The sequence below is a fragment of the Chelonia mydas genome, chromosome 3 (genome assembly GCF_015237465.2).
Source record: "Chelonia mydas isolate rCheMyd1 chromosome 3, rCheMyd1.pri.v2, whole genome shotgun sequence".
NCBI classification, from domain to species: domain Eukaryota; kingdom Metazoa; phylum Chordata; order Testudines; family Cheloniidae; genus Chelonia; species Chelonia mydas.
The window spans coordinates 139159890-139231978 of NC_057851.1; positions in this window are offsets into that span (position 1 = coordinate 139159890).

Here is a 72089-nt window from a genome sequence, read left to right on the forward strand (position 1 = left end):
AACCTTTAAAGCATTCCACAACATTGTGTATTTATTTGTGCCACTAATATCGGGTAAAAATTCTTACATTCCCCTTTCCTTTCAGACGGCATCAGAAAGGGCCCATCTGTAATGTGCCTGGTTTGATAGTTCGTGCTTCAGCACATGTGAAGGCAGCTCACCACTACACTGACCATGGCTTATTATATCACAACTGTCTCACTGTTACTATGTCTTTCCCCCCTACAGTCTGTCTGTTATAGCCAGCTGATGTTTCTCACCATATATTAGGGTTGCAAACTCTTTGGAATAGGACCCACCTTTATGCTATTATAGGCGGGGCTGGTAGCACTGCCTATTATTTAAGGTTGTCCAACACTTCCCATTATAAGACCTTATTTTCAGTTGTTTAAAACATTGGAAAACTTTAACTCTTTTGGCTGAAAGTTTCCCATGCCAGTTGTCTGCCTCAGGCTGAATCATTCTGGAAAATTTCTGCCCAAATGCTCCAACTGCTTGTGAGGAAAAGGATAGGGAAACATTTGTTTTTCTTTCTTTTTAGAAAGTTCTGATGACCTTTTCTTTTGGAAGCTCAAATGTCGTCCCCTCCCCCCCCGGCCACACACACGTTCCAGCTTTGGTGCAGGGACTTGAAATTGGACAGAGGGGTGGCCAATGTGTCAGGGATGCATTTGGATGACCCCATGAAAATTCATCCAAATTTGGACAAGTTATAAGCATTCAAAAAATCAGAGTTTCTGCACACTCGGTAGAGATCTGCTAAAGCTCAACAGCTAAAATCTAGGAAAATTCTTTTCTCCCGAAGCATGCTCCAGCCTGGGCTGAACAGGACTTTTCCTACAATTGCTGTTCCTGGCTGCTGCAGGCTGAACTGGGGACAAGCTCCTGATGGGAGCAAAATACAAACTCTCTCTCCTGTGCTGTCAGTAACAGCCCTGATGGATCCAGGCAGCACAGAGGAGGAAGCCACCTGATTTGAATACAGAGGGGATAAGAGACAGACCTCGGGGATGGGTGGGGGAAATAGACTGAGAAAGGGAGCCAGGGGGGTGGAACTGGAGGCTGGCAGAGGAAAGAGAGAAACTTGTACTGGGATTTGGGGTAGGTGGGGAGATTGTGATTGGCAAGGAAACTGGTACTGGGAGCCAGGTGGGTTGAGACTGGGACTGATCAGGCAAGGACTGGCAACCAGGAGGATGGGAGGAAGGAGGTGAGGGAGAGGGGAGACAAATCTGATGAGGAATCAAGGTGCAGGGGGAGAACTGAGACTAGCTCAATGAGCCCAGTCCATCCTGCGCACTAAATAAAGCAGGGGTCTTATAGGAAAAATCGTATGTGACCTTGTAATTAAAGGCTGTATCGTAATGCATACACAAAGTGATCAGTGAACTTGATTAAGGTGAACTTAATTCTGGCTTTTCCTTCCTTTCGAGTGTTTGATTTAGTGTTCTTCACATGTGCATGCATGTGGGTGTGTAGTAAAAGATACTGTACCGTGTGCCATGGGTTTCACTTATTACTTTACAATGGTACTCTGATAGATCTGAAGCACTGTCTCCTAGGTTTTAATCTTTTTCAAAGTCAGACATATCAGAGTTTCTTATTCTCTGCAGTTTTGTGCATGAAGATAAACTTCTCAGCTTCGTTAGAAAATCAGTGATGGAACTACAGGATTCTGAATTAATTTTGCAGATCTCGTTCTTTCAGACAGACTAAATTAAAAGCCACCTAACCCATTCCTCCCTGTGAGACACACACACATTTTACAGATGTGCAATACAGCCCCTGGTGTGGATCTAGCAGCCTATAAAGCTCATTGTGTATTGCTGCTAATCTGCAGGACCCAAAGTGATTCTCAGGATTTTAAAGCTTATACTACTTCATCAGAAATGCTCCGTAACATAATATGATTCCTGTGATTCCTTCCTTAACTGGTGAGTCAGGAAATGGAATAGCTGCCTCATAATGTCAGCACAGTAGTGGACAAGGTTCTTAAGTGCCACTGCTAAATAGTGAGTTCAAAACACTAATTGAAATGTGAATAGTAAAGCTGCAGGCTGTCAGTATGTGCAAACCATTAAACCAACAATTGCACTGAAAATGCGAAATGGCACAAAACTATATTAAAACAAAAAGCTGAACAAAACACATTTTGAAGGCCAATAATGCTCATGAGCAAACAGAAATAAACTTCTGGATCTGAAACTAAGCTCTTATATTAGGGCTTAAAAACATAGAGCAAAAGACTGTCTTTACCCACTTAAAAATTAAAATCATGGTATCTCAAACAAAATTAATAAATTACCAGGGTTTCAAGTTGTTTAAATATTAAAGCTTAGCTAAACTTGGTAATGGTGACATTCATAGACAGTCAGATCAGATTTTTTTTCCAGGCATTTTGCTATAGCTCTTACTCCAGCTTTCAGATTGCTGCTTAATTGTTAAATAATAAACATCCTTAAATACTTTATAAAGGAAAGAATAAATCATAAAGCCACTGAAAACTTTGACACTTGGGTCTATTTTTTAATATATTCTTTAAAATATATTTACTGCTCTAAAAAAAACAACAAAACTTCTATTTCAGACCCATGGTAATGTATGTAAAGTTGATTCAGCAAAGTACTTAAGCATGTGTTTAATTTTAAGCTTATATTTAAATTGACTTTGTTGTGACTTAGGCTTGGTCTACACTACAGAGTTAGGTTGACATAAGGCAGCTTACGTCAACATAACTCTGTAAGCATCTACACTACAAAGTTGCTCCTGCCGATGTATCTCGCCCATTACGCTGACCTAATAACTTCACCTCCGCAAGAGGCATAGCACTTATGTCAATGTGGTTAGGGTGACGCAGTGTCTGTGTAGAAACTGCATTACTTACATCGCCTGTTGGCTGGCAGCCCTCCCACTGGGGGCTAACAGCTTGATCTCCCCCGACCTGGGGCTGACAGCTCGGGCTGGGAACCTTGGGGCAGCCAGGCTCAGGCTGTGAGCCCTGGGCTGGTGGTGGGGGCTGTAGCTGTCAATGCCCCACATGGTTAAGTCAGTGGAAGCGCTCCTTGTGTGGACATGCACCACCGATAGAGTAGGCGTAATGTGGACATGAACAGCTGCAGTAATTACTGCAGCGGCTATACATCAACTTAATTTACGTCAACTTAGTTTTGTAGTGTAGACATGGCCTTAAATGCATGCTTCAAGTTTGTTCTTTAGCACTTTGTTGAATAGGACTAGGGTTAATCTGTTGCTTAAATGCTTTGCTGGTTCATAGGCCTACAGAAGAAATAGTGGTCTAATGGTCAGACTGAGAGCCTGGTATTTATGTACAGCAGGATTTTATACTGCTACCCATCACCTAATATCTGAGCACCTTCCATGTTGATGGCAATAGTGATGTCCCTAGTGGACTTCACCCTTTTTGGGGTAAAACCTCAGCATGGGGTAGCGATTTGGGGTTTTAAAAAATTTTCTTAGTTTTAAGGTTGCTTTGATTCAGGCTTTTTGGTTGGACTTTTAGGAGTGTTAGTGTTGAAAGTGTCATTTTCTTTGGGGGGTCTAATACTTGCTTAGCCACTGACTAATTGGGTACCTTTGTCCAAGCTATTTGACTTTCCTTATTCCTTGGGCAGCCCAGCTGTACAAGTGGATTAAAAAGAACTGCACTAAAAATCAATAGCTGCACGTGAGTGATGCTTTCCTGAGTAAGTGCATTAAAATAAAAAGGAATATGTGAGTGACTTGTGATTAGATATGTACTCCATTTCTGAGACATGACCTTCAGAACTCACCTTGGGGCAGCACTGCTGCTGGGAAATAGTCCACATACCATACAAGCCCATCATGATTGCTCTTTTCATCTTTGTAAGAAACCGTAAGGCAAGCAGTGGCAGTAAAATGGCACAACCATTCCTTTATTATTCATGCATGCGTAAGTTCCTGTATTGAATTACATGCACTCATGTTTCATTACGTAACTAAATGTTGAGATTCAGATTTATCATGATGTCTCTCTGCTGCTGTTGACTACAGCAAAATTCCCTGGGCTTTTCTATCCCAGGTGGCTAAATGAGATGACACTTCTCACTTCTTTGTATTCAGAAATAACATCTCAAAATTTCTGCATTGCTGTTCTAACTTGACCAAAATTTGTGGGTGGCTGGCCATGAAATTATTGCCTCTTTATCGCTGTTTAATTTTAGTCCATAATGGAAAGCCATTATTCAGTAGCTATAGGCTGACATGGTAAGTGGCTTTCAAAGCTCCTAGTTTTATAGGTATTCCTGTTGAATTAGTTTCAGAATACATAAAGAAAAAAACAAAAGTTTTACCTGAGTCCATCAAAGAGCTGTATATCTTTGTCAGATAAATCTGCAGGTTTGTCTTCACATTGATTGCTACAAGGTGTGTATTTAATTGGCCTAAATCATCATAAACTGGACAACCATATTATGCTAATACATTTTTAAAAAATCATAATTTGTATGAAGTATAGATTTTATTGCCTTGTCATCTTATTGCCTATTAATGGATATGAAAACAAATATCTTCGTGTCTGCTGTTCATGTAAGTAAGACTCTGGGTGGAGTACTTTACACCAGGGGATGAACAAATTAGGAAATGTACGTAAGGCTGGGAAAGAAGTGCCTATTTTGAGCAGACAGGGTACCACTCTGCCACATTCCAGGGTGCGATCCAGACCAGTGAGGGGTTGTGTCACTACCTGTCCTACAACCTTGTAAGGGGTCAATATGCAGCAGTTTGCTACTTTAACTGGAGCTACCCAAACTGTTCAGTTTAAACACAGCACTGAGTTAGTTCTGATGAAAAAATAAAAAGTTTAAGAAAAAAAGAATGGCCATACTAGGTCAGGTTCGTGGAATTTTAATATAGTTGTCCATAAATCAATTAAAGCTGCAATAGAATTATATATTTAGTATTATCATTGTATAATATAGCTAAATTTGCTGATAACGTTATTGCTAATTCTTGGTCTTATCAAAATAAGTGGGAACTATTTTCATCCATTGCTAGTAGGAGTTAATAAGTAGGTCTCTGATGCAGTTTCAGTCCCATATTCAAATCTAAGCCTAGACTCACCTGAAACAAACAAAATCATCATATTATAAATATTGCTAGAAGGTTTTTGGCACCAACTTTCGAACACCCTTTTCCAAAAATGGAGATTTATGTCAATAGTTGGAAGTTCACCAGCATCAAACAATCATTTCTTGAATGGAAACCCCACCATTTTCTTTTAAATAATACATATTAGAGGAAAGTATTGACAATCTCAATGAACCCAATATCTCCACACCAGACATGAGCAGTCAGGCTAGCCGTTGGTTCAATATATAGGTGTGAGCACATGTGCTGGTGTGCCAGCCTGGAGCTCCTGCCCCTGGCAAATCTCAGTACCTCCCCCCGCCCCACCTCCATCCCTCCACCCTCCCACTTCCCGCCCCCACTTGCAGGGAGCTTCCCTTCCCCGCCGGGGTGTAGCCTGTTGTACCCCCAGAGCTTCAAGAAGTGATAAACTTCTTGTCCAGCAGGGAAGACTGAATTTTTCCATTGAAGACTCTTCTCTGTCACCAAAGAAGGAGAAAGCTGGGTCTAAATTCCTAGGCTTCTATGTGCTAAATAGAGATGGCAAATAATAGATTCGTCAGTTTGCTGGCAGTTTAGGGAAAAAAACATTTTGGGTCAAAGCAAAACCAACATTTTTCAAAAAAAATTGGCAAATCAGAAGGTTGAAAAAAAGGTCAAGTCAACATGAATCAAAATGTTTAGACATTATCGAAATGAAAAATGTTGAGTCAGAACATGTCATAAGGTCAAAATCTTTCACTTTGACTTTCAGGTGTTTTGACAAAAGCAAGCAAAGGATTCACAAAAAGGCTAGAGGAGGCGATGGTGTTACCTCTATTAGATGCTTTAGCCCACTGGTTAGGGTGCTAACATGGGAGATGCTGGTTCAATTCCCACCTCTGTGTGATGTGGAGAAGGGATCTGAACTGAGTCTTCCCCATTGCAGATGAATGCCCTAGCCACTGGACTCTAGGGTATTCTGGCATAGAGCTTTCTCAGTCTCCTCTTGAAGCTGCTTCATTTTTATAAACAATTATAGTCAGTGGAGCAGCAGCTTGAATGTAGGTCTCCCTACCCTTGGTGAGTGTCCGAATCAGCAGGTTATGGAGTCACTTTTGCTCTTTCCCTGGCTCATTGTCATCATGACGGATGATGAATTCTACTATGAATGACCATGGATCGATATTGGGCCAGGGAAAGAGAGTAGCAATGACTCTATAGTCAGTTAGGACATACTCTTGGTTTGTAGATGTTTCATTTGCAGTTTGGTTTGAGAATTCGATACTAAAAATGTACATTATTGCTTAGCTGCATACTGTAGCTCACAAAGTATTGTGGGTGAGCTTAACTGTTAGAATCAGGTTGCCAATATTCACACTTAAAAATGGGTGTTCAAGCCCATCTCTCATAGTGGAATAAATTGGGGGGAAATTTGGGAGCTTTAAATGGCGGTACCATGTATTAGAATAAACAACACTAGTTTTAGGTCTACTTCCTTGAAGGGCTTATCATTCATAAAGCAGGATTAGATGTCTTAAGTCGGACATAGAATTTATGCTCATGTCCATTTCAAATAAACAGGAAAAGGCATTTGACATTTGTGAAGAAAGATGGAAGATCAAATGCAGTCTCAATTCTTTGTAACCACTCTTTTTCCACCATATTATCTAACTTGTCTAGAGGTGTCTTTCAGCAAAAAATACCTGCTGAAAAAATAATGAAGATACACAGTAGTTTCACCACAGTGAGGCAAGAAAACAAATATTAGAAAATGTGCAAAAAGCTTCCTTTAAAAGCTTTTCAATCTCTTGAGGCTTTAAAAAGAATCAATTCAAAAGCCTTCTCACTCAAGTGAAAACATGGGGGGAAATCTTGTGGGAAATAGTTAAATCTAATGCATCTTTGTATTGTAAGTTGTGCTAGTGACTTTTAAAAGATTGAAATCAAGTTTAAGAATTTTTTGGAACTGTGCCAATGCCTTTCTCTGAACTTTTTTACAGAAACCAAAGGACAAATTCTGCCCTCACTTCCTTAGTGAAATTTGACTGTAAATGCTTCATTTCATGTTATTCCTCTTGTCCAATCAACTGAATCCAGCTCCTATTAAAAAAAAAGTTTTATTCTTTGTTACATTAATGATCTAAAATGGGCTTGATCCTTGTTTAAATTACACCAGTTTTACATTAGTGTAACTACACAGCCTTCAAGGAAGTTATTTCTTATTTACAGTAGATAGGCTTGAAAACCTTATTCTGTACTACATTTCACCATTTTTACATCAGTGCAATTGTATTGACTTCACCAGTGTCATAGATCTCCAGTGCTTTTTCAATTTCAGTTGAAACTTCAGGGAACCTCATATTGAAATCAGCCAAGTCATAGCAGCATAAAATGGATGCAACACAATGGAAAATCAAGCCCTATTTTTCACAATAGGAATATAGCGATGTTTGAAGAACTTTCTGTAGCATAGTTTTAGAAATTTTCCATTGATCCATGGATATTCACACCGCAATACTTAGATGTCTACTAGGCCATCACATATAGTTTTATAGGATGGAAATGTAAACCTATTGAATTGCTGCTGGAGGAGGCAGAAAAAGATTAACAACCCAGTAAAATGACCAGCTAACCAATAACGTCCTATTATGTGTGAGAAGTCTTGAATAATAGAAATAAAATAAAGTAAAGAGGTGGAAGTCTATCAAGTTAAAAAATGCTAAGTTTCATTCCGGAAGTGGCTGCAGTCAGAGTAGAAAGGCATGGTTACAGATCTAAAAAGAATCCACCATTAAACATAGCATGTACAATGGCGTCGGGGATCGTATTGCTTTTCATTCTACGAAAACGCATTTTGTAACTCAAAACATCATTATAATTGTTACAAAAGAAGTAAGGACTAAAATAGCTGCATTAAATCAAGTCATCAACCAATCAAACCAAAGTAGTTTGGATTCAAGGAATTTAAACCCAAGATGCTAGGTCGCTGTCAAGTTCTACAGCATTGCCAATGAAGTAAATAAGGTTGTCTGTCCCTTTTAAAGTACGCAGGAGCAACCTGTACACTTTGGCTAAGACCAGACTATGAGCTAGGGGTGTGGTTTCCCTGTTTGTGTACATGTGCTCGCGGTAGCTCACTGAGAGCTTGCGTGAGTATAAATAGCAGTGTAGCCTCCGTAGCACTCACAGCAACAGTGGAGGCTCGGCTGAGCTGTGCTGAGTATGTACCCACCTGTTCCTGCTTTTTTAAAAACACTGCTGTGCATTGGGCAGACAACGTCATTGAGTTTTTTATTCCAAGAGGATCCTGCTACCTCAAAGTCCATCAACATATGAGAAATTTATATTATGTTTCAGAGCAGGGGTCCCCAGCGCGGTGCCCGTGGGCGTCATGGTGCCCACCGGGGCATTTTTATGTGCCTGCAGGACACCCCGCCGCCGAAATGCCGCCGAGAAGCATTGCCGTTTCTCAGCGGCATTTCAGCGGCGGCGAGTTTGGCGCTCGCCACATATGCTATTCCCACAAGAAAGGTTGGGGACCACTGTTTCAGAGTATGCATTAGCTTGCATTTATCAACATTTAACAGTTGCTTACAATTATGCTTCCCAGTCCCCCAGTTTGATTAGATCCTTCTGGAATTAATCACAATCCCACTTTGTTTTATTAACTTGAATGTGTTCATTTGTTTTTCAGGCTTAGCCCTGGTCTTCACTACAGAATTACTTCGGTATAACTACGTCACTCAGAAGTGTGAATAATCCCCACCCCTGAGCGACACAATTATACCAACCTAAGCGTTGATACAAATGGCACTAGGTAGGTGGGAAAGCTTCTCCCGCCAACATAGCTACTGCCTCTCGTGGAAGTGGATCAACTAAGCGGACAGGAGAAGGACAGGAGAAGCTCCCTCCCATCAGCGTAGAGAGTCTTCATTAAAGCATTACAGTGGCACAGCTTCATCGGTGCAGCTGCATCAATGCAGCGTTTTAAGTGTAGATCTGCCCTGAGTGTCCATCCTCTTCTCAAGACCACTAATACATATATCACAATACTTATCGGTGGAGCAATCCAGCATCAACTATTCTGTACTGCAAGGAGCAGTGCTTGCTTACTAAGACTGTTTCCTATTGATTAACCTGATTTTGATACATGACAGGCCCTTTCCCCATGAATATATATTTTCCTTAATAATGCCTTGCAAGAGGCCTTCTCTAAAGCTTCTTCGAAGCTCCAAGTACAGTACGTTATGTTCAGAGTCTTAAGTTTTATCTACAATTGGATTCACGCTTACAAAGAAATATTGTAAGTCAGGCACAATTTCCCTTCTGAAAACAACTGGAAGTTGTATTAAGTCTTATGTGCGTGTGTGGTCAGACCCTCTTTCAGACAAGATCTTTATTTTTGGTGCATGCATTTTGCTAACCTTCACGAGACAAAAATAAAGAACAGTTAAAAATAAATTAAAGTTGTAAATTCTCGCTTCGGCATCACAATGCTTTGTTGATTAAATCTTATTGCAGTAGTGATAATATCTTCTTAATGTTGATCTTATTATAGATAAAGGGGAGGTATTTAATGGCAAGCATTAATTTCCTAAAGAAATACTATACTTAGTAACTAATGCAATTATATTGGGAGGCATAGCAGATGAGATTAGTACAATAGATGACCTAGTCTTAACAACGCCATCACAAAATATAATTGCAAAATTATCCACAATATTCTAGATGTTCACTGTTCTAATATTCCAGTTACTCATTATTTTCAGCAATTTGTGAAATAAGCAATTACTTTTCTGAAATAGACAAAAGCCAGTTCCATTAATTTAAAAAATATCTTAACTCCTCATTCAGTCCTGAAACCAGCGTGTTACAATGTGTCGCATATTGCTAAAAACTCCTCAAGCAATAATGAAAACACCTATCAATACAATCGGTTGTGTCTGAATAACAATACTCAGCAGTTTAGCAACCAACAGAAAGGTTCAGAAGTCAGGTTTGGAATAAGCACTCAAAACTTTAGTTTGCATATGAATTTAGTAAAATTGCTCTGGTGAAGGAATTAGGCTACAGATCCCAATTTCCAGTGTTTCCTGTTTCCAGCCAAGTCAAAAACTGCACAAAAACAACCCGTGTTACAGTACTTTGATATTAAGAGACAAGGTGGGTGAGGTAATCTCTTGCTGGTGACAGAGACAAGCTTTCCACTCCACAGAGGAATGGGGGTCAGATAGGATAATTAACCTGAAAGGCTGAGGGGAAAGCCCTAATTAAATTAACAGGCTCACCTGTGCAGTGTAGAAGGCAGGGCCTGTATAAAGCCAGGTAGCTGGCTGCAGACAGAGGCTGTGGGGCTGCAGGGAAGTAGATTGCAATCACTCCCTGAGTAGAGGGAATTGGGAGGCTGGCAAGCCCAGAAAGGGTGGAAGCCAGATAGGTAGGAAGAAACCTAGGGAAACAGCAGCAAGGGATAGGATGGTACAGAGATCTTAACTGCTTGTTATAGGGTTCCTGGGTGGAACCTGGTGTAGAGGGCTGGCCTGGGTTACCCTACTAGCCACTGGGAAGTGGCAAGGGTGTTGGAGTCGCCAGTCAGACAGCAGGTCTGGAAAGACTGAATTCCCCGGAATGGGAGGACCTTAGTGACGTGGCCGGAGGGCCAAGCAACAAAGAGGAGACTGCAGTGAGAGGGGCCACACTGTGAGACAGAGTGGGGTAAGACACCACTGGAGGAGGAGCGCAAGCCTTGCACTGCTAATTCCCAGGATGGCCAGCAGGAGGCACCGCTGCGGTGAGTGGACCCTGTGACATCCTGCTTCAAATCCCTCTTGAAAACTCCTCTCTGCCATGATGCCTACAAAACACTTGACAATGGCAATGCAGTTGGTATGCTGAGACTGCTACCTGTTATACTAAACATAAACAGTTACCTGGTCCTCCCCATCTCTGTCCTCCTTGTTTATCTCCACCTGTTGCCTCTCATCACATGCTGGGACTGTAACCCCATTGGGGGCAGAGACTGTCTCTTTTAATATGTTCATTCCATTCCTAGCACAATGGAGTCCTGACTGGCACTTTAGGTGCTACTGGAGTACAAATAACAAAAACAATAGATATTTTCAGCCGAAAGTGATTTTTAGCTAAAAGGATATTATTCCTGAAAACAGGAGAAATTTGAATGCCATCTTCTGTGTCTCTGTACCATTCTACAGCCTGATCCACAGTCCACTGAAGTCAATAGAGACTCCCATTTATTGCAACAGGCTTTAGACAGGGCCTCACTTCTATTCCTACATTGCTGACTACTCCCTTAGGATAGATTGTGCAGCTCTGACTCATGATGATGATCACTAGCAACATTATTCATGCTGAGTGGATTTTCTGTATTATAAATGGGCTACAAATAATTTTAAAAGCTACTGTGTTTCTTAAATGATCTTATCAGGATATTTAAATAATGAAATGCACCAAAGATTAATCCTGGCAATCTGGAATAATCCGTAACTGAGTTCTTCAAAATATCCCAATCAGCATCCCTGCTCAGCCATTCTACATCACTCTTTGAGCTCAAAAATGTGTGCTTATAATGTGGACATTTTTTATCCTGGATCTTGTTGTGTACAACGAATCTGTTTCTCTATTCTCACATATTTCTAGTTCTTCTAAAAGCTTAAACAACTTTACCTCTGAAGTATAAAATAGAATGTTAAGTTGCTGTCCCTCTACACATGACAGGGGATTAATTATATAGAAGTGTGTTGTAAAATATTGTGTAGTTTCATTATTTTATAAAAATAATATGCTGTGACTAAATTAAAACAGACTGTTTTATTACATATATTTACACATCTGTACCTATAGTAAAGTGCAATATGCTGGGAGTTAAGGCTACTTTGTTGCTTTTAAAAATTACATATGATATACTTGTGAAATGCGTTAGATGAGTGAATGAAAGATGAAGTGATTTGTAAAGTGTTAGAATTAAATCAGGATTTCCTGTATTTTGTGTTTCTTATGCATGGTGCATAACAAACTTAATTCCTTGTTAATCATTTTGTGTGTATGTTTGAATTGCACAGATACTGGGCCAAAGTAACCTCTGGTGTAATGCCATTACTTCAATGGAGTTACATGAGGGCGATGAACTATTTCCTTTACTGCTAAGGCCATCTGGAAGTTCGCAGTGCCACAGTAATGTTTTGCTTGCTGTGGACATACTTGCTCATCCTTTTTGTTGGGCTTGGGGGGGAAAGGATAAAAACTGAAGATCACATTACCCACTTTTCTCTCTATCTTCTTAAATTCCCTTCCAGATTTTGCTATGCTTGGATGACAAGATGTGAATTTAAATATTGTTTAAATAAGCATACAAGTGCAATCAAGAAAAGAGACAATAGGCCTCCTGAGGCAGAACAATTTCATGAATATCAACATAATGCTGGTTCTTTTATGGAAGGGATAGATACATATAAAACACATTTTTAGGAAAACAAGTGACCATAGCAGGCTGCTTCTCTACTAGAAAGAAGTAATTTGAACGTACGTGTTCAGGAGGGAAGCCCCTGTATTCAGAATATAGCTTTTACTTTTGCTCTTTTTTAAGGACTTGAGGAATGGTATTGTCTCAGCTTCTTATATGCTAGGAAAGTTTTAGACTCTTGGTTTGTGTCCATTCTTCTCTCTCCCAGCTCACTCCAAAGATATTCTTTCCTAGTCTAGTTTCAGTTGCAGAATGCACATAGTTGTTTCCTCTGTGAAAAAGCCGGAGCAAAGTTTATATATAGATAGCATTGCTTTTCAGGACTTCAGCAAAACTCACTTCTGCATTCAAAACCCCCAGGTAAAACTGCCTTTTCGACTGCTCTGTCTCCCGGGCACAACATTCAATAGTTATGTCTCTGTTTTAACTCTGCAACAGAGTTTCTTTGTAAGAACACGTACATGACTGTCCCTCAAAAGGCACTATACCCAACTCCAGGCAGGTGTTGGTCAAAACCTCACAGAGCTAGGGACCAAACCTCGGGAGATGGGGCAGGAGTGTCCCCGTCTATAACTGTTCTGTGTCATAAAAGTAAGTTCAGCTGAAACCAATTACCCTCTCTTAAGCCCAAGTCCCAGGGTTGGTTGCAAGAAGCTCACGATTTTTGTACCCAGTTAATCCTGAGTGAATCGATACATCCTATTCTGGGTCTATTTTTTTGGGACAGATTCTATGGGCCTTTTGTGTCACCAGAGCACTATAAAGGGCTGTAAGCTGCCCGCATAGGACACCTGAGGCTTCTACACCATCCCCAACTCTTTCTCCAGTGTAAAGGATAGGTCAGGGGTGTGGCACTACTGTGAGCAGGGATCTTCAGCAGGCATAACAGCTCTCTGGGTCTCTTACAGCTGACACAAATTAGTAAAGCTGGGGCAGCCTTGGGGGTGGGGGAGTGCAAAATTGGCATAAAACCAGCCACCTTTTCCTTGCCCATCCCTTGCATCCTATGGAGCCTGGCACCATTCTTCATATGACTGCCTTTGTTAGGTATTACTGGGATGTAACTGCAGAGGTGCATTAATAAATATTCTTTACAAGGTTACTTGTAACATAACTATGTCATCTTTTTTGAGATGATTTTTCATCTTTGTTTCCTGGGCTTACACTTTGTGTGTTCAGCATGGGATCTCTAAAAGCACACAGTATTGGCAAAACTGTGCTCCCATGCGCTTTAATGGCAGCTTTGCCATTGACTTTAATGGGCAGAGGGTTGGACCAACACGGAGCGCTTTCAGAAATCCCACCCTTAATAGTCTGTATGCAATACGAGTGTATTCCTTATAAAGTTTTCGATCCCATTCAGAAAGAAATGGGATGCAGTGAGACAAAATAAATATTTTCCAGCTTAATTAAAATGAATTGATTACAGTGTTGTAGGACACTTTGATGGTGAATAATATTACCCTCGTAGCCTTCATTTTAATGAGTTTATGCAGTCCCTTAGGCTTATGTTTGCACAGAGGCTCGAGTAGGTGTGGTATAAAAGCTGAACGCTTCCGTTTGTTGTAGTCAGTTTGCCAGTCGTGTTGCTTTTGGAATGTTAATAGCCAGGCATTTTTATGGAAGTGTTCAGAAGCCGGGCTCCAGTTCAAGACCCTAAAAGCATCAACGTGTCTGAAGAGTCACCAGCAGCTGGAAATAAAATTCCAAGTCGTTTAACACCTGAAACAGATTTAAAAAACAAAAGCCAGCCAAACCAGGAACCCTCAAGCAGAATACATTTGGATGAAAAAGTTCAGTAATAAAGCTGGAGCATGAAGGGGGAACAAAAAGATGAGCAAATACGAATTAAAAAAATATAGTGGTGGGTGCATTTTCTCAAATCAGGTAACATTCATTATTTATTTTGTGTTTACCTACACTTATAGAAATGCTCAAAACGGAGCATATCAATACATTCTAGGCAGCCTGAACATACATTTAGGAATGTTTTAAATGCAATGATGTCATTTAAAATAAGCCAACCCCCAGTAACCCAGGGAGTTGAAAATCTCAAATTCCCTTCCAGTTCCTACAATTCTGCGCCATTACAGTTCACCCTACCTTTCCCCCTCTTATTTTAAATGCTTGAGGAAAAGAGGAGCATAAGGTTATTTTGGACCAAAGATGGAGTGGGAGCAAATTCCTCAGCTGTTGGGCTTTCACAGATCCAAGCAACAGTGCTCCAACTTCAGGGCCTCTCCTGCTGTAAAATGTCAGTATGGCACGGGGAGAGAGTTGGTCTCTGAGGTAATAAGCCAACCTTGGCTCCCCTCCCGCAATGTACCAGTTGAACTTATCTGAGGGTATCATTGTTTGCTGCTGGTATAGGCCCAGAGAAATTTATTATTTTCTGGAATAAGGAGGTGGATGGGGGAAGGAGTTCTGTCACAGGTGTGTATCTCAGTCAGCAGCTCCTCAGGCTACTCTTGGAGTCCTCAAACTTACATTCCACCTCTTGCGTGTGGCTCTGCCTAAGAGACAATCTAGCTCATATTCAATGAAACATAAATAATGACTGGTCTCTGGGAACCTCTTTTGGTTCATATAGTGGCATATGGAACATCTGACATGTTTAGCCTGTAATGCTATTTATCTCATCTGTTCTGAGTGTATCATCTTTTCCATATCGAGTACCATGGATTCTTGAACTTGGTTGTTACAAAGTTGTGGACTCATGACCATTCCTATTGTAACAGAGAAGCTGGACTTTTCTAAATTTATGCTGTCACATTTCATAGGACTGAGAGGACCAGACTTTTTTTTTCTTTTTCTGTTTAATTACTAACAGTTTCAAAGATATTTACTACAGCAGGCGGAGTAGGAAAGACAGACACTTGAAATCTTGGCTGTGCACAGCCAAAGCATGAAAATCTGCAAATGGATTTTCAAAAGACATTAGATGCTAAAGTAGTTTACATTGCTAACATTCATCACATCCTACAGGCTTTGTGCCATCTCTATTCCCCACTGAAAAATAAAACTCTGGGAGCTTTCTGAATTCATTTTAAGGTACATGAAATACTCAACATAAATGTACTGAGTCGGCATCTTCAATCCCACTCAGTGCCATCTGTAACACAAAAGTTATTTCTGAATGCTAAATTCCGGAGTCCTAGAGAAGCCCAGCTACGGAGGTATTCTGTAGGAATTTCTCCCCCCGGGGTGGATGTCTGGGAAATCTCCTGCTCATGGTGAGCAACATTAACGCAGATGCTACTACACACCATGGGATGCAGTAGCGCCCACATCTGCTCCCTTCCCATTACACAGGGTTTAGTGGATCTTTGTAGGTTACAAACCTATTTAATATGACTCACTTTTAAAGCCACGTCCGAGCTTGCTCTGCACTACTACACACAGACTTACCTTGGAGCCCTGGTCTGTAGCACCAAGGGAGCACAGAATCCCCCTGAACAGCCTCTCTCTGGCTGGTTTCCACCACTGGGGCAATGGATCAGCAGCTGTTTTGCTGTGCTGAAGACCTTCAGTGCGATAGGTAGTGCATAGGAGAGGCTTGGGGAGGCTAAATGCCAGATGCAGGTCACCTCCTGTTGGAGGCTCATCATTTGCATTGTTTTTCACTTTTCAGCAACCCTCCCTGCTGCGGGGAGGGCCTCAATTCCCCTTCCTGCCGTGGCTGAGTGGGTGGCCTGGCTCTCCCTGCCCTCCTCCCCCTGGCCTGCTGCCTGCCCCTGGCCTTACTGCCCCCCTGCTCATGGACTCGGGCTGCCTTCAAAGTTTACAGAAGTGGATCTGAAAACACATTGTCGCCATCTTGCATGATTCCACCCAGGCCACTTCTGCAAACTTTGCCCATACGCCACCAGCCCCCTGATGCTCTCTCCTGGTGGCTGAGCTTTCCTCCCTTGATCACTGAAGGGCAAGGAGGATGTTTGTGAAAAGCAGGTGTAACCACTGATTTCGGCAGTTACTCTGATGTAAAACTGGAGTAATTCAGTTGAGAAAGATTTTTGGATCTGGGTGTGAAATTGGTCTAACCACAGAAATGTGTTTGGGTGGCTTATTCACAATTGGACACATCTGAATTTTTCTCCAAAGAGTTTCCCCTGCTTCTAGCTTACTATGGAATTAATTATAGAAATATCCTGGTGGCTAAGAAATAGGCTTTCTTCTGAAAAGTATTTTTGAGCAAATACAAAGAATGGGTAAAATTGTCCCTTGCCATTTATGCCTGTGAAAGGGAATCAGAGGGCATAACTGACCCCCTGACTCCGTGTGCTCTATGGGTCCCAAGACTGAGGGTAGAGCAGCCTCTGTGAATGCTACCTCTCATCCTGTGCAGGTGGGCAGGCAGGGTTGGGATATGGGTGGAACCTTCTCTCTTTGCAATGTGCTGGACAGCACAGATGAGCTAGTGTGGAAGAGGGTGTAATCTGCTACTGCTCTAGATCCCTGGGGTAAGTGGAAAACTAGGGAGGGAACTGTGACTCGTACATGGGAGTTAGCTGAGATTGTGCTCTATTCCTGGCTCACGCATTGAGTTGCTGTGTGACTTTGGCCAAGTCACTGAGACCTAGATTTGCAAAAGTACTTAGTTACCTCAGTCTGGGGTTTAGGCATGTAACTCCCAGTTTTAAGCTCCACCATGATTCGTAAAACTGCCACTGAACCCTGTAGGCAAGGCAATACACGTGGCACCTCCATTTTTGCTGTAAAAGTTCCCCAAGCATCTGTTTCTGCCTCTGAGCATCCACACTGCTGCCTTCCTCCAGCTGTCTGGGCACCTAAGCCCCAGAGCAATCCCCATATCAGGCGAAGACAAGTTGCTGAACACCTAAGTTGCGTGCAGGCCTTGAGCTGGTAGGCACCCTCTGAGCCTGCCTACTGAATCGGACCCCTCAGGCGAGTTCACACAAAATAGCTGAGTTAGGGGAGGAAGGAGGAGGACCTCCCTCACTACTTTTAGACCAGCGATTATTATACTCCCCCGGGATGGGATACCCCTAGTTCATCTCTCTCCTCCACCTGAGGTCAGGTGAGTGCTCTAACCACTGGGCTGTGGGATATTCTGATGGGGGGCTCCCTCCAGCTCTTCTGTGGAAGCTGTTCCACTGTGGATAAACAATGAAAGAGTAATTTGGGCGAGAGAGTGAGAGCATGCACGTATGCGCACAAGCACAAGAAAGACGCTATAGCTTGGTGGTAGCTAGAGCACTCACCCAGGAGGTGGGTCCAGTGACACTTACGTTATTTATCCAGAGTGCAACAGCTTCAACAGGAGAGAGAGAGAGTGGGAGCCCCTCATCAGAATATCCCATAGACCAATGGTTAGAGCACTCACTTGAGAGGTGGCAGAACCTTGTTCAAATCCCTTCTTCCCCTCAGGTGGAGGGGGGGATTTGAACAAGGGTCTTCCCCATCCCAGGTGAGTATCCCAACCTCTGGACTAAAAGTTATGAGGGGGGTGGGGTACTGCTCCTCCCCTGCCTCCTGCTGCTGCTTATTGCAAAAAGCACATAGGAGCCTAACTCCACAGAGGGGTTCCCTAGTGAGAATTGCAAGCAGAGACAGGTGCCTCTCTGCAGCCTGGCCTTAGAGGCCTATCTTTGTGAGAGAGACGGGGTTTAGCACACACCCCTCTTGTCAGCACTTTCTTCTGGGTAGCATAGGCAGCTCCCTGCCTAGCATGCTGGCTTTTGTGAATCATATAGGAGCCATGAGCCTGAATGCTCAAAAACATGAGTTATGATGCAGAATGTCACACTGCCTAACTGTTAGCCGGCTAAAACAAACCAACAAACAACCCCCCCCCCCCAATACAAACAGCATGGAGATGCTCAAAGCCTGAACTTGGAGTTGCTGAGGCTCCTATACATGAATGAGCAGAGATAGGCATCTTACAAGCGATGATCAAAGGAAAACCAGATGAGGTTGGGGGCCAGTTTCTCAAAGGTATGTAGGCTCCTAACTTTCATTGACTTAATGGACATTAGGAGTAAATATCTTTGAGGATCTGGGCCTCATGTGATCTTAGACACAAGGGAAAAGGATGAAGCAACCCCCCCCACACACAATGCCTTATCCCTTTTCCATGGCTCAGTGACCTGGCAGACCCCAGCCAAGGCATTTCTAGCACAAATCACACTCCATCACAGTCCAGAGAACATCAGAAGTGCTCTGCATCTCACGGTACTGGGGATGTGTGGGTTTATGCATTAGAGCTGTTGAAGAAATTCACACATAAAGAGGAACTGACTTCTATCATGGGAGCTGTCCCATACCCGCCCCCTGGGCCTAGTCACTTCCTAGAGGACATGGTGATCCACATGCATGCGAGGGTGCCAACTGGCCATTGGAAAAAACATCAGATCCATCAAAATCAAATCTTCCATTGAAACACACACACTCTGGGACCACACAGTTGCCTTTGTCTATCAGGGAAGACAGCACAGATGAGCTCCTGTGTCGCCCAGCCCTGCCCAGCCACTCTCCAAAACAACACCCACCAGACAGCACTGCCACCTGTACTGTGCTCCTCAACCCTCCCTCCCAATTCATAGCTCCCACAGAACACCACAAGAAGAATACCCTACACCACAATACTCTCAACCCACCCACCCACACCCACACAAGAACAGGAATCTCACAACCAGACAGAAGAGCAACAGCCACCCTGGGACAGTCCATCCCTCACCTAGCCCAGTGAGGGAATCCTACCACTCCACCAGGGCCACATGCAGCCGGAGAAAAAGGTAAGAGACTGTGGGGACACACAGACCTGTGTCGGGGAGTGGGATTCCCCCCATGTCCCAGCCCTCCACAGAGAATCAATCCTCAATTCAAAATTCCTGGGCTTGGGTAATTCTCTCCACTCCTCCCTGCCAGAGCACCCTTCAGGGCTGAGGGACAGCTGCCAGTTGCTGTGCAAGCCAGCGGCCAGCTCCAGCGGTTGGGCTGGTACACTGCCAGAACCTGGCTTCACAGATAGACATATGTCCAAACAAAGGGTTAGCGCAGCAACTACGTAGGGGCCCAGGCCAGAGAGAGCTGCTCAGTTGCATCCAGGAAGCTGGTTGTGGGTATGCCAAGGGGAGGATCAGGTTGCAGCAGCACACAGAAGCAGGGGCTCATGAGGTCACTGAAATCCCTACTTTTGGCCAAAGCTGGGGCCTGGGTCCCATTGAGCCTGTATGCCAGCATCGAAAGTACCAGGACCCAGAGCGAGGGAGCAGACACCGGCCACGTGGGGTGGGATGGGCAGCGCAGGCCAAATTTTTCAGAAGATGAAGTCCAGGCCATAAACACCTTTGTGACTGTTCATGCTGTGGAACTTACAGCTGGCTGGGCTCAGGGACTGAGCTTGCCTGCTACGGACACGCATTGGGAGCAGCTGCCGGGGGAGGCTAATGCCCTGGGAGGGCACGGACGAGGACTGGATGATATTAAGGAAGTGGAGACTTCATAGGGAGCAGCAATAGGCTGCCTTGCAGGAGAGAGCAGGGGCCATATGTGGGCCATATGTGGGGGAGGAGTGTGGGTTGATGATGGGTGTGAGAAGCCGTAGTCCGAGGGGGATATCCTGTCACCTGTGTGGGGCACATGTTTATGGTAGCAATCGCAGCGTTGGGTGGGAAGTGGTGGCTAGCGGTGTGTACAGCTTGGAGGTGGGTGGCTACAGCAGCCATCCCAGAAGAACTCTCCCAAGCAAACATGTCGCTCAGCCTAGATTGCAACCACATGTGTGCATCATGGCACAGTCCTGGGTACTTCACCATGACATCCATGAAAATCAGCTGTGCATTGGAGATGGCCATCACGTTTATGGCAGGAGTCCAGTGTCTGTTGATGTAGACATATACCTTGTGCTCAGGGTTTCTAATACTCACATATGTGCTGTCCAGAATGCCTAGCACATGTGGGAAGGCTGGTAGAAATCTAGCCTGTTTCACCTCCGGGAGGCAGGCTTGGAGGGGAACTGGATGTATTCTCCTGTGTGGTTGATGATGGCTCTCAGGACCGGTAATAGTACGTTGGAGGCCATAGGCTGGGTGATGCCAATGGGCTGGGCAGTGACTCATTGAAAGGAGCTTGAGGACAGTATGGTCAGGGTTATACTGATCTGTGTATAGGTGGAGAGTTTGTGATGCCTGCATGTGGCAGTGATCATTGTGCAGCACATCACATAAGTGCAGCAGTGTGTCTGGGTGTTGTGAGATTTCATTGACACTATTTAAGATCTCAAAGGGGAAGGTACAAAGCAGGATCCATATACAAGGGGACAGTGGAGAAAAAATAATGTTTGATCCTTACTACACTTCTCAGCATACACTATAAAGCTACATATGTCTTCTACTTTTCCTTGTTGCTCGAGTTTCCTGAGTAATATAGGATGAGTAGGATGCTTTGCTCAGTTTTCTTTTTTCTCATGTAATGGCTGGTTCAGTTTCTGTAGTTTTGACAGAATAAAATGTCCATACACATCATTTAGCATTCCCTGATATCTTTTCAGTATTTAGCTACAAAAAGGGTCTTTGGGGAGTGAGTTTATATACTGGATACATACCACACTTAACAATATGTATGGCCTCATGTTCTAATACAATTGTCCTCAAATCTCTGAGCCGAGGGTTAAACCACATACAAAGCAATTCCTTCCTTCTTGCCGTAGGCTGAATGTAGTGAGATGTTTAACAATTATCTCCACAGAGCATGACAGAGATATTATGGTAGAACATTCTTTGTTTTCCCATAAAATATGTGGAGTGAACCACTTCAGTATTTTATTAGCAGAGGATGGGAATTTTCAAAGAGTTAGGTGCTCAAATCCCAGCATGTGTGCACCTCAGACTTATTGATTTCACACAGTATTGAAAGAAGGGAGGCAATGCTGCATCTACAGACCTGTGGTTATTTTACTATTTGAAGGAACCACACATGGCAAATCTGATGTAGGAAGAGATTATATTTTACATACTCCTGGGGCAATTAAGATGATCTGATGTACCACAGGCAAATATGGTAGCCATTTTGGGGGGGGGGTTGGTGTTTTGCTGCTTTCATTCTCTACTGTACATTGTCTTTGACTTGTAGGTTGCCATTTGGGATTTGTTTCAGAGTATTCATCTGAGAAACACGGAGGGTCATGTTGCATAACAAGAGCCAGTGGCAGTGAGCAGAGGAGATGTGACTGTCACACCAATTGCACACAGTAGGAGCTGGAACGTGGCTAGCCTGCTTCTGTGATGTTACATCTATGCACAGAACACCAGCTTGGTTACATTTCTGCGATCGGCACCAATGTGAAGTCTGACAATGAGCTCCTGAAAGGTCCCCACCTGCAGCCTCGCTCTGACAGAAATATCCTTTGTTCTTCAAACTTCCCCCTCATCTTAAAAATATTTATTGACACCATATCATGTTCCCAATCTTAAATAAAACACAAATGGTTTTGAATTGGGTTCTGGGGAAAATACATATTGCATTAGACTAAATACTGGGAGATGGGTAGTAATTTATATCCAGAAAAATATATTAAAGAGATCATTTATATTTATTTATTTATTTCACACAAGTATTTTGGGCCAGATGTACACTGGCATAGCTCCACTGTTTTATGCCAGCTGAGGATCTAGACCACAATATTTGTAAGAAGTGTGTAAAAATGAATGAGTTGGTTAATATATTTTTAGCCAACAAAGCTATTCCAGTTTACACCAGCTGCGGATCTGGCCCATGAAGTATAACTGATACAGACCAGATGGTATGAATAACTGTAGGTTGAAGCCTTTAGGTTGTGATCCACTTCCCTTACTGTCATGTTTTCTTTCTTTGTTTTCTAGTTTCTTGAAGCATAGAACTAGTAATAAGGCACGTCCATTCTCAGCTTTTTAAAGGGAGATAGGAAGGAAATGTCACTCTTCTTATTTGGGTTCATAATTGCTCTCTCATTCTGAATAGGGGATTAAGAAAAATAAGGAGTTATGAATCTAAAATTGGACTCGGCAAGGTACAGAATTGTGGGGGAATGCAACATTCACTGAGTGTAGCAAATGGGAACACCAACTGTATATTGTAACTGGGTGCAGACTTTAAAACATTATCTGCCATGATAAAACCATACACTGGTGCTGCCATTATTCCAGTACTAACCCTCTATTAACACAGACACTCTAGTAATGAGGTGACTGCAACAATTAATTTCCCCATTTCCATTGAGCTAAACTCTTGAAAGTCATTATTGATTAATAATCAACTACTCAATACGGGCAACAACAACAACAAAAAAATCAAGTCCTAAGTTTGAACATTAAACTTTCACTTTTCCATCATTCCATCAACAGTTACCAAAAGGCCACTGCCCATTTTTATGAGACTCCCACTCTTCTAGTGCCTGATATTTGGGCTGCTGAATATTGGGAATAAGCAGAAGCAATAGTCTATTCTTCAGAGAAGAATGTAACCTCTCTAGCAGCTTTACAGTGTTTCAAGATAAGATTTCATTTTCACCACATGTTGAAAAATCATATGCACTGTTACTAGGAGGCTGAAAACATTGATAAACAAGACACTGAAGATGAAAGAATCCCTGCTTTAATCATAGGTTGCTTTCTTCAATTCAAATAATTGCATTAAATAATGTTTGAGCATTTTAAAAAGTCAAAGCTCTCCAAAAATGATGGCACCAAGGGGAGAGCTGGGTCTGCCCAAAAGGTGGGCTGCTATTAGCTAGTGCATGTGTGTATGTCGAGTTGCACTGAAAACCAAAGGAAATGCTGCTGTACTTAAGGTGATAGAAGCCTGTCTTTGCACATCAGAGTCCAGATTCAGTAGAATGCATTACAGTGAATGTGTGCTGGTAACAGTAACCATCAACAGACAGCAAACATTGGATGCTTTATCCACAGAGTGCTAAAGATGAGTCACATCACCCACCCATGTAAATTGGTGTAGCTCCATAGACTTCAATGGGACTACACCAATTTATGCCACCGGAGGATCTGGCCCTATCTTTACTAGTCTCCACTTCACCATCTCCTCATAACTGGTTAGGGTAAGGCACTGGATGCCTTTGGAAACAAATGTATTTTAGGATTATTACTGAGTGCAAAAGACACTTACAGGATACAAATAGCCAGACTGGTATGGTACTGCCATTATCAAATGAAATGAAACCAGAAAACACTTGGATGACAATACTTCTATATGTAAAATTCTTATTGAAGTTATATAGGATGGATGTCTTTAAAAAGTACCAAGTCAGCTGTGGGATCTGAGTTTGAAGATGAACTTTTAGAAAGCTAGGGTCTTCTCTCTGCACTCAACAGCAGGATATGACTATCCAAGCAAGACCAATAGGTCTGTACCAGTAACACAATACACACTCTAATAAGCACTCCATGATAAAACATAGCAGAGAAAAACCCTTGACTGTAGTCAGACCTAACTGGCTCTGACCAACTAATTACTGTTTGTATTATGATAATGTCCAAAGGCATAACGAGGATCACAGGCCTATTGTGCTAGGCACTGTACAAGCACAAATTAGGAGACAATTTTTGCCCCAAAAGCTTACATTCTAAACAACATTTCTTTCCTCTATTTTGAGCACATTGACTTCATGTATATTGTTATTGATGCCACTAAACATCCATAAGGCCCTTGCTCAGAGAAGTCAATGTTCAGCTCCACAGTTTTTAGAAAGATTAGTTTCATAAGCTCTAATATAAACCTGACCCGTTTTATCAGGGATCCCTCTCTCTCTCTCTCTCACACACAAAGAATTGTAGGGGACTAATCACTAGAGACGGTTGACATTTTATGAATTTTTGAAATATTATTGACACCTCTTTTGCAAAAATTATCTTTTTTCCTGCAAAATATTTTTTTCCATTTTTAGACCAGCTGCACTAATCACCTTGAAAATAGGTGAAATATTTCTGCCAGATATGACCCATAGTGTGTGTGTGTGACTGCAGATTCATCCAAAGAGCAGTAATTAGATAGTGGGGGGAAATCCTAACCCTAGTGAAGTCAGTAGGAAGTTTGCTATGGACTTCAGCGAGGCCAGGATTTCATCCCTGGCAATTTCCTCTGCACCTGGCCTGGAAACTAATCTCTGGTCATTTTTGGTGGTGCACTTCCACTGCTGATTATGCAAGTCACATCATGTCACCATAGAAGTCCAATTTCCTGACATGTTATTGAATTCAGTACCCTGATTAGCAATACTTTGGATCGCTACCACTATGTATTCTTTCAAAGCTTCATCATACTAGAACCATGACACACTGCATTTCTGGTTCTCTAAAATGTCTGCATGTACAATAACTCCGTCTCCCTCTTCCTTTCCTCCAGAGATTTGCATAGTTGGTTTTGTTTTCTGTTCTCTACATTTTATCTTGTATCCAAAACATTCTTTTTCATGCTAGATTTTTTCTCATTAATCTTTCCCCCTCAAATCCAGCTTGCATCTCCTCACAAAATCCGGGTTTTGAAGCGATTTTGATATCTCTTTATTTCCCAAAGTAAGCGCCTGAGCCTTCCACTCTGCTCCCTCTTGCAGCAAAGCTGACAAAAGAAGTGTCTCCAAGAGCCAATTACAAATGAGATGAAGATCAGTAAAAATGCTGCCAGTTTTAGACTCACCAAGAGTGCAAATTACATTTCCTTGCAGCAACTTGCTGTGTTTTATTAAAGAGGCAGAGGTTATTAACCTAGCAATTAACTGGAAAGGAAAATAGCCGATCAGATTATCAGTAATTGTATATTGGAGGAAAACCTTCAGGAAGTGCCTATATATCAATCAGTAGTCCACAACTGGTTACCAATCATTAGTCAACATCAACAAATTATAAACTGATACACACATATTGCCCTGTGATCTTCAAAATTATTGTAGCTCTGTAGTTCACTACATTTATCTACGCATTTGACGTGAACCAGTTGCTTGACAATGAACCGTTTGTTCTCTTCACTGCTAGCAATTATCCCCTAGCAATTTGGAACCCTTAATGAGCTTCTGAAATGTTTAATTTTAATTAAGGTGTAAATGTTATTATCTCTGTGAATCACAAGTTGAAGGAAAATGGCATGACCCTTTTTCTTCTCTTGCTCCAAGCAGCTAGAGATTTTGATCCCTAAGATGATCCCAAATTGGAGTCTTCAAGGTTACCTCACCAGGCAGGTCCACGCTCTGCATTAGTTATAGTTAGTCTCACTTCTGTAAAACGGAAATTTCCGTAATTGTATGATGACAACCATCTTGGACTGATGCCAGGGACTGAAGAGTTGAAAACTTGAATCTCTACAACTTGAGTTAAATTGCCAGACTCTCCAGCTGCAAGCTGTAATGGACTCATATCCTCTGTGGAATGAGCACAAAGGAGACTCTTAACACACTCCAGCCTAATTTTGGAAATCTAACAAAGTTTACAGACTACTGTTACTTGACAGCTGATGAACTAGACTTTTTTGGGAAGCAGCTGCAAGGAGCCTTTTCACCTCATACAAGCAACAAGGAAGTAAGCCAACATATTAGCCCACGCAGCATGTGCCCAAGGAGGCATGCACTGTGGATGATCATCCCTGTAATCACTATCAATTCCTTTTCGAAGTTGCCAGGTATGTGCCAATCTGTAGTGAGTGCTAACCAGGGGGACACTTTGCTAGTGCTTGGTACTAGAGCAAAGTGCAATTCACAGCACATCCATAGGACTTGCCATAAAGAACTTGAAGGATTCCAGTAGTAGAGAATGAACAGGCCTATATCTCTGCTTCATTTGGCCAGGCAGGTTTTAACCCTAAATGTGTTACTAAACTATCTACCACAAAATGTAAATATTAAACACTCTACCCTGTTACACAGAAAGGAATGACAATCAAATATCTGATAATATTGCCAAACTTGCAGAAACCCAGTTCTCATTTTCCCTAAGGCCACTTTTTACCACTCTGGTGAAAATGTAAATTGATCACTTTAAGGACAGTTTACATTGTCAGAGATGTGAAAAGGTCTTAGTCTAAATGTGAATGAAACCCTCTCATCTTTCACGCATGCATGCTTATGCATTACTGCTTTTGGTATTGTTGCGTTGAATACAAAGGAAGAAAGACAGGGGGAGGGAAAGATCAGGGAAAAAAGAGCAAAGCCACCAAATTGTGACACCAGAGGGCAATGTTCTCTTGTGATATCACTCACAGGACAGAGATACAGGCAAAATTTGCATCACACAAGGGAACTATTTTTTAAAATCTCCCTGTTCTGAAACTCACAATGTACAGTGGAGCCTGGTAAGGTATTATGTCAACTTTAATGTTTGAAAGCTTTGCATGATTTATAGAAAACCGTTACACAAACTGCTTTTGTTATCAATGTTACGTTTTACAGTAAGTCATAAATGCAGTGTCAGCAGATATACAATATCAGACAGATAAAGAGCTCAAGTGCATATGTACTCAAGCTAAACACACTATGGTAAAACTACCCTGGCCTTCTCTTTCTTTAAGCAAACAGTAGCCCTGAAAATTCTAACTAGCTATAATAGTGAAACCATGGTAACTACTGTACATAGTAAATTACAAACATACTTTAAGTTAGAGTGCCAGCAAATCTGCCATGACCATATAGATAATATGCTACACCTGAAGAAACAAGACTGTTAAATCCTGCTGTGGTTTTATGAACAGTATGTATTTAGCCCACACTTCTTTCTTCTGAACTTCCCCCATGAGCCCCTTTTTGTTCTATTAGATTTAAAACTGAATATTTTAAAGTGATGGATGAGCCCACACGCACACAAAAAACAATTTGTCAAAGTTATGCAGTGTGCTAGGATGAAGCCGGCTGAACTGTATGATGAGCACTTGCTGGAATTTGCCTAGGCTGCACTCACGAACTGTATGGCAGACAATGTTCTAGTGAGAGGATTTGCTGCAGTGCAGCCCACCTGACTGCAGCATGAGGAATTTCCCATTTACAGTGGTCATAACCAGAATTCAACGTGCGGTGGAAATGTTTTTTTCACAATACCTGGAATGAAATCAAAGATATGCACAACAAAGTAGCATTTTCATTGTTGTACTTTTGCATAAGTCTCAGAATTCCCTACAGAAGTACACTGATTTAACCAGTGAATTGTAACATATCCATTACACAAAAAATGCAGTGGGGCCTTTTTAAAATTAAAAGAATAAATCTCTTATATATAAAGAAAAGGTAATGGGTAAGATTTTCTAAGGGTCCAGATATTTAAAGGTGCCTAAAGATGTCGATAGGCATCTAATGGAATTTACAAAAGCACCTAGATGTCCTGGAATCCAATAAGCATCAGAAGCTTAGCTTTGAAACTCCCATTAGGCTCCCATTTGCATCTTCAGGCACCTAAATACTTCTAAGAATCTTCTAATCCTATGTGCCTAAGCCCTGCTGATACATGCATTGACTTGAGCATCTAAGTTGTAAGGAGGTGAGACAGTAATTAGCTGAACTTACCTCATAGTAAGGGCCTAAGTGCATTTAATGGATCACATATATATAACATACTGGTTAGTGTTACACATAAGCAAGTACATAACCATCTATAACGAATATAATAGTATATAATGCAGAAACTTATAGGTGGACATAGATATTGTTAATCATTATGATGTAATGAATCAGAGGGGCTCTTGATAGACTGCAGGGTGTTATCTTGAGGGTACACACACTTAAGTCTTTGTCTTTGTTTATGTACAACCTTGCTTGTAAATACTCAACCAGATCATTGGCCTGACATATCTCGATCACTGGGGTGTGGTAGTCTGTGCCTATGCTGAAATAAACCTGTTCCTTGGAGATGAACTGGAGTTAGCAGTGGCTTTTGTCAACTACAGCAAGCGGTGGCTGTCTGCTTTGCTACGTTCATAAGGTTAGCTGAGGGCCTGCTTGGTGGTCCTGAAAGCCTTACATTAGTAACTTCGTCACTTTTGAAAATGTTATCCAACAGTATTTTGGTTATTTTACATGACAAGCAGAGGAACATGTCAGTTAAAAGCTTTTTATATGTGATTTTGCAGTTTGAAACAAATTTTTGTTGAAAAATTTCCTTTATTTTTTAAAATATTTAAACATTTAAAAATTGTCAATAGCAAAGCAAAACATTTTGATTTTGCCAAAACAAAATGTTTTGTTCAATCCCAAATTATTATTTTTCAACTCTCTGATTTGCCAATTTTTTTTATTTTTGATCTGACCCAAAACAAATGTCCCCCCTCCACCTTTTTGTAATTGCCAGTATTCACCCAGCTCCAATGCTGAGCAGTACCATACTCCATGAGATGTCCAAATAAAATAAGGGGGACAGCTTGTGGAGTAAAGGTCTGTAAAATTAAAGGTTGCAGAATTAAGCTCTTTGTGTATGACTATGTTGCCATAAAAAGTGTTGATATGAGAAATTAAGTCATTGATCTCTAATGCAAGTGAAACTCTCCCCATTGAAAATAAAAGATTTCCCAGATTACTTTAGAAGCACAATAGCAAGGTGCATAAGAAAAATGCACTTATCTGCTTACTAGCTGTTACTCCTGCTACTACAATTCTTTTTACCTCCTGTGGGCTGGGGCCTACAAAGCCTTAACTCACATAAGGTGCCCTTCCTCTTGTGAGTAGCTATATTGATTTACTACTTGTGAACCACATCATCCTATCTTGGCATAGCCCATATAAAGAGATAGGGGGAGCTGCCCCGTCCCATGGGGAACTCAGAGAGGGATTCTGCCTCAGTAATGAAGAATGTCTTCCCAGATATCCAAAGTGCAGAGGGTTTGAGCCTCCTGCTACTACAATCCTTTATAGAGCACAGCTTGTTCCCCCCCTTTGACAGTCCCATACTATGAGCTACTGTGTATGGGTTGTTTTTAATTTTTTTCCCTAGTTTTTCTCTGGCCTGCCTAAACTCTGGTGCTGGTAATGCATGTTCAATGGGACTATTGCTTCCTTGGTTTTACATGTAACCCCCACTCAGAGTTTGCTAGCTCTTGAAACTCTGGACTGAGCTTCTAAGAGGTCCTAAACAACAGACTACAACAATGGCTACCACAACCCTGTGACATCATTTCCCAGCATGTTTGGAATCTGGGGAGGGAACAGAATGGACTAGAAACTCCTGATGAGGCCAATAGGGAGTCTTTGAATAGCTATGGGATCCAGTGCATGGGTTATGCAGGTCCAGTCCTGCAGAGACCAGCATCCAAAGTGGTGGAGATGAGACCCGGCACTGGTTTCTAAGAGCCAGCTGCAACCTCAATAGGACTCCAGATTAGGGAGCCAGGTGCGGACCCTGCCCCACCCAGGCACAAGGGCACTGTAAGAGGCCTCTTTGTTTGGTTTAAGCTGGCCTGCATTCACAAAGCTTCTGGACTCAACTTCTGCAAACCATCTGTCTGGGAAGGAGCCAGGGAGGGAGATGAGGGTTGGGAAAGAGTTTTATTGAGTTAGTGTTTTACTTATTAGCTAACACTTTCCCTCCCAGATCCTATTTTCTTGTTCCCAGTAAAGTCCCTTTTTGTTGTATTGTTATTTTGGGGTGTGTCATTTCTTTGCTGTCATTTATGTTGATGGACTTCACTATTTTTCTGACTACTCCTTGCCAGCAGTGGTAGCATTATTCATTTTCCCAAGGGAGAGCATCTCTTGTCCCTCAGGCATGGTGAGGCATTACCTTGGGTGGAGGCACAAAACAGAACAAGGACCTATGTGAGGACAGGGGAGAAGCCACTCCAAGCACCAAGCACTAGGGAAAAGGTTTGAGCCACATCTCATGGGGAAAGGCTGCACACATGTATACTGTAGGTCTAAGAACAGTGAGACAGAATTGCACCAAATACTCCTATATAGGTAATTTATAATTACCACTAGACCTTCCTCACACTAGCAGCTTTCAAGACACACACACACACACACACAAAGCACACATATCAACTAGGCATGGCTATTTATTCCGCTGTGGTATAGAAAAGTACTGCATGTTACCACTGAAATACAGTAAACTGATTGTATCACACACTTCTGAGAGGGGGAAATTGCTTCATTCCAAATATTCTGCTGTAGAATCAGAGTCCTCTGAGGAGTGGAATGAATACAGTAGCAGTGTATGTGCCATCCCAGAAAAGCCCGAGAGTGAAAAGAAAAAGCAAAGGGAAAGGGATCTAACAAAATAACCTCAGAAGAAGAACTCAGACAATCCAAATAAGGATTACCCCTCATGACCATTTAGGAACCTGACACATTTAAAACCTCCCTGGTGTAATCTGAAACATCAGCTGTTCTTATTTTGTCTGGAATCAGTTTACAGCAAACATCAATAATGAGTTCCGCGATGAAAATAATTGAGTACAATCTCTCCACTGAATATATTCTCTGTGCATTGTGTGTCACTATATTTGCATCGCAGCTAGAGTACGGGCCTTTATTATCCTCTAGTGGTTGCTCCACTGAAGAGGTTAATGGGTCTGCTACAGCTTCAATCTAATGATCTTAGTCCTTTAGCACAAGTGGGCAAGGCACTCTAGGCCCTGGGTTCAAATTCTACTGTCAGTTTAGGCTGATTGGTTACACAAGGATTTCAAGGCAGATTCAAAACAGGAATTAACCCTAATATCCATGCTGGCCAGGTGAGAATTATCCCCATTTTAAAGATATGGAATCTGAGGCACAGGAAGTTTAAGGCCAACATTATAAAAAATGGGAGATTAAAGCCAGGTACCTAAAATCCATATTTCAGCTCCTAAATATGTGACCTGATTTCTATAGCTATTTAGCCTCCTTACCCTTTTCAGTCAATTTTCCTCCTCTCCTTTCCCTTTCTGGACTTTTCTCTGGTTTTCCTTTCACTCTTGTTTTTCTCTCTCTCATTACATTTACGTTTGCTCCATCACTTGGTTTTTGCTCTCCCTGTCTCCTCCTGTCTATGTTCCCTCAGATCAGGAGGATGTTTGAAGCTGCGCAGATGTGTATGTGTAAGGGAGAAAGCCCAAGATTTATGGAAAAAATTATTATTAATTAAAATTATAGTTTTATTCTTATGTTAGGCCATTACAAACTCACCTGCACCTTTACTGAATTTTAAGAGATACCTACAATTACGTTTATACCTATGATGCTTGGAGAATATACCACCACATACTTATGTTTGGGCTAATTATTTTGTTAAATTAAATGTCAGGCTAACTTCAAGAAATACCAGGAGTTCTGCTTTCTGTCAACTAGTGACTGGCTCCCAAAATGGTAAAGATGATAACATCTTGAGTTGTAAAACACCTAAGTGTGGTTTTAGAGGCTCTAAAAAAGAGCTTTCATAGCTTCTCTTGTTTTAACTCCATACTGTTTTTACAATGTTTTGAAAATGTATATGAGCACTGGTTATTGTGATTTGTATAAAAGATTTCACAGGAGTTTTCTGTTGCAAGTTGTAAATTATAGGGAATCCATCCAAGGGCCAGTCTGGTGAAAAGACAGCCCAACCACAAAGGGTTTTATCAAAGAACAGGACATATCTCTGGTATCCGCTACCATTTGGTATAGACATGATCTTACCTTGAAAAAACAAACTGTAAGATATTTATGTACAGACGGAGTCCTCCTGACTTTCAAAGAATCTAAAGATGTTATGTTTAGGAGCAAAGAGGAATGCAGATGTGTTGGCAGAGTTATAAAACTAAGTTGTAAAAGTGGGCTTTCCTTTACGCCTCTCTAAAAGAAAAAAGCTGCTAATGAAGTTTCTTATTGAAAGTACCTTCTATATGTGTACTGAAGCCTTCAAACTTTGAAAAACTCTGATGGTTGGAAGAGGTTTTTTTAGATGTTGGTTACTTCCAAGTCTGATAGATCCATTGATTCCAAGGCCAGAAAGGACCATTGTGATCATCTACTCTGACCTCTTATATAACAAAGGCCACAGAACTTCCCCAAAATAACTACTAGAGCATATCTTCTAGAAAAAAAATCCAGCCTTGATTTAAAAATTGCCAGTGATGGAGAATCCACCATGTTCCAATGGTTAATCAACCTCACTATTAAAAAAAGCCTGATTCCTAGTCTGAATTTGTCTACCTGGAAATGTCCAGTCATTGGATTGTATTATACCTTTCTCTGCTAGACTGAAGAGCCAGTTATCAAACATTTGTTCCTCAGGGAGGTACTTATAGACTTATCAGGTCACCGCTTAACCTTCTCTTTGTTAAGCTAAGTAGATTGAGTCTGTCACTATAAGGCATGTTTTCTAATCCTTTATTCGTTCTCATGTCTCTTCTCTGAACCCTCTCCAGCTTATCAACATCCTTCCTGAACCTGGGACACCAGAACTGGACACAATTCAAGAAATATGTTTCCTCTCAATGGTTTCCTTTGTTTACAGTCATAAATGCTTAAAGATCAAACCAGCTTCTTTAAAGAAGTATATATGCCAATATTTTTATCTGAATGCAAGGCTTCTAATTAATTTTCTAATATCATTGCTATGTGAGTGGAAAAAGGCTTTATATATCAACATGGAATCCAATGACCTTGCTATAACTAATTACTAATATGAGAAACCATTTAAATGTAGACTATTTATATTACTTAAGGAACCAATTCGTTATCTGGCAGTGCTCAAGCACCTTTCTTACCAAACTCCGAAAGACCTCTCCAAAGACTGTTAAGAAGAAACAACAATGCCTTTTTGAAGGACTATGTACATTAAAGATGCTCTTTAAGAATTAAGTTTAAAAAGACTATTCTGAGAACTGAAAAACTTTTATTTAGAAAATAGGAGTGTTTGAACTTAACAGAATTTCAACTCCAATTAAACACTGATAGAGCTGAAGGAATATCTCAGAAAATGGACTAAATAACAGAAAGAGTTAAAACTCTAAAGATGTTCTGAGAATTTCCCACCACAAAGACCAGGGCAGTATAACAATTAAGTTGAGGAAAAATTACAACCCTACTGCATATGCCGCAACAGCCTACACATTCATGAACTGAAGATGTTGCTAAGATCAGTCTATAAAGGTACTGAGCCAGTGAAAGGATGACAACAACTAATTTGAATCTAACCAACCCTGGAAGAGGTATATTTTCCTCCTGCGGTGAAAATATAGGAGACAGAAGGGTTATAAACACCCTCTAATTGAACAAGAAGCTCTCTGCTCCCAGCTCATCCTGTGCATTAAACAGCAGCTGCCAAATAACACGTAAAAAACAAAAGAATCATAGAATCATAGAAATGTGGAGCTGGAAGGGACATCTAGTCCCTTCCCCCTGTGCTCAGGCAAGACCAAATATACTTAGACCATCCCAGACAGGTGACTGTCCAACCTTCAAAAAAACTCTCCAACAACAAGGATTCCACAACCTCTCCAGGTCACTGGTTCTCAACCTGTGGTCTGCAGACCCTGGAGGTGTGCAGACTATGTCTAAGATTTCCAAAGGGGTCCCCATCTCCATTCAAAATTGTATCAGGGTTCATAAATGAAAAAAGGCTGAGAACCACTGCTCTACGTAACCTTTTCCAGCACCTATCTTCTTATGGTTAGAACATTTTTTTTTCTTGCTATCTAACCTAAGTCTCCAATGCTGCAGATTAAGCCCTTTACTTCTTGTTCTACCTTCATTGAATGTGAAGAACAATTCATTCCCATCCTCTTTATGACAGCCCTTAACATATTTGAAGACTTACCATGTGGGCCCTCATTCTTCTTTTCCCAAAAATAAACAGGCCTAATTTTTAACCTGTCCTCATAGGTCACATTTTCTAAACTTTTCATCATTTTTGTTGCTCTCCAATTTATCCACATCATTCCTAAAGTGTGTGACCCAGAACTGGACACAGTACTCCAGCTGAGGTCTCACCAGTGCCGAGTAGAGCAGGACAGCAATTTCCTGTGTCTTACATATGATACTCCTGTTAATACATCCCAGGATGAAATTAGCCTTTTTCACAACTGCATCTCATTGTTGACTCATGTTTACTTTGTGATTCATTATAGCCCCCAGATCCTTCTTAGCAACTACCCAGTTATTCTCCATTTTGTATTTGTGCATTTGATTTTTCCTTCCTTAGTATAGTGTTTTGCATTGGTCTGTATTGAATTTCATCTTGTTGAGTTCACACCAATCCTCCAGTTTGTCAAGGTCCTTTTGAATTTTAATCCTGTCTTCCAAAGTGCTTGCAACCCCTCCCAATTTGGTGTCAAATGCACATTTTATAAGACCATTCTCTACTCCATTATCCAAATTGGAAATTAAAGTGTTGAATAGTACTGGACCCAGGACTGACCCCTGTGGGACCCTGTTAGATACATCTCCCAGTCTGACAGCAACGCATTGATAATCATCTTTTGAGTATGTTTTTTCTACCAGTTGTACACGCACTTTATAGTAATTGCATCTGACCAAACTTTCCCTAGTTTGCTTATCAGAATGTCATGAGGGACTATGTCAAAATTTACACTAAAATCAGGATATAGCCTGTCTACTGCTCACCCGCATCCACTAGGCCAGTAGCCTTGTCAAAGAAGACAATTAGGTTGGTTTGGCATGATTTGTTCTCAACAAATCCATCCTAAGAGGCTGTAACACAGCATAAAGAAGCAGCACCTGTCCGCTTCAGCACTGTTTCTGCAATATGATGACAGTACTCAGACTACAGTATTGTGGGTGAGATGAAGTTACAAAGCACTGCCAAGCAATTAGATTTAAATGTTTCTTGGAATGTTAATGGGATATTGAAATGCCATTGTAACTTAAGATAACATGTTTTCCTGCTAAACACCAAATTGTTTAGATACTGTATTCCTGAAGAGGAGATATAGGCTATGCTTTGGTAAACAGAGGGATAATGTGGGATTTAGTTTGGATTTAAGGTTCTTGATGTTCATTGATTTGCCTGTCTCAAGATAGCTTCTTTTAAGTAACTGTTTTAAACACCTTCTTTGGTTTTATAGGTCTTGGTTAGGATTATAAATGGGCAAAGGTGAGTAAATTGTTTAGGTTATCCATGAAAAATCAAACAAGACTCCCACGCCCTTAAAGAAAATTATTGTATACATCAGTAAACTGTTTTGTTACCCAGGATACATCAAGACAGGACCCACTACTCATTTTGGAAATAAAGTACTTTGCCTCTCAAAGGTGTAATCTCTTCTGAAAGTTCTCTAAAGAGATACATACAAAAGATTGTAACTGATGTGACTTGATTTTTTGTGTGCTCTGGTTTGTTTTAATATTTTTCTTTCCCCTTCTTTATCAGTAAAATACTGATATTTTACGGATATTTTTCTTTATCAGTAAAATAGTCATAGTTCATAATTATTTGGTTGTCTTTAGTTGTAGTTCCCCTAAGGCCTGGCAAAGAATTCCTTGTGACTAAAATAGTGGGAGTTTCCTCATTGAATTGGCATTAAGAGAGAATGGGGCATACCAATTCTTTTTTCTCTATCCTATAAATTTGTAGCAATGTTGGGGATAAAATTACTTGGCACTCAACACCTTGAAAATACCCCCTTTCTATCCCACAGATGGGAACATCCGTTGTTACCACCGAGGATGAAGCTAAGCAAGCCCACAGACAGAGATGAAAGGCTTAAAATGGCTGGTAAATAACCATCTGAGCCTCCAGCCAGGTGCAGGTGAGCTATGCCCTGTGGCTGCTACAGTAGGGGCCGCTGCACGAGCCAGGAGAGAAAGTGGGTGGAACTTCAAGGAGTCACTCATGGAATAAGAAGCATGTTTGCAGTGGGGTGGAGAGCATGGTTATGCAGTTTTCCTAGCAACTAGTGCTCCTCCCCTTTCCCTGCAAACCCTTTAAACTAGTTTGATTTCCCCAGATGGGGTGGGGAGGTTGGAGTAGGTAACACTGTTTCACGTACTAGAATACTTGCTCTCCCCTTCCAATAAACTGTGGGCAATGAAACTGATCTTCTATTACACACCATTTGCAGAAGGTAACTTTAAATTCTGAGGGTGGCAAAATATTAACATTGATTCATTGGCAAATGGCTTGCTGAAAGGTACATTCACACAAAACTGCTCGCAAACAGACCCAAATTATGTTTGCCTTGTAGTTCAGTGGAAACAAACATTTATTGTTTCCACAAACAAAGGCATTTAGATTCCTGTTTGCTCTGTGATTCTCAGCAGTATAGGGGAATTTTAACAGTCTAAAAATGTCATAGTGCCAGATGGTGGAGTGCTGTAAGAGAGAGGCTATGGGATAGAGCAGGTATGGGAAGGGGCACCTTTTTCCCAGTGACACTTTGTGGCTTGAAAAATTGAGAGGTTTTTTTGTTTCTTGCCAGAGATCTATGCCAGGAATAACTGAGGTAATAAACAAAGAATTGACACTGAGATTCAATGTTTTGCAATCATTCTAAGAGGGTTATTCTTAGGAGCAGTGGGGGAGTTTTTTCTCTTTCTGGTCTGGTTTGTTCATTCTTTCCTTCCTTTCTTTCTTCAGTCCTCTCTCTCAGGTCCTTCTTCTGCCTTCTTTCTGTGGTCCTTCTTATTTCATCGAGTCAAGTTTTTTCTATAGCACCCACAAAGGTACTATGGAAGCCATTCAGAACCAATGAGGTTTCCCCAGTACTGCAAGATCAGGCCTTCTGACCATGCTGTGCTAATCTGAGAATATTTTATCTTATCTTCTTCCCTTGTTCTCCACTTTCAGTCATTTCTATGATTCATAAAGATACACCAGAGGATTTGTCTTTTATCAGAATTATATTTATAATAAAAATGGATTGTGCTGAGGAACAGAGATAAAGGAATAGAAAAAAAATGGGTTTGTTTGTTGGCTGACATTTGGTGAGCTGTTGTGACTTTGGGCAAGTTACTTAATCTCTGCCCAGAACTGCTCAAATAATCAAATATGTTATTGACAATATTTGTCATGTCACATGGAATACTATGTTCAGGGAATATTTTGGGCAGCATTCGATCACCTCTCGACGTGGCCAAATTCCATTCATTCAATAATTTATTTGACAAACAGCAACATTTCATCAAATGCATATATATATATATAGAGCCAGGCTATCCCTGTGCCTCAGACAAAAGTCTCTTGCTTTTGTCAGTATTTGTCAAACCCTTAATTTTATTGTACTAAATAGATCAGCACACTCCATTCTAAATTGAAGATTGGAAAGGGACAGGTGGAGAGAGAGCATAAATCGGTGGTGTAAGAATTGTTTTCCCCCTCTTACTTTATATCATACACAGCAAGCACTGGATTCACAAGGATGAGCAGGAAATACTAATGAATAATGCTATTCGTTCTAGGGAGTTTCTCAAAGGCACAGTAAGGAGTTATACATTTAACTACCACTTTGTGCCTTTGAAAATCTGCCCCTATTTCTCTTCTGTGGAGATTTTGTAGTTCAGCAATAATTACCAATTTTCTATATTTGCGGAAGCAAGGTAGCCCACAACTACTGAACAGAGCTATTTTTAGCATGTAGGTTCAGATTACATTAAATAGAGAAAGTCAGTTATCACTGATGTTTCACATTCAAAAGTAGATCAATAACAAATGAGTGTCATTTTATTATAATTTAAAACAATTTCAGGCTAAATTCCCATTACAGTTACAGTCATCCCACCCATCATTTTCAATGGAGGGTGCACTGGTGTAAGAGAGGAAAAATTAGCCTTATGCATTTAATAAGGTTGGTTGTTTGTTTCTTTTAAAAACAACAAAGCATGAAATTCATCCCATGCAAAGAGTCAGGGCAAAGCTATGTGACATTTAAGGGCTTGAGTGGGACTTAATTGATGCATACATGCTTAATGCAAGCCCTCTGCACAGGGGTGAATTTCAATCCTAATAGCTTAGGGTCTTAAACAAATTTATATATTTAGAACCTGCTCCTTTTCAAGTCAGTGGAAAATTTACTTCACTTCCAACACAGTCAGTCTCTTAAAAAGCATTTCAGTTTGCCCTTAAGAATATCCATGTATGTGTGAAGAGTATACACCTGTCAGAAGTCAGCTTTGAATGTTCCTGTGAAGGGAGAGCTGTGTTATATCAGATGCTATCATGCCTGAAAATCCTAGCTGGGATTAGTTAGTATTCAGGGGATAACCCTTGGTCTGCTGATCCCAAGCCTTCAGACCCACAATTATTCTACCATTCAGTTTATGGTAATAAGCACCCACCAGTCCATTCTTCATACTTTTATATGGTCTTAAATTCATATTGTCAAAACAGACATGCAATAATCAGGCAATAAATAAAACTTATCCTGTTTTAATAACTACCAACTGACCCTAGAACAATGGTGAGGCCTCTGCATACTAATGGAATACAAATAATAATATCAAACATATGAGCCAGTCAGAAGTCAGGGATTTGCATACAGAATGGGTACAGTACGGAGAAATCACCATGCAGTGAACATGCAGTCAGGCCCTTTCAGCCAGAGTATAAGGCAGAGTCAGTTTGGTGCACCAAGTGACCACTCCTGGTTCATGTGCCCAGCTGGAGGAATCACTCCCAGCCCAAGCCTATGATGCAATAAAAATATTGCTGGAGCCATGGAATAGCAGCTATATCACATTGCTACCTGATGACTACTGTACCCTCCAGCCAGGGCCTCTAGTTAGCTCCAGCAGCATGGCCTCATCCCTAATGAATGACCCTTGTCCTCTCTTTCCCCAGTTGCTGACACTTCTGTTCTACTCCCAATCCTGAATTTCTACTCCCGGCACTCTTCCTCAAACAGTTCCTGCTTCGTCAACCTCTCACTTATCAGAGGTACGGGGAGGTATTTGTGGCTGACTCAAGATGGAGAATCCCCATGAAAGGCGCAGATGAATAGAGATGGGGGCTGACAGTTTTCTCTGCTCCAGTTGGATGTAGGTTAGCTCTGAGGGAGGGAGCGGATTCAGGGTAACATGGAAGCTATCCTTACCCCCATGACCATTCTCCACTCCAACCCCATGTCCTCTTCGGTGGAATCTCTGGTCAGTCAGAAACATGATGAAGGTAACGGATGGGCAGACACTTCGTTGCCATTCTGGCGGCCAGAACTGCAAGGTGTTAGAAAACAGAATCTGGTGCTTGGTAACTGTACCCAGTAGCTGGTACAGCATCCAAAATGTTTTGGAAAGTGAAGATCTTGGCGGGTCTGATAAAATAGCTAGGGAGGCATTTCCCACCATGATAAAATTATAGGGCTTGATCCTGCAAAGTGCTAATTGACTTCAACTCCCATTTTAACGAAGAAATGAAACCGGCTTCCAGAAGACGCTTCAAAGGATTGGGTCCACAGTTTCTAATCACTTCCCCAATTCCAGCTTGTCCAGAGTTCCTTCTTCAAACTCCACCACGAAGAGAAATTCCAAGGTTCTGTTAACTTCCAACTGGAGACGGGCCTCAGGTGCAAAGGTTGGATCAAGAACCAAATGCAGGTCCATATTTCTCCAAAGTTTGCAGGTGCTCACACATTTGGTTTTCATTCAGTCTAAAGCCAGATGCCTGCCCTGAGGTTCCAATCAAACTACCACAGAGCCTGAGGGTTTCAGTTCAATGGTTTTGTTTTGGACCTGTCTCTACTTCCAGTCCCTGGGAACCAAACTGTACTCACTGATAATGGGTGCACGTCACCAGCTGAAGGTATGCACATCTTTCCATGGGTTTAATGATTCCCATAAGGAGTGGCAGCACCATTTTTCATTCTTTGAAATGTAAGACCTTCCTCACGCTCTCTCCCCACAACTGAAGATTGTGTTCTGAGATTTTTTTATCCCTATAGTTTGCTAGAAATTACATTTAAACTGAAGACATTGGGAAAGTAGACAGCCCCGCCCCCAAAGTATTAGATGTTCAAAAATCATGAGTCAGGCTGCCAAAAACATGAGATTTTAAAACTAATACCTGTTTACTTCCCCCACACCCTAACCTTTAGGGTGCAAGTTGGTTACATTTTCTAGCTTTTGTCTGCACCCTTGAGGGCTAAAGAATTATTTATTTTGTTAAATGAAAACGGATATACTCACATATTCATATGACTCCAGGAGCTGGGGCTTTTAGAAATACACCCACTATCAGAAGTCTCATGAAGAAATCATGACAGCTGGCAACACTGGGTTCACCAGGGGCTGGGTGCTAAGAGCTGTACTTGGGAAGCCACTTGCAGCACATAAACAACTGTACTGAACCTTATAAAACAACTTATGAACAATGCTACATAGTCTTGTGTGCCAATAAATATTGCTCTTTAAAGCCATTATAGGCATATATACCAGTGCACTCTTGTGTAGCACTCCCGTAACATGGGGAGCCAGCTATAAAATGTAAACTGTAACCAGCTGGGATCAAACCTGGGACCTCTGGAGCTTAATACATGAGCCTCTACTGTCTGCCCTAAAAGGCACAACTCTCTTATCCAAGCTTGTAGCAATGCCACTCTGAGCAGGCAGTGGTTACATGGAGATAACAGTGCTGACCACCTCTGTAAAGGGCTATGAGATCTTTTGATGTGAAGCACTGTAAGAGCTAGGTATTGCTATTTTCTTTGGGCAGCAGCCGTAATACAGCTGCTTGCCTCCTCACCAGGCCCATTCTCCGATCACTTATATTGATGTAAATCCAAAATTACTCCACCAAAGTCAATGGAGTTACACTGGTGTAAAACTGGTTTAAATGAGAAGGGAATCAGGCCCCCTGAGTGCCAGGGGGCTTCTAGTGCTGTTGGTGGTGCTCAGACTACACCTCCACGGCGGTGCGCCATGTTGAGGTCAGGGTATAGCTCAGGTACGTTTCTGTAGGACTCTGTCTAGGGGAAGGGAACTCCACCTTTTCTAAAACGGTAGCAGGTGCCACTGCACAGGGTACTGCCTCCAAGCAAACTGAAGGCATCATATCATCTCCTGCTTTCCCCATTTCAGTTAATGTAAAACCTTCCACTGATGTCAATGGTGCAAGATCAAGCCCAGTGCCTCCAACCCTTCTTTCCCTACCCCTTACACCTCTCTGGGTCCAAATGGGCCCTTAAGCCCATTGTCTTCACTAGGAAAAAAGGGTGTGCTCTTGCCTTCTCTTAGCGAACACGTAGTAAAATCTTTTGTGGTAAAACATGAGGTAAAATCCCAGTGAAGACAAGGCAGTTTGTAGTTTTAACATGAGTTAGCAGGCCAAGGTAACTCCAGGCTCCCCCATAGCCCAAGATTACATCTACATCACTAGGTAAGGGAATGAGTCCCAACTCCCATACATATACTAGCATTAGCCCTCATCTGAGCCAGCACTCTAAAAATAGTGGCATAGCCATGGTAGCTCAGGCAGCAGCGGCCTGTACAAACTGCCCCGAGTACGTAGCCATAGCGTTCAGGCGGGTTTGCACTCGGGGTGGCTAGCATGGAGCCACCACTGCCACTACAGCTACAGTATTGTTTTAGCTAGCACAAGGATGTCTACCTGAGCTGGGATTCACACCCCCAGCTCACAGGGTAGTTGTAGCCCTGTATTTGACAGGCTCACCCACTCATGTGAAACCTACACATTGCCTTGCCGTCACTGGGATTGTCACCTCATGCTAGTTACCGTGTGTTAGCTAACACAAGGCAAGAACACACCTTTTCCCTTGTGAAGGGGCACCGTTAGTCTCAGTTTGTGCCAAAGTGTTATGGAAACGCTTCAACATACTTCTCTCCCCTGAGACGTGCACACCACTTTATTAAGTGCAATAAATCCCATTCGGCTTTGCACGCAAACTAATTTCAGTCATTTTTGTATTCCCTGCTAGTCATTCCTAGAGGTCCTATAGTAAGGCCCTTGAAAGACCCAACTTGAAACTACCTAGGCAAACATTTTCAAAGCTGAAGACTAAAGTATAGCTGTTTGAAATTGTTCATATTTCGAAGGTTGTTCCAATTTTGATTTTTAGTTAACTAAAAAAACTGATCAAATGTAAATGATTTTTTCCTTGGGTGGGGGAGTGCGGCGCTTTTAAGGGGACAGGGGAGAGAAAGGCTGGTGGAGGCCAAAAGGTGTGGAGGAGCACATGGTTCAGACAGATACATCCCTTATGGGATGATTTATTAAAGAAGATACTTTATATCCTAGTAAAAAGCAGAGGATAGAAGTTGATATAGTACACATAGGAACTGAATAGAAACAGACAAACAAAAAAAGAGTCCCATTCAATTATATCACACGAAGACAGACAACTAAATATTGATGAATTTTATAAGTGCTTGTATACAGCTTCTAGAAGTCTACGTACTAAGACGGGTGAACTTGAGTGCTTGGCATTGAATAAGGATATTGATACAATGGGAATCACAGAAACTTGGAACAATGGCAATCAATGGGACACAGTAATATCTGGCTACAAAATACATAGGAATGACAGATTAGGTTGCGCTGGTAGGAGATTGGCATTATATGTGAAAGAAAGCATAGAGCCAATATAGTAAAAATATTAAATGAATCAAACTTTACTCTAGAATCTCTATGGATAGAAATTCCATGGTTAAATAATAAGAGTATAGCAGAAGGAATATACTACTGATCACCTGCCCAGGATGGTGAGGGTGATTGTGAAATGCTCAGGGAGATTACAGAGGCTACAAAAGCAGAAACCCAGTCATAACAGGGGATTTCTACTATACCCATATGGACTGCAAACATGTCACCTCAGGACAGGATGCAGAGATAAAATTTCTAAACACCATGAATGACTGCTTCTTGAAGCAGGTAGGCCTGGAAGCCACAAGGGGAGAGGCAATTCTTGATTTAGTCCTAAGTGGAGCATGGGATCGGGTCCAAGAGGGGAACATAACTGAACTGCTTGGTAATAGCAACCATAATGTAATTAAATTTAACATCCTTGTAGGTGCAAAATACCAAAGAAACCCACCACATACCATTTAATTTAAAAAAGGGGAACTACACAAAAAAAAATGAGGAAGCTAGTAAAACAGAAATTATAAGGAACAATCACAAGAATGAAATGCCTGCAAGTCCATGGAAACTTACAAACACCATAACAGAGGCTAAAACTAAATGTATACCCAAAATAAATAAATTAATAAATAATAATAACAAAACAGTAAAAGGACCAAAAAAGCCACCATGGCTAAACAACAGAATAAAACAGGCAGTTAGAGACAAAAAAAAATCTTTTAAAAATTGGAAGTCAAATCCTACTGAGGAAAATAGAAAGGAACGTAAACTCTGGCAAGTCAAGTCTAAAAGTACAATAAGGCAGGCCAACAAAGAATTTGAAGAGCAACTAGCAAGAGACACCAAAACAGAGATCACATTTACTTTTAAGTACCTCAGAAGCAAAAAGCCTGCCAAGCAATCAGTGGGGCTACTGGATGATCAAGGGCTGAAGGAGCACGCAAAGAAGACAAGGCTGTTGCAGTGAAGCTAAATGAATTCTTTGCATCAGTCCTTGTTGCAGAGGATGTCAGGGAGATTCCCACACCTGAGCCATTCTTTGTAGGTGACATAACTGTGGAACTGTCCTCGATCGAGTTGTCTGTAGATGAACTTTTGGAACAAACTGAGAAATTAAACAGCAATATATCATTCACTCAGTAGTTCTGAAAGAGCTCAAATATGAAATTGCAGAACGAGTAACTGTGGTACGTAACCTCTCTCAAATCAGCTTCTGTACCAGATAACGGGAGGATAGGTAACGCAATGCTGATTTTTAAAAAAAGGCTCCAGAGTTGATCCTGGCAATTTCAGGCTGCTAAGCCAACTTTTGTTCTAGACAAATTGGTTGAAACCATAGGCATGGGAACTAGGAGTGTGGGGGGTGATGCAGCACCCCCAGGTTTTATATGGGACTCCGCTACTGGCCCCACATACAGGCTTCTGGCCCCTTGCTCAGTGCTCCCGACCACTGGCTTCTGGCCCTGTACCATGCCTCCGCTTCTGGCCCGGCACCCGGGGGTCCCAGCCCTGCACCTCCACTTCTGGCCCCGCACATGGCTGCTGGCCCTGCACCCGAAAGTCCCAGCCACTGGCCTTGCTCCCGTCCCCAGCTGTGGCCCCCAGTCTCGGCCCCCTTACCTCTGTCCGGATCCCCACCCCCTCCCGGAGACATGACCATGCTCCCGGCCCCTGCTTGGGGGGGGGGGGGGCAGGGAACTGGCTTTCAGCACCCCCACTATTAAAAATGTTTCAGCACCCTGGTTGAAACTATAGTAAAGAACAGAATCAGACACATAGATGAACATGATATGGTGGGGAATAGTCAACACAGCATTTGTAAAGGGAAACCATGCTTCAAAAGTCTATTAGAATTCTTTGAGGGAGTCAAAAAACATGCGGACAAGGGTGATCCAGTGGATAGAGTGTTCTTAGATTTTCAGAAAGCCTTTGACAAGGTCCCTCACCAAAGGCTCTTAAGCAAACTAAGCAGTCATAGGATAAGAGGGAAAGTCCTCTCATCAATCAGTAACTGGTTAAAAGAAAGGAAACAAAGGGGAATAAATGGTCAGTTTTCACAGTGAAGAGACGTAAATAGTGAGGTCCTCCAAGGATCTGTATTGCGACCAATGTTGTTCAACTTATTCATAAATGATCTGGAAAAGGGGTAAACAGTGAGATTGTAAAGTTTGTAGAGGATACAAAATTACTCAAGATAGTTAAGTCCAAATCTGACTAGGAAGAGTTCCAAAAGTATCTCACAAAACTGAGCAACAAAATGGCAGATGAAATTCCATGTTGATAAATGCAAAGTAATACACTTTGGAAAACATAATCCTGACTATACATACAAACTGATGAGGTCTCCATTAGCTGTTACCACTGAAGAAATATCTTGACATCATTGTGGATAGTTCTCTGAAAACATCCACTCAATGTGCAGTGTAATCTATTCTCAAGAAAAGATATTAGAATTGGAAAAAGTATAGAGAAGGGTGACAAAAATGATTAGGGGTATGGAGCAGCTTCCATACGAGGAGAGATTGCAAAGGTTGGGACTGTTCAGATCAGAAAACAGACGACTAAGGGGGGATATAACACAGGTCTATAAAATCATGAATGAGGTGGAGAAAGTGAATAAGGAAGCGTTATTTATCCTTTCATATAACACAAGATCCAAGGGTGGGGGTCACCCAATGACATTAATAGGCAACAGGTTTAAAAAAACATAAGGAAATATTTCTTCACACAATGCACAGTCAACCTGTGGAACTCATTGCTGGGGATATTGTGAAGGTTAGAAAAGAATTAGATAAGTTCATGGAGGTCAGGTCAATCAATGGCTATTAGCCAGGATGGTCAGGGATGCAACCTCATGCTCTGGGTGTCTCTAAACCTCTGACTACCAGAAGCTCAGACTGGATGATAGGGGATGGACCACTTGTTAAATTGCCCTGTTGTGTTCATTACCTCTGAAGCATCTGAAGACAGGAGACTGGGCTAGACAGACCATTGGTCTGACCCAGTGTGACCATTCTTATGTACTTCTATAGAACTAGTCAGATTTTTTTTAAATTGATGACTTTAGAAAAGTATTAACACTTAGAAAGAAAACAAAAAACCTAATTTTACTTTTTTTCAATCCCCCCCCCCCCATTTTTGAACAGCTTTAGCCTATAATTAGTTTTTGGTACCTAAGTCCAAATAGCCCAATTTCAGAAGACCCAAAGCGCCCTGCTCTCATGGGATCACTTTGTCCTTTCATCCCTATCCCCATTTTCTCTCTCACCATGGCATCTCCTCCAGGCATACTGCAGGTAGCATTGACACTAGCTGAAGAAAGTAACTAGGAAGATAGTTATGATGTGGACACTGGCTCTGTTTATGGTCCCCTGTGTCAGTAGCACTGCATATGAGTGGCTCGTAAGAAAATCCAAGTGAAAAAATGTAGAGTTTCTTTCTCTGCCAGTGCTACTGATGTAATCCCATGCCTCTTTCCCATTACCCTGGCTAAAGTTAAAGGAGCTTCAATTTTAAAAAAAAGGGAGAGGTGCTACCTGAGCTCATTTTTTTAAGGCACACGAACACTATGCAGCCATCTATAGAACTCTAAGGCTGATTCTGTAGCAGTGAGTCACAGCGCTCCTATTCTTGTATGCAGAACCAGACCCGTGTGCCCAGTCCTGGTATGAGCACCTGCAGCTTCTGGGCATGCTTCTCAGGATCCAGCCCTACAGGAAAAACAGTCTTGGCAGGTCTGAGATCCACTTCCCCCTCCTCCCCCCTCTTTCCACTAACCACAGAGGAACAAGTTACATCTCCTGGATTCTGAGCATGAACAGAAAAATGTTGTTCTTTCCCCAGCAATCTGCTAGCTAATGAACCAAACCTCTTTTTCCCTCCTAACGTACATTACAGTGTACATCTTGTTACCACCTGGGGAAAGGCTACTGAAAAAAGTGTTACAAGTCTATTTTTTAACCCTCTCTGATTTAGAGAGCTTAACTAAATGTTTTCAATATTGAAGACATTCACAGTGGGGCCAATCACTTGCAAAACCAAACTGTTAGCCCACTGTGATTTAAAATGGTGGCCTAAAAGCCCGTGAAAATGTTTTTTTATTGGAACTGCTGACGGCAACACATGATTGAATACAAGAAAAGCTGCCCAGCTTCTGGACTGAAGACTGCAAAAGTTTAGGAAGAACAACATTGGCTTTTCAACAGAATTTTTAGTGAATATTACAGGCTCTGTTGTGGAGCTCTGGTGAAGTCATACTGACTTCACTGGGACTACCTGGGTGAGTAAATTCTCACCATAGTGAGTGAGGGGCCCATACTCTACCAGATGCAGCATTGATAGACACATGGTACAGCATGATGTACTACATGGCTGAAGTATATTTTGCACAGGACATTTTTAGGTAGCTTATGGACAGAGAGAACAGTTACTAGTAACTCTTTCATAGTTGTTTGGCTTTGTAAATATAACTATACAACTTAATGAACGAAAACTATTTTTATTCATCTGTTTAGTCTATATTCGCTTTTTTAATGTTTAACTACTATACATTTTCTATTTCTTTTCCTTTGTTTTATTTTAATACTTATCATAAACTCTTCTGATGCCCGTGTCTGACAATGTTCTCGGTACAATCACCGTCATTCGTACCAACACAGGTCATCTTCTCAGCAACCCTGCTCCCACTAACAGCCACATCACTTCAGTGATCCCCTTCAGCTGCTCATCCTCCAATCTGGTTCTTTCCTGCATCTATGATCTCTGGGGCCTCAGTTGTTCCAGGCAGTCTAGAATACTAGTTTGAAATTCAATCTTGTGTAGAGAGCTATTACAATATTTATTGCCGGTTAAGGCCCACTTAAACCCTGTTTATTCCCGCCCATTAGCCACCTATAAATCATTTTGTGCAAAATGTTTGTTAAGATTCTGGTAAGCTATGTTGTGCACATTTATTTATTAGAAGTACATCAGATACAATGATTAATAGTGCTTAAGTAGTCCATTGGCCATATGCTGGCTCTCTATACAGGAGTGAATTTATTTTGCCCTTAGTGAGGACTTGGGGTCAGAGGTATTTACGGTAAAATACTTACCAGCATGCAAATTAAATAGTAACTGACACTGGAAGTTACTGCAACGAGGAAAGATGTTTGGTCCAAATGTAAACAGACCATAAATCAGGAGCTATGCACTGAGGACCTGCTCCAACAATGTGCTGATTGCCTTCTGTGCTCAAAGTCAATGGGAATTGAGGATGCTTTGCACTTCACTGACCACCACCGGTATTTGGCATGACTGGACCCCAACTGTGTTTGCTATCACAGCTGAGGAGCACAACAGTATGTTGTCACAGCTCCAGTTAGTGCCCCCTCATGGCCACTCATGAAACTGTCGTAGCAATAACGAGCCCTTGGTTCCCCACTTGTTGTAAGCTTTCCTGGGTTTTAGCAGGCTGCAGCACTATTTGCTGCCTTAGCCTCTCTGGCACATTTCCTGGACCGCAGTCCTCAGTCTGCTACCCCTTCACAGAAAGGTAGGCCCTCAGCCCACCTACCTTAGGCTCCTAGGACCAATGCTGACCCCCAAGATAACCCAGTGGTGTAAACACACCCTCTCCCAAAGAGCCCATCAAAAGTTGCAAACCTTCTGGGTTACAGTTTAATTCTCTCAAGAGGCAGGTAGTGATTGGGAAGCATATAAACCACAGACACTTAGACTTTGTGCAAACACCATTGCTCTTTTACTTCCCAAGGTAAAGCACAAGTGAGTACAAATCATTTCAAAACTAACAAATACCCTAACCACAATGTCCCTCACAAGCTTACCCTTTCCTTGGGAGTCTTGCGGGGGGAGAGGAGGTCCATCTGTGTTCAGGAAGGCAGCTTATATGTAATTAACAAAGGCCTGATTCTATTTCATGACACATAGATCAATAGATAGGTGACTTGATGCAACTGTTTCTCACACTCTTGCTGAACAGCTTAGAAATACATATGTAGTTGATTTTTTAAAATGTCTGTAACAGGGTCAGGCACCTCCAGAGTTCCCTCCCTAAGGACCTCTCTTCAGGGCCCCTTAAGAACACTGCTAGAGGCTTTCTTGTGGCCAGTACTGCCCCTTCTTGGGTTCCTGATTTATCAACATGAACAATTCCAGCCATGCTCAAAGTTCCACAATATAGTCCATCAACACAATGGTTATTCAGCTCTGCCAGTCCCAGAGCTCTTCTTCAGTCTCAACCTGCTATTTATCAAGCAGCTACTTCAGCCCCTTCTAGCTGGAGTCCTTCCCTGCTCTTCCCAGCAGCAACTCCCCAGTCTTCCTGACTGGAGTCCTTTTTTCCTCCAGGAAAGGGTTCAATACCCCTCTTGGTGCTGCCTATTCCCCAGTTTTGATAGGTCAGTCAAACCCCTCTGCTGGTCTGAACCTTCTTCAGCCCTCTGTCTCAGGGCTCCAGGCCCTAACCCTTCCAGTCAGGGTCTCTTACAAGAACCTCCTGTACCTCAGTCTGCAGCTTCCTGTTGCTTTTATAGGGGACACAGGCCCCATAAAGGCAGTTAACACTGCACTGGAGCAGTTCGTTCTTAAAGGGCCCAAACCACCCTGTAGCAATGCCAATATCAAACACTAGAACAATGCATTTTCTTACTATAATTTAAAATGAAAAAAAAAAAAAGATAGAAAAAGCAAAATGAGCAGGTTTTGCCTTTCACATGCACTGATATCTTGCTACTGCCCTGGGAAAGACCTAGTCACATGAGGTGTTGAACATTTCCTGACTTGGATAAGAAGGGAGCACACTCAGCACTACCCCAAAGGAGGAGGCCACATGTCAGTCACTGTGACAAACCAGAAACATTAGCCGATGATCAGAAGCGCGCGCGCGTGTGTGTGTGTGCGCGCACACGTAGAGGACACTTACACTTTTTTCCACGAGTGAAATCAATGTGTCATTAAAGAGCTAAGATAAGAAAAAAACAGATGAGGAGAAAGTTGCGCAAGGTACATTTTTCTTGTCCCTCATACACATGATGAATAATATGTTACAACTTAGCCAGCTTCACTGACATTTTTGTTTGTTTAAATAAAGACAATTCTCTCTTTTTCATCTGCTATTTATTTATATCCTTTTAGCTGATCCTGCCTTTTTTCTTTCCCAGATCATAAATGAAACATGCCTATGTGAGTAAAATATTCAGGCAGTGATGAATCTGGAGGCGTGAATTACTGGCAGATATATTGGAGGCTGAAGCATTTACATGGGAGAGTAAAAGGCTGAGAATGGTTCAGATATACCAAGTACATCTTCCTCCAACCACCACTTCCATTCACCATTGCTGATCAAGCTGCAGAAACAAACAATGTTGGCAGTGTCTGTACCGAGCACTGGACACCCCCACTGGAAAACTTGCATCCCACAAAGCATTTAGATGTATCCCTTTAAGAAGAAGTGCTCTGCTTAAGTCATCTTTAAATCGCCCCTTGCTTTGTGATGGGGAGAGAGCACTTCACGTTACTTAAGCACTGAACTTTACTTAAGCCTCCTTAGGGAGTTAAATAATACAACAAAACAGCTATTTAACTATGGGTAAACATAGGCACCAAAGGCTTGATTCAGCCTAGTATTTCAGAGAGGTGTAAAACACTGCCCAGTTACAATGGTACATTGAACACCCACTTTCAAAGATGTATCTGATCACTCCAGGTGCAGTATAACACTGAACTGGGCCCAGAAAGAGAAGGTCATCCATGGTCACACAGAGCACTAGAACCCCAAAAGTATGCTTCAGTCTTCTGTTCTAACCCCCATAGTCACTGGGCCTGATTCTCCATTAATTGGCATGGGGCACCTGGTGTTATGTTTGCCAATTAAACACTGTGGAGATACATAGTAAAAGTCAGTCCTAGCCCTGAAGAGTTTATAACCTAACTAGACAAGACAAAGAGGAGGAGGCGGACCAAAAGTACAATGATTTGCCCAAGCTCACACAGCAGGCTAGCGGCAGAGCTGGAGCAAAATACAAATCTCTTGGATCACAGACTCATGCATGCCCTGTTTATGGGACCACGCTATCTTTCAGCACAACACACTGGAGAATGCTGCTCAGTAGCGCTTAAGGTTTCATTTCTTCTTTTTGATGGACTATAGTGTTGATTGCTTATAAACCAATAAAGATCCACGTTTGAGCATGGAATCTGTTGATCGCTATACCCCATTCTTTATGTGCAAATAACTAATTTTTGGGTTTTATAGCAGTTCTGAAAAATGTCAAAAAATCTGTTTCATGTTGAACAATGTTTCTTTTGACCCCCAAATCAAAATGTTTTATTTTGTTTTCAACTTTTTTCCTAATTTTTTTTATAAAAAATAACACAGAACAAAAGTCCCTTAGAATTAAAAAAAAAGTTTGAAAGATGTCAAAATAAAACATTTTTTAAAAATTTCCCCCCTCAACCAAAACAATGTTTAAGTTCATCCAAATCTTTATTTTTTGTCAAAAAAAGTTTCAGCTGAAAATCTTTGCCCAGCTCTGTTCTTTATGTCTGTCTAAGTTGTGCCTATATACTGTAAGCCCTTTGGGAGAAGGCATTCTTATCTGTCTGGTGGTTTATGTTCTACTGTGCAGCACCATGTACAGTCATAATTTAATACTAACTTACAAAATGTGATAAAACTGCTATCTGAGCAGGGCCTTATTTCTGTATTCTATATGTAACACACTAAATGACGGTAATGCTACATGCATTCCAAATATGCTATAGAAACAATTAAAAGAGCATGCAACATCCTTATCAAGAGAGGTTAAAAAAATAAAAACACAAGCAAACAAAGACAGAGCCCAAGCTTTGAACCCAAGAAATTGCCAGACTAATTACATGCAGGAGTAACAAGTGACAGGTGTAATGCATTCGAGCCAGTGCAATTGGCTTGGAATGCAGAGACAACAATTGTGGCATTAGTACTTTTTTAAAGCACACTCATGTGATTGCAGTTCATTTAAAAGCAGGTAGGGATATGCACTGTACTTAACACCCTGCAAATGAGAAAAATTAATGTGCTATATGGGTGACAAAAACCCTAGGGTGGTGAGTTATGTTTGTGAGATTAATAATTACAGCTCTCTCAGGAGTATTGAAGTGAATTATGACTTCTTGAAATTAACTCCATTAATCTTTGTCTCTTCTGTTCATTGACTTTAATAAACTGGCAAATATGGAGAGGTCCCTTTTGTCCCCAAACTCATCCACCTGTACCTCATCTTTTATTACTAATTAGAGATGGTTGAATTAAAAAAAAACTGGTGTTTAGTATAATAAAGAGCTTGCTATGATTGGTGGGATCATACTATTAGCGATCTGTATGGATTTCAACCACTTCTGGGTCTTCATGAAAAGATTTGTGAATCCCAAATGTTATCATGAGTGATTATGTGTTATAAAATGTGTACTGGGAGTACATGCTTGGCTATCCCTCTCTAAAAGTGTTCAGCCATCCATCCAGGTAACAGAAACTAGATTGTGTGTTTGGCTGTGATCCAGAAAAGCAGTTATTCAGGTGCTTAGTTTCAAGCACTGGAGTATTCCCAGTGAGTTTGGTGGATCTGCTCACATGCTTATAGCTAAGTACCTGTATAACTGCTTTTGCTGAAAGTTAATCACTTTTGTCAAACTCTCTGCAGTGGTTCATGACCTGGAGTGCCAACCTCAGGGCAGACTGTCAAGAAGCAGGGCAGACACCCCAAACGGCTTGTACATTCTGTGAGTAGATTTCACCAACCCAGTAACAAGTGTAAATGCCTAAAGCACTATAACAACCTTACCATGGTGTCAGTCCCCTGGGGCATTCCAGTCTATCTTGCCACCGAGGCAAGCTGGACTTAGTGATAGATGGTTGCTACACTCCAAAGACCACAAAATATTCAGGTTACTCCCAGTCCCAAAGGACAAGTCACTCAGCCCAGGTCAATTTACATCTCAGATCTCACACTAAAGACAATGTTTGTATCAAGTCCTACAGTAAACTAATGCTTTATTAACTAAAAAAAAGGGAGAGAGTTTTTACAAGATTAAATCAAGCAAGTTTATATACACAAATGAGTTACAATCCATGGTTCCAAAAAGGTGACAGAGTTGTAGTAATCTGTCAGGTCTGAATATCTTTTAAAGCTAATCCAGGCTGACCCTGAGGATCTCTGCTTTTGTTCTGTAGCTTTGGCCCTGTGAGAGTCCAAACAGCAAAAGAGATGAACAATTTTCTTGTCAGCTATCTTTACTTCTTTCTTCCAGAATTCAAGCTGATTGGATGAGCCCTTTTGCATGCGGTCTTGTCATGCATGTAAGGGGCAATTAAAGTATCTGATTGTGATGTCCCACAATGGCCCATTTAGTTTTGATAGGCCTTCTTGATGGGCAGGAGGCAATACCTCCTGACTGGGTTCACAGTTTCAGAGCAAACATTTTTTACATTTACAAAACAAAAATTTAAATATTACTTTATAGTACGTGATAAAGATATTATAAATTTGTAAATTGCTGCATGCATTTATATGACATTTCATAAAGTCTAAACACATTGTTATAAGTCAAATATGCATCTTAACCATACTAAACCACAGGTGAAACAGACTGGGTTTCCAGCAATGAATTTGCCAGTGCTCAGATGATACCTAAAGCCTTGGCAAGTGCTGGCACCTGATCTGCCAGCATCACAACTTCCTCAAGAGCCTTTTGGCTTCAATGGTACTAAGCTTATGCTTAATATTAAGCATGTGCATAAGTGCTTTGCTGAATCAGGCCTCAGCAACTCTACCAAGCATGAAAAATTGTAAGTAAATAGTTGAAATGAACAGTTCATGAATACGCTATAGGCTGGCAATGATTTTTTTTCTGCTAATATTTACAAATGATAGATAAATTGAAAGAAATCAGAATCTGTTTATGAATGATTTGCTAACCATAAAAGCACCTAACATCCACTGAGATTCTTTCCATTGACTTCAATGGGTGTTGGTTCAGACCCTACATTTGTAAGGAATATTATCCATAACCACTCCTAGCACACAGTCATTATCAATCAAGCCATCTGATTTTTAAGAGACAAGATGGGCTCACTTCAGTCAGGTGCTGAGCATTTTCAACCCCCACCTCACAGGAAGCACTCGGCACCTCCCAAGCCTGTCACTGAAAGCTGTCCCTCTAAAAAGATTTAGTAATGCAATTAAATGTTTTGACTGAGCATTTGGAGAGGTGCTATGTTAACATAAGTAGCTTTTGCAATGTACTTTAATTAAATTCTAAATTGATTCTTAAAAGGTCACTTACAGTAGGTTAGTAACTATAGGCCCTGTGCTCTCCATCACAGAAAAACCATCAAGACAGGAAAGGAACAGTGAAAATTCTTTCCTCTATGTTCTTCCTTTGAAAGGGATGGTATACAGCACAGCCTGGAAGACCCATATAGCCCAAGTCTCTACTGAAACACTGGAACTATCCTATAAAATACTGATATTCTATAGACAGTGCTCACCTCTTTAGGAGCCGGTATGTTTCTACCAGCTCTAACAAATTGTTCATAGGAAATTGTAGGGTTTTTTTGTTTTTAAGTTTCCTCTGATTTGGGAGAGGTTCAATGAAAAATCAAAAACAGATTTCCAGCTTTCCAAAACTGGTTTTAGAAAACTGAAGATTTGTACTAAAGAAAATTAGTACTAACCCCCCAATATTTTTACAGGAAAAATTGTTTTCTGTTGTTTTTTTTCCAGAGCTTTGTTTTGATTTGTGACAGCATACTGAGACATGATTGGTGGGTCAGCATGTGATCACTGTAGTCTCAATTAATTTCCCCAGTGATGGCTGATTAAGCCATTAGCTAATCAGTAGGAGAGGCAAGAAACTAATTAGCCCTCAGCTGGCTAACCTGATAAAAGTCTGGAAGGAAGTATTACAAGTGAGGGTGGGCAGACTAGGATAGCAAGGTCCAGACTGCAAGATCTTTCAAGACAGGGAGATCTCTTTTCCTCCAAGTAAAGAGGGACTGAAAGATATAGGGATTAAAACAGGTGATGCTGCACTGCCCTGTGTTTGTGGAAGGTTTGGAATAAAACATACACTGAATACTAAAAGGAAGTTGGTCTGAACAATTTCTGAGGCATCAGAGGATGGGGAGAGAGCGTTGCCCCGTCACACAGTTGAAAATCCATTTTTCGTCAAAATATCGTTTCAGTTAAAAAAATTCTGACCTGCTCTGCAGCTTGCCATCCATATTTTTTTAAGGTAACATTAATCTTATAACTGTTTCTATATGGCAACAATTAAAATAAAGAGGAAGGTTGTCCTGCTGACTTGCAGGTGATGTGATCTTTTATTGGACAGTTTACTTAAATTCCAGGCTTAACACACGTGAGTGGTTGTTGGGACCGTATCATGGGGATCTGGGCCCTCCATGTTGCTGCCATCCCTACCATCTTTAGCACCATGGCTCCCATAAGAGTTGTACTAATATTTAAAGCCCTTCCTAGGATTGGCTTTAGCCACTTGTGAGATGACCTTTCCCTCCATGATGACTGCCACTCAGGACCTCTGTGTTCTACCACATAAATGTAACTGCTGACCAGTAGGAGTCCTCATGAGTGTGGGAGGCAGGATGTTTGCAGGAGCTGGATCTAGACGATGGGACTCCTTCCCACAAGATATTGTAGCTTATGTATCTTAACACCCTTTCCACTACAAACGAATATAGCTATTTGTCTTACAGCACGGGATGAAAAAAGGAGAGAGAGACTTATTTCCAATTTTAGGTACTTGGGAGCCTCTCAGCTATTACTATACATGTATCTAGAAAGACAGAACAACTAATTTCACCTGTATTGGTATACTGCCCATTTGGTTCTACTAAAACTGTTAACTTGTTAGGTATGCAAGCTTTGCTGTAGAGTGTGGGTTCTCTGTAGAGTGGGGGTGGTCAATAGAACTGACTGAAAAATGAAATCCCCCCCCCCAATGTTGATGAAAACTTTTAAAAAAACCAACCCCCCTGCCCAATTTCTATTGACATTATCCATGGAAAATTTTGACTTCTCATTGAAAACCTCCAACTCCCCAAATTAAACACTATTTTTTGCCAAAACCAAAATGTTTTTATCCAAAAAGTTTAGTTTTGTAAATGAAAAAAGTCATTTTTTTCTGCAGAAAGCACACAGAAAATTTTTATTTTTAGTCAAGCAATTTTGCATTGAAAATAGTTTTGACAGAAAATCTCAAACAGCCTGGTCATGACCATTCTGTCCCTCCCATATTGCTTCATAAGAGAAGGTTCCCGTCAAGATCTTGGCTAAATACAGGTCCTGGGGTAGACCCAGTTTGGACAAGGTTGGGAGCCACTGCTGTAGACAGCTTCTCTTTAATAAACTCCTGTTTGCTTTGGCTATGTGTGCTACCAGTTTTAATTTGTGTCTGCTTCCACAGAGATGCAGCAAATTTACAGACAGTGTGAAAAAGCATTCCACACATCTTGGTAAGTGAATAAAAGGCAGTCTATCACTGTGCTCGCGGGGTAAAATATTCATGAAGATATGTTCAAAAAGCAATAACATGAAAGAGTTGGGACCTAAACACAGCAAATTTTGAGAGAACACCAAAATGGACTGCTCAAAACTGATTAGAATCAATGACTGCTCAGAAAATACACTGTGGAAGAATGAGAAGTATTTGAAGCAATGATAGACAGCACAATACAATTGGTGTTCATTACAGTGGAATTTAGGTGTCAAAAATGACAAAGGAAACTAATGGGGGTTAGCAGGGAAGCGGAAAAACAACATCAAATACAAAACAGTAAAACATTCAAAAGGTAAAACGTTCCGGGGGGGGGGGGGGGAATAGGATCACTGGCTAGGTGACATTAAAAAGAAAGCCCTATATGAAGCACAAGATAGTATATAAAGAGCCAGCAGCAAAAAGAAATGCTGAGCAACAATGGAAGTTTTTGAAGCAATTCTATGTATATTGTACAATTCTCTAAACAGAGTGCAATCAATTCCTTTAACTAAAAATATGGTGGATTAGTGGGAAATGTTATTAGAACTGTTTGGAAAATTGTTAGTAGCTCTGGATTTTTCACGAGAGAGTTATAAGGTTACAGAAGAGACTCAGGTTATATCACACTCAGTGCTTAATTAGTAATGAAAGGTGCTGGGGCTCAAGCAATTTTTTTTTACTTTCATAAGTGATGCAGCAAGCCCAGAGATGCCAGAGCTATGAACTGCCAAGCCTAGATGTGCCCAGGATCAGCCCTGGCAAGCCTTGGCACAAATTAAGCACTGATCATCTTTATGTAGAAGGATCCCAGAGCACATTCTATATGTTGCATACTGCATATTCAGTGACCAATCCACGCACAGCTTCGTTAGAGAAGGAAGTTCAATGTAGGGGGCCTAATTCTGCATAGTATGAGTACCCTCAACTCCTAATGACACTTAGGGCATTGAGAACACTCAACACCTCACAGGGCTAGGCCCAGAGATAATCCAAATGTCCCTAAGAAATCCCTCATCTCTCCTACGGCAATATTCTGCTACCCGTACTCAAATTCAGAAGTCCCGTACTCTGTGTGAGGAAACAGACATACATTGGACTACATTTAGAAGGGCTACTGATGCTCTTAATAACGTATCAGCAATAAACATGTCCCAGCCTGGGGTGTTCCTCACTTTTAACTCATTCTGTTAATTGTAGTAGCATTCCCTGTAGTCTGGCAGGTGTAGTATTCAGTGAGTTCAATAAAGGCTTGAATGGTTTGTAATCAGGACACATACTTCTCTGCCTAACATATAAGAATGAAATGTTTGAGTTAAACCACACACGAGCATTTTCTAATCTTTTCTGTTCAAGTTTTATTTAAAAAACAAAACAAAGATTCCAACTAGCTCTATTTTGTTCATGGTTCTGTCCAGAAGAACAAAAAGATCTAGATTCTATTACTACTGGATGATCATTTTGCATAAGACACATTTACATCACATTTTTAGTGCATCCGCTTGAATCAATAGTAGTAAATATGAGTCAAAATATGCAAAGTAAGTACAATGCTGAGGTTATCCTTTATCAGTGGAAGTGTATTTCCTGAGTGGTTCCTATAACAATGCCTTTACTCAGAAGCATATTCAAGGGTGTAATGATATCAGCCTCTTTTGCAACATGCTAGGTGAGATAAAGGACCATACCAAATGGTGACTAAACAGTCTCAATCTATGGATCTTGCCATTTGAACTAGGACTCTAACCTTTCCTTTACCATGTTTTAAACTTGCAATGGAGTCCCACAGAAACTGTGTGTTTCATCCATCGTAGCTTTATTTGGCAAAATATCTCTGTTCAACTTTGTTTCTTTATGTTTTCTCTCTTGCATTGTGTTATCTGACTGAATAACCATCAACATGTTCAGTCTCATCAGCTGCAGCAATAATTTAATCAACACTTACACACACTCCACAGCTATCACTTAGCCTTCAGCTTGCTCCAGCCACCTTCCTGCTGATCTCAAAACTGTGTCCCCACCATCTACAATTGTAACAGAAATTGGTCTCAGGTACTTCATCAACTGTTCTGTTCTCAGTTACTGCTGTCCTCTTTGTGCCTTTTAAAATCAGGATTCATTGCCATCTGACACCACACTTATTGCTTACTTGAGTAAGTAAAGGAACACAGTGGAACGTTGGGGAATTTATCTTTAGATTTTAGTTTCCCTGAGCCAGATTTGAAGTTGGTATAAATTGTCCTCGCTCCACTGGCTTCAGAGCTAGGCTGCTTTATGCTAGTGGGGGATATGGTCCCACAAATAGTCTATTTTAGCATTTCTTACTAGAAATAAACAATTTAAAACACTGGCTGCTTTTTCCTCTGTGTGTGTGTTGGAGCTGATGTTTTCGCTTCATGGATTATGTAATATTTATGGTTTTTTAAATGTATCCCATTCACTTGCACAGTAATCCCATATTTCTATGAAGTTAAGGCACTTTCACAATCCTTCTTACCAGAAGGACTACAGAATAAGTTGTTACAGGGAGAGATCGGTGGATTTTTTTTTACGCTAATAAAAAGAGATTTTCAAAAGTTGTTAGTGATTTTAGAGTGCATCAACTAGGAGTATTTGGAAAATGCCTAGCATATGGCAGGAGTTTCCCTAAATACTAATATGTTCACTACTAAAATTATACATCTTTTATACAGCCACAACTAGATAGGGTTTTTATCCTATTAACTCCTCAATTTATGAGATCAGAAGCAGAAACATTTTTCAAGAGTAGATCATTAGAATCATATCTGATTTAGGGTGAAGGGGTTTATTTTTTGGCAAGTATTGTAACTTATATGAGTTGATTTTCCTCATTTCTCTACCAGCATATCTTCATTTATTACTGGTAAAGACGGTGCTGGTCCAGAAGTATGTCAGCAATTCCCAAGCTGTGGGTCTGTGGAGCATCTGCTGGTGATCCAGGAGAGCTGGTCGGTCATGTGGTGCTTTCTTTGAAATGAATAATGAGAGGAAAGGCCAGTGAAAATAAGGAAAAGGAGGCAGTTTGCTGCCAAAGGCTGTTTCTACCTAAGGGTGGGGGAGGGGTGCAAGGAGACTGGAGCTGCCTTTAAGGACTGGAGCCACCAGTGGGACTGATGCTACCAGACATCAACAGCAGAAGAATGTCCAGGGAAGTAACAGAGGGAACAAGACAGCCAGGTAAAAAAGGGGAACCATGCATCAGGGAAATATATGAAAGGGAAAGAGGGAGAAGGAGACTAGGGACACTGATCACATTAAACAGCTGAAAATACAGGAAAAAAGATGCTTATGGTAGGCCCATTGCCACACTATTTTTTTTCCTTTCACAACAACCCTGTGAGGTAGTGAGGTGCTTTTGCTCTCATTTTGAAGACGGAAAACTGAGAGGCTGATTCCTGTGTGGTGATAGCCAGTCAAAGTCTGCAGGAGACCTCATACTTGATCTCACATCTCCCCAAAGCTCAGGCTGGTGCCCTAACCAGTAGGTCATCCTTCCTTTTTGGCTTGTAGCATTTGCCCATGTAAGCACTGGCTATAGTTTGTAATCACAAATAGTATGGTAAAGCACAGGACAACCTCTCCATGAAAATGACTCTCACTCTGCAGGGGCGGGAGGGGGTGGAAGTGTGTTGGAACTGCTGATTGAAGGTGTTGAATTCATCTGAGTATTTTACCATTATCTGGTTGCATTTTTTTATTGTATCATCCTTCAAGATCATCTTCAGATGGTTTTCCCCAATGGATTTCTCTGAATTTGTATGTAGTTTGGTAATTATAAAGGCACCTTTTATTTGTGGTGTGACTTTTTGCTAATCACATGGGCAATGTAAATGACAATTTTCTTACCGTTTCTTGGCCACAATAAGAGTCTTTCAATATACTGCAATGTGTGCACATGGAAAAGTCAATAATTGGGATTTAATTAGAATTTTGGGTCTGTTATTGGATTTTCAACATGCTGAAGTTTTATCTGCAACTTTTTGATGTCCTTTTCACTTTTGATGTCTTTTCAATCTTACGCTTAAAGTATTTTTTGTCTTACCTAAACCATATTGTTTTTCTTTCTAACTTTGATTTAATGATCATTTTTCACAAAAAGGACATGGAGCATTAGATATTAACAGAGATTTGTGCAATTAATATTTTAAAGAAACATCCTCCTATATGTACTTAAGTTAGGAGTGTTTATATGTAAGACTCTTAAAGGAGAGACATACCAAAAGAGATACTAAAGAGCTGATGACTTCAATTTAAGTGGAGAAAAAACTAAAGTTACTTATTTTGAGGTTTGGCAATCTGATATATTAAAATACCTTGCACTAGGACAAAGTGCTAGAGAGGCACATTCCTGAGGTGATGGCTTGGGGTAGCCCATCTTGGGAAAACACAGGAGAGTTGCACTGAATATTATGGAACAAAGTGCCAAGAACCAACAGTATTTAGGAGAAGGAATCCTCTGATTTAAAGCTGGGCAGCCAGAGCTCATTTAGCCTTTTCAGGCAAGCCTGTCTAGGAGAAGGAAACCTCTGATTTCAAAATCTGAGCAGTCCAGCTTGTTCACTTTGGAAAGTAAGCAGATGAGGATGGAACAGCTGATACCTGTTCCTGCAGGCTAACCTTGCATTCTCATGAGCTGTATAAGGTGGATTGGCCTACAGGTCATAACATGTGGACGTTACTTGTTATAGAAACATTACAGCAAACCAACATGCTTTATATGGAGTCTAACCTAGGCCTAACAAATGGAAATGCTCATGGATTTTGGATAATGGGCAAACATATTACACATAGGGTTCTAACATTCCAGCTTGCACTATTTGCTCCAGGCCAGACTGAGCTAGTGGCAGTTAAGAAGTCACAAGTTTCCTTTGCTGGAATATAGGAGACTCACTGGCTGGGTACAAGAGAGAGTTGACAGTTGGAAATTCCACTTTTACCCTGGATAGTCAAGTGGACAAGCAAAACATAGTTGTGGGCTTGCTAGAGCAGTGGACAACAACAGCTGTGAACCAGTGTCTGAGCAGATTGTAGGCAGTAGTAAGCCTGGTTTCATAACTGTGACCTGCTGTTATACACCAGCAAAAGCAGCGGAAGAGGAAGAGAAGGACAGTTTTTAATCAACATCTGAAGAGCGTCATAGATGAAGTTCCTGATCATGATGGGATTCTGATACTAGGCAATATGAATACAAAGGTTGGTTGTGGACATGGTAAGCAAATAAATAATGTTGAACCACACAGCATCAGAATGGCAAACAATCATGGGGAAAGGTTAAGCACTTGCTGTGAAGTGCATAGGGTGATTACTGGCTGTACTTGGTTTCTTCACAAAGACATGCACAAGGTTACATGGAACTCACCAGATGATCAAACCAAAAACTGCATTGCCTTTTATCAATAAATGTGGTCAAAGATCACTGAGTGTGGCGATGATCGTGTAATATCAATAGGAAAGATTAAAGTTAAAGTCCAAGAAAAAAGGTGAATGCAACTGGAATCAAATTTGATTTGAGAACTTAAAAGACAGCTCTGTGAGGAAGGCATACTAGGTGATGCCTGCAAGGAGATTCTGGGCCATTAAATTTGTGATGAAGAACTCACTGCAGTGAAGCAGTTTTTTGTTTTTTTGTTTTTTTAAAACAAAAGCTGCAGGAATAGATGATTTAACAGCTCAGCTGTTAGAGCTGGCAGAACAAGTGTTGCCAAAGCATTAGAAAACTATATAAGAGGGTATGGAAACAAGGTAAGAGTTTTACCAATCTTGAAGAAAGGAGATCCTACTGATCCAAATAGAGGTTTAAGCTTATTGTCAGTACTGGGGGAAGGGAGGAGGGTGGAAATCATGATGCAAGTAATGGTCAGATTAAGTTCAGTTTTAGAGGAAGCAGTAGGCAGGGAACAGTGCAGCTTCAGACCAGGCCAAAGGTGCACTGATCAGACAGTCACATTCCTACAGTTGATGGGGAAAAAAAAGTAAAAAATGGGGATTAAAAATGTTTGTTGTTTTCACCAACTTCACAAAGGCATTTGATTAAGTTTGGAGGGAAGCATTATGGAAAGTAGCAAAACCATATGGACTTCCAGATAAGATCATTGCAATTATAAAACCTATGCGCAAAGACTTCTGCAGTGCCATATGAATTGATGAAAAAATAAGCAATGGGTTCAAGTTTGGTGTAAGACAAGAGGACATGAAATCACTGTGCCTTTTCATCATGTTCTTAAACTGGACATTAAGAATGTTAGACAAGTTGGAGGGTGTGACATTGGATAATATAGAATTAACTTGCTTAGTTTCTGCAGACAACATCCTACAACTGGTAGACATGTTTAAACTAATGCGGATACTCTTTGCTACCTTGGCAAATTGGTTAGTCAACTTAGACTTAGAATAAATGCAAAGGTGACAAAGTGGTTGCATCTTGGAAATGAGACAATTAAGTGTTGAACTACTGCAGTGGTGAAGTCGTACAACAAGTAGGATCTTTTGTGTACTTAGGAAGCTTGATCAGTGCTGATGTTCCATCAATGATGAGGTTAAAAGGAGATATGCCTTAGCCACAAGTGCGGCACAGACAATTATGGACGGATAAAAACTTTATGCTTGGTACCAAAGTAAAAATGTATCAAATCAGTGTACCAACAGTATTACTTTATGGTCTGGAAGCAGCTGCCTTCAATGAAACAGGTATTAAAAGGCTGGAGGCAGTAGAGATGAGAGTTCTTTGAACTATGGTAGGTGTAGAGTGGAATGATCTTAAAACAAAGAAAGGAAAGTAGGATGGGAAATCAGTGTCTGGGACTGTAACCAATCGAAAAGATTGTGGTGGTTGGACACTGTAGGAGATAAATAGATGCTAGGATTCCAAAGGGAATAATGCAAACACAGTTAAGGTCAGTCCAACTTAGAGTCTAACCACAGACTAGATGGTGGGAAATTGTATGCAAAGATATGAGTTAGTGGGCTTAATGGAGGAACAAGCCATGGACAGGAATGAATGGTAATGCTGTACTGCTACTGGTGCTTGTAATGGAAGAAAGGAAGAAAGTTCTTGGATATTGGAAACAGCTTACTCTGAGACTATTTCCATGGGGAAGAATTATTGCCTTGCAATTCTGAATTATTTTCTGTGTTATTTATGGGCTTCTTAATCATGCAGGTTGAGTTAAGTTTAGCTTTATTTTGTTTTGTGCATTGAGTAATGGTTTTGGCTGATATTTTATGATTGCAGTGGGAGCAAGAGAGGGAGTGTATGTGCACGCTCATGGTTGACTTTTCTAATTTTCCTTTGCAATCAGAGAGCTCTTAGGCTCTTACTGTTTCAGATGAGAAAATCCAAATTCTCCACTGCCTTGCTATAGTCATTTGTAATTACACCTATACAAAAAAAGGGTGTAAACATCAAATGAGAATGGCAATGTGTTACATTCATTTTGTACTCACTTTTACAGGTGTAAACAGGAGCACAAGATGCAGAGCAGTGGAAAGTCAAGCCTTTGGTTTTTGTGTCTGCCTGTCTTTCTTCCATGTCTATCTATGTAACTATCTAAACCAGCCTCTGGAGTCCATTACTGTCACTATATAGTTGAACATTTCATTGTTATCTAGGTGATATACAAATTTATCTAGCACTTCATTTCTAATATATTTAATTTGTGATCCATCTAGTCTGGTAGCCTTTATCTGACAGCACCAGATACTGCCAAGGAATTGCAAGATACCCTGAAGTAGACGATGGAATATTTTGCGTTAACTGACAATTAGTAATTGGTATATGAACCGAAGCATAAATCAATATAAATGCCTAATCCTTTTTTAAATCCTGCTAAACTCTTGGCCTCAATTATATCTTGTGACAATGAGTTCCACAGGCTAATTAAGTATTGTATGAAAATGTGTTCTCTTTTATTGGCTTTAATTTGTTCACATCATATTGGAGAACAGATGACAAAGAAATGCATGAAGAAGACTCTTCCTAACAATCTTTATTACTCAGTCCCAGGCACTTTGTGAGCTTACTTCCATCTCTGGCAATCAGTTTTGATAATGCAATCATACAAACTTCAAATCTAAAAGTCTTGCATGTTACACTACCTATGCATCTATTGCTTGATCAATACTTTGTATCTGATGCCAAGGCTTCTTCCTATCATGCACAGGAAACACTTCCAAACTGAGTTCTATGGCAAGTATGCTTGATAAGGATGTGCTAACACTTTCATTACATACTCATCTTCAGATCTTCAAGTATGTACCATCATAAACTGTGCACTCATGCAAATGCTACCACTGCAGTGATTCTTCCTGGATATTGACTATTTGACCTAGCACTCAGATTTTGTTATCAGTATCTCATTGAACTTCTGTGGACAGTACTTTTGCCAGTTTGTTACCCCTAAACATTATTCCTTTGACATTTGATTTTCTCTTATACTATTACAGCCGAATCCTGCTTGCCTTTTTCGGATAAACAATTTGCTTAAAAATCAATGAGACTTATGCAAGGGTGATTAACACTGTGTCGCTTCCCAGGAGTACCCAGGGTTGTGATGTGTCTTGCTACCACGTGGGGAAGTCTTGTCTGTGACTGCTGTACGTCAATCCCCTGACCCAACTGGCCACGAGCAAAACAAGCACTCTCCTCTCAGCCTATGCAAGCTCTGCCGTCCCTCGGGAGGTCAGCGATAGGCATGCTCCAGCCACCAATCCCTCTGAGCATCCCCCTGGAGTGTCCAGCCCCTGTTCCACTGAACACTCACATGCTCCCCAAGAAGTAGTACAGCCAGCTTATCAGTTGCCCTTCAGATCACTCTGTTTAGCATATAGCATTTAAAGTTTATTTTTCACTCTAAACATATCTGAGTATAGAGACTTGAGAAGTAGCAAGTCGAAGTTTTGGAAAGAAATAGTTACATGTAAAAAAACCCAAAAAACAAACAAAACCAACCCCCCCTCCACACTTTCTAGAGCCTAGACTTAATTCCAAAACTACTCTCCTGTCTAATGAAGCTTTGCTCACCCAAAGGGCTGGTCTACACTGGGAACTTCCATCGCCATAGCTATGTGTCAGTGAAAAGTCCACCTCAGAGATGTAGCTATGGGAGTGTGGGGGGCTAGTCAGCAATGTAAACAGCACCAGGTCAAAGGAAGAATTCTTCCATTGACCTAGCCACTGCCTGTCTGGGATGGGATTACCTACAGATGGGAGAACCCATCCTGTCAGCATAGGTCATGTCTACACTGAAGTGCTACAGTGCCACTGTAGCAGTCTAAGTGTAGACATATGAAAAGTCTTTGCAGAATTTTCCACCCAGGTTGACTGACTCTTTTCATAAGACAGAACATGCTAACGGTCTCCTTGCTGAAGGCACATGGGTATACCTCAGTATTCCCAGTTATCCCCCCAAATCCATTGTCTTTACTCATAAACAGGGTGCCCCTTTGCTGTTTGTTTTTCCTGCAGTTTCTTCATGTAAATTCATAAGCTCTTCATTAGAATCAGGCTCAGTAAAACAAACCATGGCTAACAATGCAAGTCACACAATGCGCCATGAGAAGCCAGAGAGATAAGAGTCTGCTAACCTCTACTGGACCAGAATTTATCACCTTTTGGTGACATGTTTTAACTCAACTCTATTCTTAAGGTATCAGTATAGATACACAGCTCCTTAAATATCTGCACATACATCTTGCAATGATTAGGACAACCAGTGCATTACTGGCTGTTGGTAGAGACCTCACATGCCACTCTTTGGGGCCCTATTACTTAGACATCAGACCCATGGGATCCCTGTAAACCCCTATGCACTCTGATGTCCTCTGCCAATTGGCACCAAGGGTTCCAGGGGTCACAAATACCTGACGGGGTTGGGCTTCTACTCATTCTTTTTGGTCATACTCTGCTGATTTATGGGTCAGTATTAACATTTGAGAATAGAAGCTGATTCCACATGGCTCTATCTAATCTGTTTGTACCATGTCTATCACAAATATCTGAACACGCTTTAAGTTCTCTGTATTTGGAAAGAAATATATTTTACCATTTAAAAATTAAGACAGAAAAGGCATCATTTTGTTTGTTAAGTGCTGACAGTATTAAGATAACTGAGGCAATGTCTCAGACTGAAGTATCGAGAGAAGGTTTTGGAACAAATTGGTAAAGTAAACAGTAATCAGTCACCAGAAGGTATTCAACCAAGAGTTCTGAAGGAACTCAAATATGAAACTGAAGAACTACTAATTGTGATATGTAACCTATCACTTAAATCAGCCTCTGACCAGACAACTGGAGGATAGTGAACATAATGCTGATTTAAAAAAAAAAAAAGTCTCCAGAGGCAATCCTGGCAATTACAGGCCATAAGCTTAACTTCAGTACCAGGCAAATGAATCGAAATAGTAAAGAACAGCATTCAGACACACTGATGGACACAATATGTAGGGGAAGGGTCAACAATGCTTTTGTAAAGGGAAATCATGCCTCAATCCACTAGAAGTCTTTAAGGGTGTCAGTACATGTGTGGACAAGGGTGATCCAGTTAACACACAGTGTCCTTGGACTTTTAGAAAGCCTTTGACAAGTTCCCTCAAAGGTTCTTAAGCACAGTAGGCAGTCATGGGATAAGAAGCAAAGTCCTCTCATAGATCAGCAACTGGTTAAAAGACAGGAAACAAAGAATACGAATAAATGGCCAGTTTGCACAATGGAGATAGGTAAATAGCAAAGTTCCCCAAGGATCTGTACTTGGACCTGTGCTGTTCAATGTACTCAAATGATCTGGAAAAGGGGTGGAGGGAGCGGAGAAACTGAAGTGGCAGTTAGCAGATGTTACTTAATCACTCAAGATAATTAAGTCCAAAGCTGACTGAAGAGTTACAAAAGGATCTCACAAAACTGGGTGACTGCAACAAAATAGCAGATGAAATTCAATGCTCATAAATGCAAAGTAGTGCACATTGGAAAAAATGTTAACTATACATAGAAACTGATGGTCTAAATTAGTTCAAGAAATATCTTGGAGTCATTGTGATTGTTCAGTCTACAGCATTAGTCAGAAAAGCTAACTGACTGTTAGGAACCATTTGATAAAGGATACATAAGAAAAATATCAGAATGTCACTATATAAATCCATGCTACTTGCACCCCATGAATACTGTGTGCAGTTCTGGTTGCCCCATCTCAAAAAAGATATTAGAATTGGAAAAGGTACAGAGAAAGGCAACAATAGGGGTATGGAAGCTATTCCATACAAGAGATCAAAAAACTGGGTCTGTTCATCTTAGAAAAGAAATGCGGGGTGGGGGGGGGGAAAAAGAGCAGAGTAATGACAGAGGTCTATAAAATCATGAATGGTGTGGAGAATGTGAATAGGGAAGTGTTATTTACTAGGGCTGTCAAGCGATTACAAAATTAATTGTGCTGTTAAACAGTAATAGAATACCATTTATTCAAATATTTTTGAATGTGTTTTATGTTTTCAGATATATAGATTTCAGTTACAACAGAATACAAAGTGTACAGTGCTCCCTTTATATTTATTTTTGATTACAAAATATTTGCATTGTAAAAACCCAAAGAAATGGCATTTTTCAATTCACCTAATGCAAGTATTGTAGTGCCATCTCTTTGTCATGAAAGTTGACCTTACAAATTTAGAATTATGTACAAAAAATAACTGCACTCGAAAACAAAACAGTCCATTCAGTCCTACTTATTGTTCAGCCAGTTGCTCAGACAATTACATTTACGGGAGATTTACAGTGTCACCTGAAAGTGAGAACAGGCATTCACATGCCACTTTTGTAGCAGGCATTGCAAGTTATTTACGTGCCAGATATGCTAAACATTTGTATGCTCCTTCATGCATCAACTTCCATTCCAGAGGATATGGTTCCACACTGGTGATGCTTGTTAAAAAATTCGTATGTTAATGAAATTTGTGAGTGAACTCCTTGGGGGAGAATTGTATGTCTCTGGCTCCGTTACCTGCATTTGCCATATATTTCATGTTATAGCAGTCTTGGATAATGACCCAGCATATGTTTGTTTCAAGAACACTTTCACTGCAGATTTGACAGAATGCAAAGAGGGTACCAATGTGAGCTTTCTAAAGATAGCTATAGCACTCAATCCTAGGTTTAAGAATCTGAAGCGCCTTCCAAAATCTGAGAGGGACGAGGTGTGGAGCATGCTGCCAGGAGTCTTAAAAGAGCAACACTCTGATGTGGAAACTACAGAACCTGAACCACGAAAAAAAAATCAACCTTCTCCTGGTGGCATCTGACTCAGATGACAAAAATGAACATGCATTGGTCTGCACTGCTTTGGATCATTGTCAAGCAAAACCACTCAGCAGCATGGATGCACGTCCTCTGGAATGGTGATGAAAGCATGAAAGGACATATGAATCTTTAGCACATCTGCCACAAATATCTTGCAACACCAGCTACAACAATGCCATGTGAACGCCTGTTCTCACTTTCAGGTGATATTGTAAATAAGCAGGCAGCATTATCTCCCATAAATGTAAACAAACTTGTTTGTCTGAGCAATTGGCTGAACAATAAGTAGGACTGAATGGACCGTTTTGTTTTCAAGTGCAGTTATTTTTTGTACATAATTCTAAATTTGTAAGGTCAACTTTCATGACAAAGAGATTGCACTACAATACTTGCATTAGGTGAATTGAAAAATACCATTTCTTTGGGTTTTTACAGTGCAAATATTTGTAATCAAAAATATAAAGTGAGCACTGTACACTTTGTATTCTGTGTTGTGATTGAAATCAATATATTTGAAAATGTAGGAAAAAAATCCAAAAAGACTTAAATTTCAATTGGTATTTATCGTTTAGTACTGCAATTAAAACTGCAATGAATCACGATTCAATTTTTTAATCACGATTAACTCGAGTTAATCACATGAGTTAACTGCGATTAATCGACAGCCCTAATATTTACCCCTCTGCATAATACAAAAACCAGGGCTTCCCGATGATCTTAATTGGCAGCAGGTTTAAGACAAACAAAAAGTAGTATTTCGTCCCACAATGCATAGTCAACCCATGGAACTCATTGCCTGGGGATGTTGTGAAGGCCAAAACTATAGCTGGTTTGAAAAAAATAAGATTTGGATAAATTTATGGAGGATATTTCCAATCAATGGCTATTAGGCAAGACGGTCAGGGATGCAATGCTGCTGCAAGTGCTCCAAAACCTGACTGCCAGAAGCAGGGACTGGACAACAGGGGATGAATCACTCGATAATTGCTCGGTTCTGTTCATTCCCACTGAGGCATCTGGCACCAGCCACTGTTGGAAGACAGGATACTAGGCTAGATGGATCATTGGTCTGACTAGTATGGCCGTTCTTATGTTACATTCTTATTCACGTGGTAGCACAAGATTTCAATTTGTTATTTTCATTTTCCAGAAAAACACACACACACGAGCCATTAGTCGAAGGACAACCTTGTGGTTAAAGCATGAGATTAGGTGTCAGAAGATCTGTCTCTGCCATAGACTCACTGTGTGATCTTAAAGGCAGGCTATGAGTGATTTGTTCAAGAGGTGCTGACTATCAGAGAGCTCATTAAATTCAGCTGGCATGCTCAGATCCTCTAAAAATGAGGTGCCTAATCTCTGTGACTCCATTTCCCCCTCTGTAAAATAAATAGTGCCAGTGCACTCACTGGCTCTCACACTTCCCCAACACGCAGTCTCACACACAGACTGGCTCACACCCACATACACTCTGCTTCTCATGAGTCAAGAGTCCCTCAGCACAGATTGTCACACACACTGGCTCTCTCTCCGACACACAGATGGACATGTATTATTGTTATTACTGCTTGGTACTTCCTGTCAAAATGCTGGTGGTGAGCCAGGAGTGGCCAGGGGCTGCAGGAGGGCTGTGGACTCTGGCAAAACGCAGCCCCCATGTGACAGCGCAAAGCCTGCCTTGAGTCAGCAATGGGGGGGTGGGTTCTGGTGGTGCACATGTGGGGGTGGTGCCTGTGCCCCCTTGACACACTGGGGTCAGCAGCACTGCCTGGGGACTGCTTTCAGTGGAGAATGAGGGCATCAGTTTAATAATACTGTGTAGGACCCCATAAATCCTAAGGATGGCCCTGACTGAACCTGGCGATATTCTAAACACAGAGCTCTCAGCCTCTTTCCATCACTTCACAATGACACAAGTGACATTATAGGCTTACACAGATTAGCCAGCCAGGACTCACTCAGTCTGGTTAAGAACAACGATATTTCAGAAGCATTACAGAATGCCATGCTGAGACTGTAAACACTTAACTGATCTTCCTCTTGTCCTTGATTCTTCTAGTTTCCAGCTTCTGTAAGCCTCTTAACTGTGAGGCTGATTCTCAGAGTAGTACATCTAAAGGGTCCCACTGAGCAGATTTTAAAACAAATCCATCAGCAGTTTTGGTCATCTCATAAAGCGGCTAAACAGTTCAGGCAGGAAAACTATTTGATATTTCACATGCCTTCATCATAGAGCTATCAAATTTCTGATTTGCAGGGAGGCAGTCACTTCTAATACCCCAAAGAGCTATTGCAATGTTAAGCTGGTAAAATTGTTTTAGGCTCACCCATAAATTAGACTCTAGCTCAATCATGCACATTCTTATCTAAGTGCATAAGATAAGGCTGCAGACACATGGTCCCAGTGTTTCTGAAATATTGGCTAGCAGACTCTTCAGTGTGATACAATTAACTGTGTTTTATTTATGACCTAGACCAAGTAATCAAGTTAAGTTTTGGGTATAAGAGTACACAATATAGGTTTTGTGATACTGTTTTTTGGAATGTGAAATTGACGATGGCTGTTACACTGGGCTATGTTTACATTGTTGTTTTCTGATAGCACACTAGTGGGTGCTTGCATGAAGAAAGCTTCAGAATGGAAGCATAGATTGTAATGTGCTATGCTAGGTCAGTGAAGTCTTCAAAAACAGCCACTTCTGACAGTTAGAGATCATGAACTCCTTTTGATGGGGAGGAAACCTTCCCCACTGTTCTTATCTCTTACAGAGCTGCTCTAACTGCAATTTAGCATGCCTAGACACCTTCACTTGCACTAACTTCCTGCTGCCTCCACCAAGCTTTTCCCTCTTGAAGCCTGTGCTTTTCCCTCTTGAAGCCTGTGCTTTTCCCTTCACGTTTCATGGAGGTTACTACATGTGGGGAATCATTTGCAGATAGACAATACAAGCAGGAATTCACTACTCCCACTCACTGTGCTGGCTCAACTGAACTACCCAGCACACTGGGAGTGTCAAGGTGACCAACCCGTTCCTAGCCATCTGCTTCAGGAAGTGGAGTAACCTGATGTGTAGTGCGGTTACCCTTGTGTACCTAGGTCTGGGTAGTTTAAATAGAGGCCGAAGAAGGGTTCTTAGTGTTAAGCTCTCTGCATGTATGCTGTGATGTTAGATTAAAACAAATACTTTTGCTGTAATTTTACAACACTACCTTATTTTTTTAGAATGATAACACACAAGGACCCAGAGAGAAAGAAAGA